Below are 72,089 nucleotides of genomic sequence, written 5' to 3' on the forward strand. Positions count from 1 at the left end.
CAGTTGCTCCTGTTGGATGACAAACATTGGGCTAGGTAGACTGAAAAAGCAGCTGAAACAACATCTTCTACCTTTATAGAGTCTTCCACCTGATATGCTTTAAAAGAATGTCAGATAGCACTCATTTACCGAGTCTCTTCAGAAAACAGCCACTAGGTTAAACAAAAGAATGTTTGGCTTATGGTCTTCAAAGTTCAAGGGAAATAAACCCAACAGAGCCCATGTTGTTCAGTCTTGGCAACATCAAGACATTGCAGGGCTTTCATACAGAAGTAAAGGTTAAATTCCTGAGAAAGTTAATATCAAAACTGAAGTTTCTGTTGACTATAGCTTAGGGATACAGAAACTGTGTTTTTTCTAAGACACTTCATCAAGCCCACAGTCTCCTCTGAAATAGCTTTCAGGTTTTCTTTTTCTAACCTCCACCCTGAAAGGAATAGGCAAACTTATTTTTGTGTTCATAACATATTTGTCTTGCATATTTGCAGTTGGTTCAGTTATGACTCAAGGAATAGCTGTAAGCAGCGGCTATAGTCACGTATCTTCTATTACCAAGATAAGCTTTCTTACGTGTCTCCCAGGATAGGGCATCAATTAAAACTCAGCCTGTGAGATTATGATCTCAGATACAGTTCCCTTCCTAAAATCTCTTCAAGGTTCTAGGGGACAGTTTGTGGTGGTATTTTTCACAGGCTTGGGCACTGTGAGCAGACTTGCTCGGTTTGTTTCTACCACAGTCAGGGAAATAATTCTTTGAAACAAAAGTACAATTGATCCATAGAAATATATGACACATCTTCAACTTCTCCTCATGGAAACTAATGAGCAAACTCTAATTACTGTTTGAAATTGGCTCAGGAAGGCTACAAATTTTAAAAAAATAACAACGGGGGAAAAAACCAACAGTAGAAGGCTTCTTGGCAGGCAGTGAGATTATTTTCAAAGGCAAATAGATTGGCTTCTACTTCACAAGTTAGGAGCTCATGTCAGACTTCACTTAGGGTAGGTTTCCGCTTTTATGCAAGACTTGTTTTCCAACTACCTTACTCTTCTGTATACTTCAGTGGATTAGTGTTGTAACCAAATTATTACATATGAGCAGTCTAGTCACAATCAAAGTTTGACTGCACGTAAGCATACACAATTACTATGATACATCTAAAAGGTTATGCCACACTTGAAGACATAGTACAAAAGGTAAGAAGTATCCACAGATTACTTTTAATATTTATTTTAATATTTCATTATTTGAAAAGTGTACCTTTTTGTATTACTTGTGCTTAAGAATTAGAGATTATTGATATTCAGTCCAAGTATAACCAATGTGTGAAAACAGATCACGGAAACATGTACTGTTCAAAATCACATTGCCTAAGATTTCCAATCTATTAAACCAACAACCTTGTAATGTACACCTTAAAGCTTATTGACTGGTTATGAGGTTAGCAAAGTGAAAATACTGTCAATGTTGCATTAAGGAGAGTCACCATGTTGCTTACTAAACTGTCAGCGATTTGTTGAGATGTCAGCTGTCTTTTCTCCTGCATAGACTACTCTGACATTCAATGAGGTATGAAATGCTGCTCTTTAAATCTGTAATGGATAACATAAAAATCACCACTCTAAGTAAATAACGGGAAGTGGTAATGCTTTAATAGCTCAAAAGTGCTGTCAGAATAAAGTATGTTATATGCACAGTCAATGCGTAGGTATGGTAGATTTCATAATACAAAACAAATGAAATTATTAAAGGCATGTATGCTTCAATATCACTTCAATATTTGAATTCCATTTCCAGAGGAAATGCAAGGCTTCAGATTTTTCTGATAAAATATGTTCTATTGTCAAGCATCCAATTTTGTATGGAAATATCTAGTTAGAGCATACAGGAAAAGACTTAAAAGACTGGGTTGCTTAAAAGAATGGCTCTGCACTATAGAAGTTAATGGAATTTCAACAGGAGTTGATTCAAGCCGTAATGCATCATATGAATGAGAAAATGAAGAATGAGTTTTTACAGTTTTCCAAAACAAATTTAACATATCAAGAACACTGATGTGTACAACAGCAAAAGAAAATCCAGTGTTTCATACTTATTCAAGCATGTACAGCAAATTATTTCCTGAAGCTATATGTGAACAAACGTAGCCTCATTTATACAATAGAGACTCATTTGCAGGGGAAAAAAATGCTGTTGACTAGTTACCAACAATACATTACATACAAACACATTTAGACCTTGAAATGGTGATGCAAACAAATTACAGAAAGTGTACTTTATCACCTGTGTAGATTAAGCAACTCAAGTTTCTTGGGTTTTGGTGGTTTTGGTTTGTTTGAGGTTTTTTTTGTTTGCTTTTTGTTATTTTAAATAACAGACATTTAAAAACCCAATGATTTACAATAATACTGCTAATGACTCACATTTCTACCACCTCAATACTTTCCTCTTCTTTTGACCTTTTCTACCATCTTGACAGTATCTCCAGCAGTTTTTTGAGTAACTACATGCTGCTGCTCAGGTTCCTTGTACATAAGATCCATTGATAATAGGCTCTGACTCAGTTCGCTGATATGTTTCAAACCATTTACATCCGAAAGCTTCTGGTTCTGTGAAATGGTTGAAAAGGCTTTTTTAAGGCCCACATCAGTATTGGTGGTTTCTGTTTATTTTTTTCTGGAAATAGCACCGCTTCAGTTTCAGGGGTAGGAAATCGTACTCTATACACTTCAGGGTAAGATTTCTGAAACTAGAAAAATACATCAATTTAAATGAAGAATTCACTCAAACTTGTAATATAAAAAAACTACAAAAGTGCAACCTCCACCTCTGGAGCAGGAAAATGATTATTTCTCTAATGGACTTTCTAGAACCCTATATAGAAAATTAACTGATATTTTCTAATATAGCTTGATTCATCACAGTACCCCTATTCTAAATGATAAAAGTTAGAAATCCCCAAGAGTACCTACTATTTCATATCTCAATATTTCTCCGTAGGACTACACGTCTAAGGCTTGATAAAGCTTTTTAGGTTAAAATTAAAGACTGTGGAGGAATTTTTATTTACTTGCTTGAGCTGCTTCTTCTTATCTTTCACAGATATTTCTTTATTCATCGCAATTTCTTCCAATAAAGCTGCCAGTGGTTCTTGAGAGCCACTTGCCCTTTGGTATTCAAATTCATCTGTACTGATTTGGTGACAAAATGGTGGAGGAGGAAAAGTTGCATCAGTATCAGCTCCAGCATATTTTATCTGAAGAAAGAGTGAAAAAAAGAGCAGCTATGTTTTCTGCAATAAATTTGCTTAATCAAATTGACCACCTACAATCATTAAGTAGAGAAGAAACAGACTAAAGACACAAAATTCTACCTCCTATCTCCTGCACTAATTGAATGAGTTCTAGTAAGTCAAAAAACATGACACAAAGGAAGTCTGTTTAACTCTTTGAAGAAGTTAAAAGTTGGGTTTTTTTAGTAGGAATTAAAGAAGGAAAAAATAAAAAGCAGCTTTGAACAAAACAAAATATGGTATCAGGCAACAGAGAGTTATGAAAAAGCTGAGCAAGTGAGGATCGCTCTAAAAGAAAATCAGAACATTAATGGAAACACTTTTTAACCATTCAGTTTTTCCTCACTACCATATAGCTTGCCCATTACATGGAGAAAATAGTGCTGGCCAACAGGAAAACATATTTTAGAATTCCTGTCTCTAAACCATTCAAGATCTGTTTAGTTCTATTCAAATACATAGTTATGGTTGAATATCAGCAGTCAAAATTAATTAGTTCTTCATAAGTTAGCAGCGACAGAACAAAGTCTTTAAGAACTGTTGGACTTCAGAGCAGAAAGGATAAAATTGATCTAGAAGCACAGAGACATAGGAGGCTTTTTCACTAGATACCTACCTGAACTCTCTGGAGATGTACAATATGTTCCTCTATACAAGATTTTAAGGCAGATGGAACACTTAAGATCTCTTGATAATTGTCCATGAGAAAAGATACTAGTTTAGCAGCAAGCAGTTCATCCAAGTCCATTTCATCCTTTGAGCAGAGAATACAACGGGAAAATGCCTGAACCATCTGAGGAAAAAAAAAACCCAAAACATCATTATTGTATATTTTCCTATTTGGGGGTGGAGAGTGAAGAATCAGACTGTATTTAAAAAGTGATCTTTTTGGAAAAAGTTTTTATCAGCACAATACTTACTCTATTTCCAACACATCAATATATATTTTAAAAAAAAATTATCGTGTACAACTACATTATCTGAGTGGACCAAAGATGGCTCTTGCCTCATATACATAATCTAACCCTGACTTTAGACTTAGAATGGTTGAGTTCCATTTTATTCTCAAGACTTTGTCAAAGAGCCTGTTCACATGGCTTTTCCAATTAAACAGGGCACAAATATTTCAGAGATTTTAAAAATAACAGAGGAATTTAATAGAAGTTAAGCACCAGAGGGAAAACTTAATACCTTATTTTGAAATCATCAAACCAAATTTCAGGACCAGTTCACATCATGTAGCCTCATGCTCAAGCATTCAGTTACAAGAGTTTTCTGTCTATGCATCAGTCACTCTTAATGTTAAAAATACAGAAGGCAATCGAGGTTCTGTCATGTACCATAGACCACACTGCTAAATTAAAACTTAGTACAAGGATTCACTTCTAAAAATAACATTTAGATTATAACATAATTATTTTAATCAAAGACCCTTTACAGTTAATTAAATTATTACCTTAGCAGTGAAGAATTTAATTATTTTAATCAAATACTATTAATAATTAATTAAAAACTTAATTACTATGGAAAAAAATTAATGAATGCTACTATAGGATTTTTATGGAATGGCTCTATAGATGAGTTTCCTGTTACCCTTGTTGCAAAAGGTTTGAAAATTAACCAAGAAACACATGTTCTTGGCTAGTCAGAATTGCTAATAGCCTAATAACTTTGTAATAACATGCTGTTGCAAACTTCAGTAATAACTCTACAAGTAGCCCTACAGAATGAACATTGGCAAAAAATAGGGCTTTGTCAAAATCTGATTAAAATTACTTTCAGATATTTCTGTAGTTTAGTGATGAAAAAAATAGTACTGAAATAAATTGGTAGGTATTTTTTTAAAGTGGCTGAAAACAGGTAAATCAAAACATTCAGCTACATACGTCTAACTATGACTGAAACACGCAGTCTTTCTCTCACTCTTTTTTTTCTAGTCAATAGCGAAATCAGTGGTGATTTAACTTTGTAAGATAAGGAAACCTCCAAATTCTGAGCACATTCTTCATTTGCTCACAACTTACCAAGAAATCCCAATTTATTCAAATTCAGAGCAGCTTTCCACATAGCTAGAATAGACAAACTGTTCTTCAAACAAGCAAAATGTATTCTGTAAACACTCTCTGTTAAGAATCTTTTATCTGTGCTACTTCAAAAGCCTTGTTAAAAAAACCCACAAACCTAAAAGCTTTTGCCTTACACTATACGTACCAAGGTTCTGGTCCTGACTGATTCAGAAAGAGGTGGCAAATCCTTGTTAAAGCTAATTTTTGCCATCATTCTCACCAACAGCTGTAGTCTTTTCCGATTTTCTGGTGGCAGCAGGAGACAAGATATCTGAAGAGCTTCTACAGCCTTGCCGTGCTTTTGCAGCAGACCTGGTTCATACAAGATCAGGATATTGGGCAACATCTCTCAGTTATATATCTCCATAACATTTAACATAACATTTCTAAATCTGTCTCCCCAAATTCCTTTCCTACTCATTCAAGACTGCCTTAGAACTCCAATCCCCAAAGAGTCTAGGAAGATATCCCTAGAAATGGACTCACTTCCCACTGAGCACCTTGTTTAAGTATTTACAATATTTCCTTCCGATGCATTGGGAGATATTAAGAACCATAACCAACACCTCTAGCTATTAGTAGACATCAAAAACTACAACATTTTTGTTCATGCTTTGCTCTTTTATAACCCTCAGCTCTATGCACAGATGTAGTAACCACATGAAAAATTTAAGCCTGAGGCCACAGAGAATCTAAAAAACCCATGTGCTTAAGCATCAGTTACAAATATGACAATACTGGCATGTTCCTCACACCTATAGAAGTTACATCTATGACTAATACTACTTACAAACTCTTGAGAAAACACAGAATGTGAGCATGGCAGAGAAATTTGAAGAAATTTAAGATGGAGCTTTCAGACATATACAAATCACATCATGGCTGCCTCAAATGACTAAAAATATCATCTGATAACACTTGCTTTGCTATTTCCTGGAGTCTTCCACTAAACAGAAAGCTTATCTACTGAAGGAAGAAAGAAGTCCTATAATCACTGTGGAAAGGTTGTTATTCCCTGAGGGTAGCAATATGAAAAGTCAAAGACTCAAAGACTGAAATCTTGGTTTATAAACTTGGTTTATAAATTTATTATTGCCAATTTAGCAAGCCGTACTCCATTTAAAAAAAAAAAAAACAAAACAACACAGAAATGCAACCGCAGACATGGATATGCTTTTCCATATTTTGTAAATGCACAACTTGCTAATCAATTACTGTTTCATAGGCAGCATTCAGTACTAGCATTGACACTTACTACAAAATAGTATTCTATGGAGTGTGTGTTGCCCTCTACAGTTACCTACAGCTTCATAATGGTCTGTATATCAGCCTCATTGTTAAGACTGAATTACATATTGAGCAGAACCCAAAATTTTTCCTTTCTCAGCTGAACCCCAAAAAAATCCCTTCATCATCCTCCTCCCCCCCCACCCCCAAGACTCACAGATTGAATCTCAGAAGAGAGTCTGAGTGGTTAAAGAAGATCTTGCTACTGAAACTACAAATTGGGCATCTCTGCCTTATATTTACTTGTTTATTTTCTTACTACTGGTTCTAAGTAGTTCTGAGTACAAAAAGAAGAGTTAGGCTCCACCACAGGTATGCTGAATTGTTGTCTTTAACTTCCTCCACTGGCTAGATAGGGAACATAGTTTTGAATTATAAAAAAAATGGAAAAGACACCTGGAGATCATCTGGCCCAACACCATCCCACAGTCAGTGAGGGTGCCTAACTCAGGTATCCCAAATCATCCTACTAAGGCGAATGCAGCTTTTCAGCCGTTCAAATACCTGTGTCAGGTGTCTAGAGGAGGTTATTGAGGCAAGACTTCTAGAGAAGCATGACATTTTCAAACATATATTTCCAGTACTTTGAAGTAAATTGTGTAAGTATGAAGATGGAAAACAAACTAAGTAGTTCTTGAAAGCCTGTGTTCCCATGACTTCTTGTGTAAATCTATTTTTGTTAGTAAGAAAGGATTCCATATTAACAACTCATTTTTTGTGAAAGATCACAAAAGGATTTTTTTTTTTAAACAGTGCACGATTTCATTTCCACATAAACATTGGCACGAAATCTTACTTCTCATTTTTACATCTGTGAAATACTGTATAATAAAACTCTATAAAATTCTCTTAAAACCTGGAAGATACAAAATACAATGGAAAAGCAAAGAGAAAGAGAGTATGAAAGGAAAAAATTTTAAAGATATTATCAAGAATATCTGTTGTCTCAGAAAAGGAAGTCAAAAAAGGAACTGTATTCTGTTGGAAGCAAGATTGACAAATAACAAAGTATAAAAATACTGAATTCTAGAAATAAAAGTTATTCTGAATTTCTTTTTCATCTCAATAGTTTATTAAAAGCAATGTTGTTCCTACTTAAAGAAGCTCAGAAAAAAGTCATATGCTACAAAGGACGTTTTTGAAAAGAACAACTCGGTTGTTCTTTTCTGAAATGTAACCATAAAATGTTATAAAATGTTTTCACATTTACTGTCTTTCAATGGGCCACCTATAGCTAAAGAATAGGTGACTTTGATATAGTGTGAACCCTTAAAAAGTTATAGGTAATAATTAAACTATTGTTTCTTTAAAGCACTTGATTAGTTAATGTCTATTCTAAGTTTAAGCAATGAAGGATTGAAATTTTCTACAGATGTCATATTGCCAGGGTTAAAAACAGTCCTTACAGCCCTAATCCTTTTTAGTCTAGACTTCGGTCAAGCAACTTCTAAAAGCTTATGTGAGTTTAAGACACTTAGGCATTTGTAAAAAAAAAAAAAAAAAAAAAAATCTGTTAAAATCCATCTGTTAGGTGTGGCAGTGCTAAGCAATGAACAGACACCTTTAAAAATTATAAAAACAAGCAATGGAAGACTTTTGGACTAATGTGATCAAAAAGACACAAGGAAAAAACTGCCTTGTGATATGAAATACATTTAAATATTAAACTGTTCTCTGTGTAGAATGGACAGGACAGGACCTAAAGAAATGAGCTGTGATACTATTCAGGTATGGTAAATTAATTCTCAGAAGTTAATTCAAAAGAATAATTGTTTCATTACATCCCAAACTACTTACCTAACACACTAACGAAAACATCAAAAAAATGAAATGTGAGAAGAGGTTCTTTGATCTGGCCAAAGTAGTCCATTATAGTTTTGAAGACATCTCTTTCAAATCCTGAGTATGTAGGCTGCTTCAAATCTGAGCAGCTGGGCCCTAAAAAGTAAAGAAAAAAAAATATTAATTTGCACGCACCACCATTATTTTCTAATCCAGCCAATAAAAATACAACTTCAAGCAGAAAAAAGAACAAAAAAAACCCCCAAAACTTAGACTCATTCTCATTCTTCAAAATATAAGTGAAATTGTATTGATCTATTGAATTGATCTATTTCCAATAGGTCTAGTGAAAACACAGTAGTGTGTTTTTTCTCTAGTAGAAGAAAAATATTAATATTAAACCTTTATATATTCCATTGATATAAGCTGCATGGTCAGGAGAACATATGCTGGCTGATCTTTTCCAACTTTGTTTAAAGCAATGATCAGAAAAAATATTGACTGTGAATATAAATGGGATTTGATGAGATGGTAAAGGCAGTTCAATTGATTTTTATGTGGGTGGGGTTTTTTTTCACCCTCCTGAATTTACTTACAATTTGCTAGACATTTCATTGCTGATAATATCCAGTGAGGTAGTTCCTCTGCATAGGAGAGAAACAGACAGAAATTAGAAGGAGAAAAATGTTAACCTGTAAGATAAAGTGAAGCTGAAAATTCTTTAAGAAGTTCCTCCTGTATAGTAGATCCGTTGATTACAAAGGTAGGCTATACTTTTATGGAGGACCTAGCTTGAATTACATCTATACTTTAGTACTTCCAGTACTCAATATCAACCAGTTACACCTACTGCTCTTACAACTCAGTTAGCAAAACGGATCATATAGCAAATCCTTAACCTGCCCTGCAAAAATCAGCCAAACTAGTTCAAGCTACACTTTCACTAGTGCATTACAATGAAGTGTTTACTTTGCACTGAAGACGATGAAAAGCACTCATACGTTTAATTCTGTCATTTCTACAAGGAGTAAGTTAATATCTTGAGATGCTCCAACTGTCTTTAAAATGAACATGTATATGCTCTAGAGGAGGTTTCATTCACAAACCAAAACCGGTTCCAATCTCATGTTTCACTTATCTACAGATCTTGTAGAAAATATAGTGGCAATAATATTGTGATATATCACAGCAGCAAAGATGCTTTATTTTCTCCCTGATGTGCAAAGCAGTTTTAAACTCAGTACTCGTTTCTAAACACATTGACTGAAAACTGAGAAATTTTAAGCATCTCTCAGTGTACATTTTGATTCTTTCACAATTTTTAGTACATATTTCCCTCATGTAAACACTCCAGTTCGGGCAGTTAAGGGCTGGACTGACAAAGCTAGCTTGAAGTGAATTATATCCCTATCTTTATAAATGAAAAGTTGCCGCTCTTTCACTTTCATCTTTCAACCTTGCTAAAGCAGGAATATGTTTAAGAGAGTAAATATGGAATAAACACCAATTCTTGCTATTGCAATGTCAGAGGACAACAATGGCATACTTTGTAAAAATTCTAGTTAAGATAATATTTTTGTACTAGTAAACTACAATATGAAAATTAAATGAAAACTTCCAAAATACTCACTTGATTTGTCTTCTAAAATGACAATGCCTTGCTTAGTGACATTGTATGCATTTTGGACTATATGCTTTGAATTCACAAGTTTTGTGTCTAACACTTCATCCAAAGAATCCAAACCCAAGACCTTTTGTAATCTGTAAAAATATATAAACATATAGTTCATATACCATCTAATCTGAAAAAGGCAAATATGTAGTATTAGAATAGATATGATTCTGAAAAAGGGGCCTCTCCATTTCATAGAATCTCTCGAGTTGGAAGGAACCCATAAGGATCATCGAGTCCAACTCCCTGCTCCTCGCAGGACTACCTAAAACCAAACCATATGGCTAAGAGGGTTGTCCAGACATTCCTTGAACTCTGACAGGCTTGGTGCCATGACCACTTCCCTGGGAGTCCGTTCCAGTGATTGACCACCCTCTCTGTGAAGAACCTTTTCCTAATGTCCAATCTCAACTTCCCCTAATGCAGCTTCATTCCATCTCCTTGTGTCCTGTTTCTGGTCACCAGAGAGAGGACAACAGCATCTCCCCCTCTGCTGCCCCCCTTGAGGAAGTTATACACTGCGATGAGGTCACCTCTCAGCCTTCTCTTCTCCAAGCTGAGCAAACAAAGTGACCTAAGTTTCTCTTCCTAAGTCTTGCCCTCAAGACCTTTCACCATCTTGGTTGCACTCTTCTGGACACACTCTAACAGCTTGATGTCCTTCTTTATATTGAGGGGCCCAAAACTGCACACAGTACTTGATGTGGGGCCACACCAGTGCAGTGCAGAGTGGGACAATCACCTCCCTCAACCAGCTGGCTATCCTGTGCTTGATGAGCCCAAGGATACAGTTGGCCTTTTGCGGCTGCTAGGGCACACTGTTGACACACATTCAACTTGCCATCAACCCAGACTCCCAGATCTCTTTCTGCAGGGCCAGTCTCCAGCCTCTCATCCCCCAGTTTGTACACATAACCAGGATTACCCTGTCCAAGGCACAGAACTGGTAACACTTGCTCTTGTTAAATTTCATACAGTTGGTGTTTGCCCAGCTCTCTAGTCTATCCAGATCTCTCTTTAAGGCCTTTCTACTTTTGAGGGAGTCCACAGCTCCTCCTAATTTAATATCATCAGCAAACTTAATGTACATTCAATTGCTGTGTACAGATCACTTCTAAAAACATTAAAAAGCACTGGCTCTAAAATCGACCCCTGGGAAACCCTACTGGCGATTGGCCATCAGCCTGATGTAACCCCATTTCCTATAACCCTTTGAGCCTGACTCATCAGCCAATTGCTCACCCAACACATTATGGCCTTGTCTAGCTGTGTGCTGGACATTTTGTCCAGAAGGATACTGTGAAAGATAGTATCAAAAGCTTTGCAAACCCACCACATCTACTGGCTCCCCTTGGTCAACTGGATGGGTGACCTTGTCATAAAAGGAAATTAAGTTAGTTAAGAACTTTCCCCTCGTGAACCTGTGCTGGCTACGACCAATGACTGTGTTGTCTCTCAAGTGTTTTTCAGTAACTCCCAGAAAAACCTTTTCCATAATTTTACCAGGCACTGAAGTGAGACTGACAGGCCTGTAATTACCAGGGTCTTTCTTCTTACCCTTCTTGAAAACTGGGACAACATTTGCCAGCTACTAGTTGACTGGGACCTCTCCAGCCTCCCAAGATCGTTGAAAAACAATAGACAGAAGTCCTGAGATGATATCAGCCAGCTCTTTCAGTACCCTGTGATGAGTCCTATCAGGCCCCATAGATTAATGCGCATCCAGCTGCAGCAAGTCTCAAACAAATCCAGGGTCAGCTGGGAATTTATCATCCCCCCAGTCACAGTCTTCCAACACAAGGCTCTGGGGGTCCCAGGGCCCATCATCGGTGTTGAAGACAGAGGCAAAGAAGGCATTAAATGTCTCTGCTTTGCCTACATCCCTATTTGTGATGTGACCAATTTTGTCAAGCAATGGACCAATGCTATTCCCGATTCTCCTTTTGCCATCAATGTATTTTAAAAAGTCCTTTTTGGTGTCCCTCACAGTGCTGGCCAGCTTGAACTCTATTCAAGCTTTGGCTGCATGAATTTTCTCCCTACAGTGGTGAACAGCATCTCTGTAGTCCTCCCATGTTGCCTGTCCTTGCTTCCAATGTCTGTACACTCCTTTTCTGCCTAAGTTCTAGAAGATCCTTACTTAGCCAAGGTAGCCTTCTGCCCTGCTTGCTTGACTTCCAACACTTTGGAATTGCCTGTTCCTGCATTCTTAAAAGATGGCTCTTAAAAAGTGACCAGCATTCATGGACCCCAATGCCTTCAAAAGCAGATTCCCAGGGGACCTTACTAACTAGCTCCTTCAGCAGCCCAAAGTATGCTCTCCCCATATCCAGAGTCGATGTTTTGCTGGCAGTTTTTCTCCTATCACCAACGATTTGAAACTCAACTACTTTGTGGCCACTGTGACCAAGACAGCCACCAATCACCACTTTGCCCATGAGTCCCTCTCTGTTTACAAACAAAAAATCTAGGAGGGCATCCTTCCTAGTCAATTCCCTTAGTACATGCACCAAAAAATTATCTTCAACATGCTTCAGAAATTTCCTGGACCTGTTTGTGTCCGCTGTATGATTCCTAGTTGATGTGTGGGAATTTAAAATCACCCATAAGGAAAAGGGCAATTGATCTTGAGACATCCCTTAATTCTTTGTAGAATAACTCGTTGGTGTCATTGTCCTGGCTGAGTAGTCGATAGTAGACCCACAACACCTGCTTTATTTGCTTTCCCTGTTATCCTTACCCAGAGGCTCTCAACTGTGTCATCATCGACTGTAAGCACCATAAAATCCAAACCCTCCCTTACATAGTGCCACTCCCACACCACCACCCCCCGACCTTGCCTGCCCTGCCTATCCCTCCTGAAGGCCTATAACCGTCCATCATGGCACCCCAGTCACAGGACTCATCCCACCAGTTTTCGCTTATGCCAGTGATTTCATAGCTCTGGGACTGGACCAAAGCTTCTAGCTCCTCTTGCTTATTCCTTATGCTGCGTACATTAGTATCAAGACATTTCAAGTGTGCTCCAGTGTACTCAACACATTGTGGAGCAGACTGAAGGACCTCAGTAGCATGCCATTCCTCAAACATTGGCATGCTGCCCCCAGGCTTATCTCTAGCAAGCCTGGTTCTATCTCTTTCCCCCTTCAATTCTAGTTTAAATCTCTTTCAATAAGCCCTGCTAACTCCTGTGCAAAGATCCTTTTTCCCCTTTAAGACAGGTGTACTCCATCTGTCACCAGCAGGCCTGGTGTCATTTAGACTGACTCATTATCAAAAACCCCAAAGTTCTGGTGACATCAGTCTTGGAGCCAGGTATTGGTCTGCTAGGTCTTCCTGTTTCTTCCCTCATCATTCCCTGCAACTGGAAGGATAGAAGAGAATACTTCTTGTGCTCCTGATCCCTTAACCAGTCATCCCGAGGCCCTGAAGTTTCTCTTGATTGCCCTTGGACTTCTTATTGAAACTTTATCGCTGCCTACACGAAAAAAAAATCTATAATGTATAATAATCTGAGTGCCATACCAGGGTAGGAAGCTTTCTCTTCACATCTTTAACCTGGGCCCCAGGGATGCAGCAGACTTCCCTAAGAAGTGCGTCTGGTCCGCATATTGGGTCTTCTGTTGCCTTCAGAACAGATTATCTGATGACAATGATTTGCCTTCTTTTCTGTATGGAAGTGGTTTTGACACAGGGTGTGGGCCGATTTAACCTTGGTTTCACTTGCATAGCCTTGTTATGCAAGGGCACCTGGGAAGGTTGGGTAGTCACAGAGATGCTTTTGCTGCGCCAGGCAGGAACTTGTTGCCATTGCCTCCTATCCTTTACATCACTGTATTCTGCCAGGTGGAGAGAGGACAGGGAATCCTCTGTATAATGTGTCCTGTCTGCCTGACAGGCCTTTCCCATGGAAGGTAGGGTGTAGTTCCAGTGACCTACCTCCCTCAGACTCCCGCATACTCCTCAACCTACTCACCTCCTCCCAGAGCTCTGCCACTAAGCAGAGGAAATTCTCTACCTGGGGGCACCTCCCACAGGTATACTCACTACAACCAGCTACTCACTACAACTCACTACAACTGGTGTTAAGAGCAGGGCACATCCTGCAGACTGACACCTGGGTGGCCAGCGTGTTCTCATCAGAGCTCCGTCTACGAAGCTGCGTCAGTCATGGTGGGTGCAGTGTCTACAGAGACCATGGTTTTCTGCTGGATGGATACCATTGCTCCCTGATCGAGCTGGCAGAGCTACAGCACCCTCCCTGTGCGCCTTTCCATGCAAAATGCCATGCCTCAAGCTGTTTGCCTTCCCTGGTCACAGTGCTCCTGGTCACTAGTGCTCCATAGGGGTTTCTTTTATACATGGGGGAGCCTTGGCCACCATTGCTCCTGGCCCTGCCAAGGTCTCCTCAGCTGCTGTCGTGCAAGCTACAGACTGTTGGTGGGTTCCTCCACTCCCTGGAGGTTTTCCGAAACGGGGAACCCTGTGTACACCACTCTAGAGTGTTCCACTGCAGATCATGCCAGCAATGGAGCTGCTCGCCTCGGCATCAAGTTTATTACATGGAGATAATGTGCCAAGTTTAAATAAAAGTAATCATTAGTAAGGCCTCAACCGTGCTGTAAAAACAGCTAATGTATATTATTTTTTTTCCTACATAAACAGACTAAAGGAATGCCTTTAACTTTACATAGGATATTCCTTTTGGAAATAGTCAATATCTGAATGTCAAAGCCTTCTGCACTCAATTAACTCTTTCATTTCTTATCTCATACAAAGTATTGTACTTGACACTGAAAGGTTTCATGGTATTGCATTTCTTCATAAGTGCTTCTATTTCATAGCAACAAGTAAAAAAGAGAAAGACTGAGAAAAAGTGATTAAAGAAGGCAAAGCCCACACAACAAAAGGCCCCGTATAACACAACAGGGAAAAAAAAAGTCAAAAGGTATTAAGCACAATAAAGTTTCTTTGCAAACTTTATTTGGCTAATGAATTTAGCAAATAACAAGTGGTATAGTTAGTCTAGCCACTATGGCTTTGATGGCAGTGATGAAGGGTGAGTGGGTAAAATTACAAGCATTGCCAGAGAAGACTATTACCTACCACACAGTTGCACTCTAACAGCAAGTGACTCAGAAGTATACTCACCGTGACAAAGTCATGGATTTCCATATCTCTTCTGTATTTGTTTGTGTTAGCTCTCTGCGGAACACAAGTTTGCATGCTGGTACTTCCCCTATAGCTATACTGTGTCGCTTGTACCACATCTCAGAGTTCTGAAATAAGAAAAAATACTCATTAACTGGTGACTTTTCAGATATTAAATAGTATAATATATTTATAGTATAGCATGCTCCCTATTGCAAGTACTATAAATATTCCTAAATTCCAGTAAAGTCTCTGGGATAGAAGTGAGTGTTTAGGTTTCACAGATGTGCAGCATATTTTCTCAGTTATGTAACTTGTCCAAAGCTGAAAAAATTATGTGTGTCACAATAGCCATTAAAATTCAGGAGTTAAGGGCCTCTAGTCCTATGTTCAAATCCTTTCCATGATTAAAATAAATTCAACTCACTTGTTTTGAACTACCACTCTAAGATTAAACATCTGCTTATGAAAAAAATATTGGAGAATTATTAGATATCAAAAACTGATATTCATCCTTGTTCAGCATATACTGATCATAACTAAACATTAAGTTCATTAGCAGGTTCTATACATGAAGAAAGCAAAAGCAAAGAGAAACAGCTGAAGACACCCATATATCTAGTCCACCATCATAACAGAATAAGTAAAACAGAGAATGCAAGAGACTACTATCCTTTATGCAACCTTCACATTCAAGCTTGATGCTTGAAGATTGTCATCAATGTGTCAATGGGTCAACATACAATACAGTTTGTGTAAGCAGCATACTTTTCAAGGCAAAATTCTTAATCATTCCCAGTTCTGTGATTGACTTTGCAGAGCAGTCCTAAAGCACATTAAAAGTATTCCTTGTGATCACAACCAAACCACAAAATGCATTCCAGGAATACAATTACTTACTCCAGACATTTGTCATTCCATGACACTAGACTAAGCTAGCTCGAAATAAATAGCACCCTCTGAAATTAGTATCTGGTCTTCCACACCAGTATTTCACTACAGACACCCACGCCCATTGATCCACACACAGCCAATACGTGCTCTCATTGATGCTGGAGCAATTTAAGGTGCTAACACTTCCAGCTACCTGTCTACTTCACCATTCCAGTGGAAGCAACACCCTCCTATAAAAGAGCCAACAGAAAGAAGCTTATTCCTTCGCCTCAGTTGCTTCAACTTATGGTCCATTCTATTAACCAAAACTGCCAATGAAAGAGATTTTGAGTTATGCCAGACTGTATGCTGTTGCATCTAAGTTCGATGTATATAGGCAGTCTTTTGCTAACTCTTATCAAGCCAGGATGCTTGTATGGAAATTTAGACCAGACAGTTGGAGGCTGTAACATCTTAAAACTGCAGCAGATACTTGCTCAGTAACTAAAATACTCAATTCTCTTTACTTATCTTTTCTTTCTTCCCTCTTAATCTTCTACCTACTACTGAAGTTCTAAGGACCACATTTTTTCCTCTTTCAAAGCCTGCTTTACATGAAAGGTGCATTCAATCTGCACATAAGTGGATTACAAACATGGAATAAGCATTCATTCAGGACTTCTAGATGTCCAGCAAAACAGCAGGAGATACTTTTCCAAACAGGCTATCAATCACCAAGAAATCCAGGGCTAGTGTCCTGCACTGACGAGCGTTAATAAGACGACCAAAAATATTGAAGAAGTCCCAAGAGTTCACAAAATACGAGAACACTCACATACGAGATACATTGGAGAAAGAGTTTAGCATATACATAACTCCAGAAGCCTAGGCTTTTAAGACATCCAGGTTTTGGTTTACTAATAAAAGGAACAGGGTTTTTTTCAACAACTTTACAAAGGCTGGATCAATCCAGGTAAGTATGGAGCAGGATGATTCTCCAAGCTCACAAAGGGTAACAATGAAACCAGGACCACTTCTCCTTAGCGACAACATATTCCTTATGAGAAAGGAAATGGAATCACTAACAACCTCATAGCAGCTAGGAAGGGAGTAATACTGTATATATTCTACTACATGAAGTGTCTGGATAAGAGTTACAGTGTAAGTGACAGTAAAGTAACTATTTTGTCTTGTAGTATAATAAATGCCCTACTGAAATTTGAACAAACTGGCATGCAAGCATACTGGCAAAAACAGCCATGATGAACTTAGGGTGCTCAGGACACCATAATCTGTAGCAGAAAGAACACCTAAAGCCAACATCCCCAGCAAATCATTAAGAACAACTTTAGATCACATAAGTTTAAAATAAAGGTATTTAGCATTTAATTTTATAACCAAGTATTTTGTGCCACAACAAAGAGATCATTAGTTCAGTTTTGCTTTCCAAATATGGTTACATCTGGAGAAATGAAAACTGGGTATCTTACCATTGTGACTGATTTCACTGGGATGTGTTCTTGAGAAGTGCCAGCCTTCGGTTCATCCCAGCCTGGAAATTTGATGACTTCCTTTCCACATGAAGGTTTCTTTGGATATGGCTTCAGTGGTGAGGAAGGAGGAAATCTACAATTAGAGAATATTTTTAAAGCCTCTGAACTCCACCCTATTCCATATTTACCAATGCAAAACTGTAGCAGGCCTTCACATGCAAAATACAACAAATGCCTTGGACATTCACAGCACGACTTAGTTGACTGAAGACTGCTGTTGAGTGACATGTAAAACATCCTAAGGTGTCTTGTTTGGCCTCAATCTGCTGTTCCAGAACAGTGCAGGTCCTTTGTACCTCCCATGACATAGCTGAGACTTGGGGGAATGTCTGATATCCCAATGCATCTCAAATAGCACCAGCTGCCTATACATAGGCAACTGACTCAGGTCTTCACTAGAAGACTTTGATTCTGCTGAAAAACTTGTGGTGAGATTTTCTCCATGTCAAGTGCGCTGCTGGCATGCATCTCCTAAAAGCAAAGGCACATACCTAGGTCACATGACTAATGTTTGGATTTAATTAGTGTGTATGCAAGTGTCCACACAATGTTTTACACACATTACCATGTTATTCTGTGTTTATGTGCTTTCTGTGTGAAGATCATATCCTGCAGTTCTTTTCTGGAGTCTTTTTCCAGCTGGTTGTGCAAGAAACTCATTCTCTTTTTAAGGCATTTCAGGAAGTGCCTTGAAGAAATTAGCAGAAATAAACCCTACGCTAGCCCTTGCAGAAGACAAGGAAAACAAACTAGATCACTTTCAGCTCAGTCACATCTCCAGCTTGACCAGAATTAAATTACTGCCAAACCTAGGTTGGAGCATTAACAAAAGAATTAATGGCAGCACATCAGAAAGACAAACCAGTTTGATGGCAACATTCAAACTGCCCCAGATCAGATCTTGTTTACCTGCACTCCTAGGTTTTGGAAGCTGAGATTCCTAATGCTTCAAGAAATTGCTTCAGCCTCACTCACTCTTTTAACCAGAATGTAAAAGACAGTTACATCTGTGACCATGCAACAAGAGCGTGTACACCACTAGATAGCATGCATTTATATCCTACCAGAAAGATTCTCATGCTCAAGAAATCATCAAGTTTTCTCTAAAATGTCACCCCATCCTCTCAAGGTAGTTCCAGCATTTAATTAGTTCTTTAATTAGTTTTGTATTGTAGTTTTGTTAGTCCAGTAGCCTTAAACACGTGCATGGACTAAACACGTTATGGTTTTGACCACACACACACTAAGACCCTTTGGTCCGTTCCACAATGCTCTTCAACAGGTAGATATCACTTCTTTCGAATAAACCCTGAAAAGTAATAAGCACCTTGCACCAATCCTGCAACACTTACCCTGCCTTTTAAAAGTAACCCAGATTACACTGCAGATGTTCAGCTGTTGAGTGTTCTCAAATATTTTTCAGCTACTTGTTATTTCTTAGAGTTTAATGTTATAACATTTGCAGTCTTTTTTGCTTTTGCCTTACAGTATTCTCAACAGTTCCCTTTTCCCCTCCAGTTCTTCACAATTTTAGCTTTATGTCATTTGCTGCCCTGATTCTCAACCAACCAATAAATTAATGAATTCTTAAAAGCAGAAAAAGAAGATGCATTCCCCTTTCTCAGGTAGCATTAGAGCAAGATAGAGTCAAGCTTTTGGATGAAAAATGAAAAGCCTCTGCTTTTATGATGAACAGAATAATGTTACCTAAAGCTAACAACTGAGGAATATTCCAAAGTTGACATGTCAAAATTAGCATGGTTTACAGCCAGTAACACTAGTTTTAGCAGTTTATATAAGGAGGAAATAGAGATACCTGTTTGTGTCCAGGGTAATGGATAGAGAACAGGGTCAACTAACACTGGTGTCAATGGTATGACAAGTACCACAGCTGAATTCCCAGAAGTTTACCAGCAATACAAGAGTACTAACCCTTTTGATTTTAATAAAGTTGCTTAGATTCCAAAAAATGTATAGCCTGACAGTTTCCAAAACTGTAACTTCTTGTGTATTATTGTAGACTAAGCTAAGCCACTAAGTCAGGACACTCTGACAGATGATCCTTGCTATTTCTAGAAACCACACTAGTTCTCACCTTCACCAATACTCTCAGGCAAATCAACATTTGGCAACATCTCTTTTGCATACTCTGTGGAGTGAATAAGAGCAGACAACTATACTGACATGCGAAGTTAATGGATGATACAACTGTCCACCACAATGTACAGTTATAGTAAATAACATAGGAATTTATAGAAAAGGTTTGAAGCATATCCAGGTTTCCAGAGTAAGCACTGTCAGTGGAATCAAAAGCAACTTGTACTGCTACCTGTATCAACACGGTGAGCAAAGTATTTACAAAGCAACATTAGGAAAGTCCACCAGAGGGAGCTGCCAGGACATTAAATACATGAATAAAGGCAGGCTGGAAAACAGATGTTTAACTTGGTGAATAGGAGAAAAGCATGTTTTCATATTTAAAGCCAAACACCAAAACCATAAGTAGCATACATAGCTTATTTATGCGCCAAGCCCAGTGGGGAAAAAGCTGGGTCCAATCCAAGAGGTATGAAAGCTATACAGTTTTAGTAAAATCCTGTTCAATTAGTAACTTAGTTGGGAGGTAGAGAAAGAAGAAGGTCATCAAGACAGCCATAATGAACGAGCTCTCTTGTCCAATAGCAGATCATTAGGCAGAGCACATAGAAAATGAAAAACACAGAAATATTTCACCCAACCAACTTCCACAGCCTGCAGCTTCCCACAGCCTGCAGCTCAGTAATGTCACGGCTGAAAATACAAAGGAGAAAAGAACAAAGTAATTTGAATGTGTCACGTTGGCCAACGCAAGACAAACAACCCCAAATCACAAGCACACAAACATTAACAAACCCAAACCAAATATATATAGCATAATACCAGTGGTTACCAAACCCCATTTTTAATCTTTTGACTAAGAGTCAATGCCTAGAAAGAAAGGAGACAGAGCACTTGACATCTATGGCACCAGTGAAAAAAACTGCGCAGGTAGTGCTGTCCTAAGAAAAACAGAGCAGGACTGGGCTAGGAACACATCAGACCAGTAATACACCCACCACCGTGTGCTGTACCAGCACCTAATTGCTTTTCTAACTGTTAAGTAAAAACCCCACGCCACAACACTCCTTTACATTTACCATTCTCCAGGTCAGCCTGGAGTCAAGATGTAAGATCCTCTGCAGCTCTTCTAGTCTTCCATGCCTGTTTTCCAACCTGAACTAGTCGATGATTAGGTAAACTATCCCAACATCTTGCCCTTCTATAGCAGCCATAAGGAGACAGCCAGAAAAGACTTTAAGAACAGGACAAGCATACAGGATACTTCCTCAGCATTCTTTCCGAGCCTTTGGTCACGCTCAGCTCATGGACTGCAGGGCCATATATTGTTTTGAGATACTTAGCAACAGACTTTCTTGAGTGAGCATCTCAAAACATCTTCAGATACCAGTCCTTTGATATATTGGGTCCTTTGAACTTGAGTCCCAAATTCTAAAATTTACCATTTTCCTTGATTGATTGTTACATGGAATTTCCCTTTATGGATCTAAGTTTGGAGAGAACATTCATCATAAAAGATGCCCCCCAAATTATTTAAAATTTCTTCCATTAAACTTGATCGAAATTGGTTTGAATATTTAACTTATTTGGCAGGGATGCTGTAGCATTCAGTGTCATTTCCTCCAGAAGGCAGGCTAAAAACCAGCTACCACTTTTACTGAAAGATATGCAGTGTCATAAAGAGCAACTTGAATCAGTGCTAATTTGTTACTGGAATTCAATACAAATCTGATCCAAACAGACTGTAAATCAACTGAATTGCAGTGGAACAATGTAACCACAGTTAACATAAACCACAGTTCTTTTATAAGAAATTATCTTGATCCAAGTTTGTTTGTGATCAAGTAAAAGAATTACATCATACTTACCTCTTACCTTTAAAGTATTCCAAGTTAATAAATAAAATTAGGAGAGTAATGAACAGCAGCACTTACAGCATAGGTGTGCAGACTAGACAGCAAAAAAGCTTAGGCACACTCTACAAACAAACTAGTTCGGATCACAGAGCAAAATGAAAAATTGACTTCCTCCATCTCAAGTGGAAATTCAGTATTACATACATTTTCACAAAGACGATATCAAGAAATCCTTACAAAAAATTAATACATACAATTTCTTTAAGTATATAATAACATGTATCGTAAGTAGAAACATAGCGTTATTGTAACATATTTTACCTATTGCTCTGCCTGAAGATCACTCCCATTTCCTCAAAAGAAGACTCACCATGATATAAATTACAAATCCATACTTAAGGTAACAGTCATTATTACACTACTTTTTCACCGAACAGGACACTACAAGATGGTACAAAGTCAGAACCTGCAACTTCTGGACTCCCAAACCTTAACTGAGGTCACAAGAGGTCAAAGAACCCACTCCAGTAATGCTAAGTTTTCATTACAAAGAAAATGTTTTCCTCTGTTAACAAGCCACCAGTTGAGAGGCTAAACAGGGATAAGTAAGCAAACATCCTTGAGGAAGAGCAAATAAAATTTTGTCTCTTTTAGGACAATTTCAATCTACAACCCAAGAAGTATAGAAAAAGGTTGTATCATGAATTACTTCTAAAATTAGGAGTGGAAACAGGATCCAAAATAGTCAGGGAGTTGGGGGAGAGGGAGGACAACTGGAGCTGGATGGTCAATGGCATTTTCGCTTACATCAATGTCTTCTTGATACACACTCTTTCAAAACAGACTAACCTGATGTCTACCAACAGCAAACAGAACTCGCTACCTTGTAAAAGCTGTAAAAGCTTTTCTTAGTATTTATAGAATGTAATCTAGTTAAAGTGCCCTTCAAAAATATTTAAAAATAAACCAGCAAAAAACCCAAGCCAAACATCAAATCATGACTGTTGCCTATCATTAAAGAAAATAAATTCCTTTAAAAGGAAGGGGGGGAGACACATTAACACTTTTTCAAAGGCATTCTACAAAAACATTTGTAAGACCAACGCACAGGAGTTATTACTCCACTTCCCAAAAGCGATTTTTTTCAGTCACCATATAGAGGCTTACCTGTATAAATGGCCATCATCTTGAAAGTCCTCTTTGCCCCATCTTCCTTTAATATCTTCAATAACATGATTTTTCAGGAACTTTTTAAGCAGCTTAACCGTTTGATTACGAGTCACTTCTGGGCCAAAGTTTTGATTAGAGCCGAGCAGTTCATGTAAACAGTCCACTGCCTCCGAGGCTTTGAAGCAACGCTCGTAGCTTTTGAAGCGACACCGATGCTTCCGCAAAGGCATCCCAGCACGAAAAAGTTCTATTATCTCGTTCCACTAGGGAAGAGGAACAAAGCAAACCGTTACGGAAGCTCTTCTAGAAGCATTTTCGTTGTACAAAGCGAGATCTGAACGCAGAACTTTTTGGATCACTTGCATTTACAAGCACGCTGAAACCTAAAACTATGATTTAAACAGTTGAGATCTGAAAACAAACACCAGATTTAGGAAGCTGAAATATCTAGAGTCCCATACTATCTACGGCTCTACGGATATAGCTTTAACCTCCCCTTCCTTGGCTTTCCACTTGACAAAAGGCCGGACTAAAGCTCCACTCTGCCAGGCCCTGCCGCCGCCCAGGTCAGGTGGGGCACACAGGTCCAGCCGCCCCGCACAGACTCAGCGTGGGGAGCACCAACACCCGGACGGCGGATGGGGTCCAGCTCGCCGGGTCCCGACCGGGGACCGGCTGCCTGGGACAGGCCCAGGGCCTGCCCGGCCCTCAGGCCGCAAACAGCCGGCCAGCGCAGCAGGCTCAGGTGGCCAGACTGCCTCGAGGCAGCCGGCCGATACCCAGGAGACTCTAATGAGTCGCTGTCGGGCACAGAGACCCAATCGGACGGGGTAAGGCTACACAAAAGGCAAAGCCGGGGACGGGGCACCCCAGCCCAGGGGGGCACTCACCAGCCGGGTGGCGCGGTAGGGCCCGGGGCCGACGAGTCTCGGCTCCATGGACGCGGCCGGGCCTCACCGTCTCCACGGAAACCGGCAGCCGCACGCGCCGCGCCCGCCGACCGTTTGAATCCGGGCCCCAAAAGGCGTCGCCTTCGCCTATTGGGTGGCGGCGGCGGCACGTGACGGGTCCACCACCGCCCTCGATTGGCGGGAGAACGCGCTGGCCCGCCCCGCGGCAGGCCGTACGGAGGGCAGGGCCCCTCGCGCCGCTGCCCCGGCCCTCCCCCTGCCCGCCGGGGGGGGGGGGGGGGGGGGGGCGCGGAGGCCCTTGTGCCCCCTGCCGCGCCCCGGGCCCTACCCCCTGCCCTGCCACAGGCACCCGTGCCTCGGCCCCACGGGCTTCCCCACGGGAGCGCGCTCCTCGGCCGTGGGACGAAGGGGGGAGGGGGCAGAAAACAACGGCGCTGCGTGGGCCGGGGCGCAGGAGGAGTATCGGAGGAGAAAGGCGACTCCTCCCGCGCAGGCGGAGCGGGAACGGCTCCTCTGGGGCAATCGGATTCCCAGAAGCCGCGTTACTTAATTTTTAAAACGGACACTAACTACGTGTTGTTGCTTGTACTTAGTCAGGAAGTGGTTCAGGACAGGGGCCCGGGCTCGTGTCAGTGAACTACCACCTGGTGATAAAGAGAATACAGCCTTTTCATTAATTTACACAAACAAACAAAACAAAAAAATCCCCCCTTTTCAGGGCTCAGTGTCAGTAGCTAGTAATGCTAGTGTTTCTGCTCCACCAACGTTTACCAAATACAAAGAATACAAAATTTCAACCCCACTCCTGTCATTGCTACACAATCACTAACGATTTTGCTGACTCTTGCACTCTTCTTGCTCGCATCATGCTTAAGGTGTAGTACATTTCTGCATGTAAGATGCACAGTTTTTAGGGAGGAAAAAAATGAAACCGTGCAGATTCAGATCATGAGATGCTCACAGGCTGCAACACTGTGCGCAGGATGGGGTTTAATAACGTTCTGTACTGATGTCATTAGCATAGTTATGCTCTAGGCAACATCTTCGGATACATCCCTACAACTCACTGAAACAATGCATTCTTTTTCTCCAAACACTTCATAACTTAGAGAAAACTAAACCAGTGTGCAAGAAATTATGCAGTAGGAATCCGAAATGGCACTTGCTGACAGCCCACGGAATGATTAGCATCTCTGGTTTCTGCTCCTACTTATTAATTCTGAACCTCAAACAACTGACTCCGGAGGCTGGACTTGGAAGTTTTTCCTGGCTCCTTTCTGTTCAGCACCTGTCCATGTGCAGAGCTACTCAGTTTTGACCGCGTATACTCTCAGCTCCTACTTACGCCCAAGTGAGTTTGAAGAACCACTTGCACACCTCTGTCCCAAACCGACAAACAAGCATCCGGCCCCTCGCACACAGGGCAGGATGCATTCATTCCTCCACGCATATTTATGGGACGGGGGAAGCAGGGGGATAACTGCAAAATTGGAGACCAGAACTAGGACTTCCTCTACCAGCACAGGGGTCATCTGCAAGACTAGAGCAATGCCTGCTTCCCCCCAGAAGCAGCAGAGAGTAGCATCACCCAGCTTACACTACAGAGTAGCTATTACAGCCTTTCCCAGAAAGGCCTGCACTTCCCAAACACATTTGAACCCGCAGGCTCAAGAAGACCTAAATGAACCAAGTTGTACCACTTTCTTCATCAGTACTTAGTTAAGAAATTACTGTATAAAAAAAAATAGGCACCATTCAAACTTTAGAAATAAATCGGAGGCAAATCCTTTCCAGCTCTTTGAAAAAACAGCAATAAGTCTGTCCTTTGGAGGCGACCCCCTACTTTGGAAGCCACACACACACTGGAGGATAGCAGGATTTGAGACCGAGAGTCTGCAATTGCATTTCCCACTGGAAACGTGTGTAGCCCCTGATCAGCACCCCAGCTATCTTGGATTCTTTGCTAAAGCACCTCCCCGCATGCACTGCCAGGGAGCCGAAACTCAGCACTGAGGATTCTAGGATCAAGCATCTAAAATTCAGGGGTCACAATATACATCTCAAGCCATCCAAATCCTTTCTGGGATCTAATTTCAATCTGCCATGACAGCTGACAGCTACCGGGAGTAAATAGTGGAAATATAAATTTATTTGTTTTATAATGACGACTTGTATGTAATCTCATAAGAAATCATTTGCATCATCTGCATGTCCAAGATAAAGTTTAAATCCTTTTAGCATTAACAATGCACCATAAATGTCGTATTCCCATAAAAATATTCATGTAACAAGACTTACTTTCTTGGAATTGTATAACAGGGAGGCAATTAAAACCTGCCTCAAAGTTTTAGGTATTTAAAAATTGTACAGATCAGATCAAGCACAAAGCAAATATCTCAAGCTTCTTTTCTGTTAGTACTGAACATAATGGAAAACAGTACTTTTAACCTTTAACTCTTCATTTACAGGTCTGTTACATGCACCAACTCCTTAAACTCATACAGTACAAATGCATACAAAATTGCATACAAATAGCTAGGTGCTTCGATTGCTATACATGTGTGACCCTAACAGTCTGCCTAACCAGTATGTTGTTTTCCGTGGTTAATTCCACACAGACTGGAGTGATGCCCGGTCACCACTGCCTGCCCCACTCTCAGCAGCTCAGAGAATGGCACATGTCTTTTTGCCCAGTTCCAGACAATGTAACTGGTGCTATTAACGGAGAAACTTTAACCCTGAGTTGTTGAAAACAGACAATAATAATCATGAAAAAAACAATGTAAAATCTTTATAGGCATGTATTTCAATAGATAATGGAGATGGAAGAACATAGAGTACAGTACAATCATGCTAGGTGACATTTTGACTTCAATCAAAAAATATTTTTTTAAAACCTATCCAAGGACTAAGATTTTGGCTATTGAATGACAAGATTTACCCCCCCACCCCCCCCAACAGCCTAGGCTACCAAAATCAAAATATATCCATAGATACATTGGATAATAAGTACATTAGGCTACTTTGGTGAACAAATCAGTAAGATGTTTTGATCATTACGCTACGAGACAGCTTAGATAATCCTCAAATTAGGTTTCCAACATTTAGAATAATGTTCAAGTGAGCAGAACGTGAAATGAATTAAGTTCTTAGTGAAAGACCTTATATCCAAAAATTCATGATCTTAAAATGAAACGCCATACCTTGACAGATTAACATACATTCTTTTCTTTAAAGTAACATAGTTTGTAAACACGTGTAAGAATGTTTATGTATTAACTATATTAATAATAAGCTTTAGATTCTATAAACAGTACTTATTGAAGATTCATTCTTTTAATAAAATGCAGTTGACAGTCTTAGCAACTTGTAACATTTAAGGTGAAGTAATTTTTTCCCCTCAGTGTTCAAAGTACTCAGTACTCGTCATACACATTTCAATTTTCCCTATATCTTCATTTTCATGCATCTTCTAGATAGAGATCATTTATCCATTGATTTCTTATAGAATAGACACGAACAAGTTGTTGAAAAAATGCCTTTTCTTTTTTTTTTTTTAATCAGAGATTCATGGTGCTGCCCCCACCCCCCCACCCCCCCCAAAATTCTGAATCCCAAATAACTTACAGCAAAAATACAAATTCTGTTTTGGAAGAAAACATACAAAATATACACCATGTAGTGTGTCCACCTAAATATCTTGATTGTCAAGTAGTGCAAGTTTCCACTTCGACATATACCCTTCTTTTGTTTTAGAGACAAGAGTTTGTTTCACTGATCTTTGCTGATCCCATTTCTTGCCATCTTTGGTAGTCTTTGTCCCTTCGTGTAAGCATGGTACCAGAAGTGGAGAAACAAGACTAAAAATGTAGAGCCATATAGCCAAATAATAAACATGAAAATTGGATACTGGTATGGACAATCATCCATGATGTAGATTTGTCCTATATGGCCTGTAATCACAATGAACTGGACCTGGAGGAAAAACGTGAAGAAAAGAAATACTTTTTAAATAAATTACAAACTTACTACAGAAGTTCAAAGCGGCATGGGGAGGAGAGCTTTTTAAAACAACAGAGATGCATCTTTAAAGCCGCTCTCCCAAAACATTACTCTGCTGAAAACCACTTTCACATAGTAAAGCAAGAAAAGTCCTGGGACAAACTAAATTACAAGCAGCACTGAGAAACCCATACTAGGAGAGTGGGAGTCTGCCCTAGCCAGTTCAGAGAAGAAAGGTAGAGGCATACAATATTTGACCAGTGACAAATTGGAGGCTCCTTTAGAAAAATAAGCCAGAAAAAAAAAGGGGCAACCATTATAGCATTGGTGAACATTAATTCCCACCTTCCCTGCATACTAGCATGTGCCATGAAGGTCTGCAGGTCCCAAAAAACAATTTAATGGAGGATTTAAAAAACAATTTCCACATGAACTCCAAGTTAATAATCCACTGGTAGTGCCTCTGAGACAAAAAGACTTTACGTTATAAATATTCGAGCTAAATTGTTCAGAATTACACATGAACTATTCTACTAACACCAGACCTGGTGCAAGCAGACAGCCGTGGCTACTTCTCCCTGCTCCTTTCCCTCCTCCATCAGCATCCTTGCTCAGGTCAAACTAGCCAGAAGCTGAATTTTGAAAATTTAGCTATTAAAAAAGCTGGGCCTGAAAAAGCATCCAGAGCAGTAACCTTTTGAAAGTGATCTAAGGCTGATAAAACACTTAATGTAATTACTGCAAGAGTGTTTTTTAATGCTCTGATTTAGAGAGAGGTAAATTCTCTAAACATAACACTTTCTATGAAAGAATGGACATGAAATTCTAAAGAAATTCTAAAGAAAAACTCACTACCTTTCCTCACTACTAGTCCCATTGTGTATTCTGTACATTAATTATGTTTTCTTGTGGTAAACTTACATTTTAATCATTTTTGTGCAAGCTATGAGTTTTGTAAATATATTTACCAAGTACTGTATAACTGAAAGGCTCCTGTGTCTAAATCTGTGATTATAGTGAACACTGAAGTCAGTAGTTTTAAAGTATATAACTGAGGGGAGCTCACAACTTTTGTTTTACTCAATTAAAACATGAGTAAACCTTGTACCAACTGTAAGCTACACACATGAACATAACTAGAAGTACAAATGTATTGCATTAAGTCTGTCAGCCACAGTCAGATTTCTGAGAGGTGTGTATGTCAAACAGAAAATTACTCACAAGTTGTATGGTTGTCATGTATTTTTTCCACCACAAATATTTATGATAGGCTGGTCCCAAAGAACAGATTCCATAATAAGTGTACATGACAACATGGACAATACAGTTCAGCAAAGCATGAAATGTTCCTAAACCACCTGTAGAAAACCAAAACACAGTAGTATTATTGCATCAGGTTATTTAAAAAGCCACCTTGGGTCCTAGTAGTTTGTTTTGAGTCAGGGTAGAAAAAACACATACCACAAAACCTACAGACTCTAATTAACCCTCAACGTATTTAACCTGAATTGGGTTGTCATCAATTCTGAGGGATCATATCAGTTTCCTTTCTCAGAAAGGACTTATCTAAGCATTACCAAAACAGCAATAAAACCTAGCTGATCTAATTATCTGTAAAAGTTTTCCATGGAATTTTTTGTTCTTTGGGGTTTTTTTTGGTTTTGTTTTGTTTTTTCAAATTAAAACACATACATGGTGGAGATGCAGAGAATTTAGTAGAAACCGTGTTCCTCCTGTTTTACACCTCTTTTCTAGACATCATGACGAACTTTGCAAAGCTCTGGAGGATAAGTAATAATTCTCTCCCCAACACAGAATTCCAGATTCCCAGGGAAAGAATCACAGTTTCAGACAGTAAGTTTTTGGAATCAAGACCTAAGTGAGGGTCTCACAAATCCATAGTCCACCTCAAAAGCATGGTTACAGTGACAAGGAAATTTAAGGCCAAGTAGCCCCATTTGGGGCAAACTCATGACTGAAACGCTAAGATACGAATAACTTACAAAGCAAGTAAGGAAATACTTCCTTTTCCATTGGTTCAGCTGTGTAGTTAGATGTTCCTGCTCAAAGTAATTTCATTTTTATGAACACAAGAAATTATAGGTAAAAATGATTCAAGAAGTGGCAGACAGAAAGCATTTTTATAAGAAATATGAACATGAAAAACTAAGCATTGGGAAGAAAACAAGATGACATGAAAGCAGACATTTAGCAAGGGGGAAAAAAAACCCCAATTTTCATTAAGCATCATTCAAGTTAAAAGTAAAACTTATTTTGTGAGTTTAGTAGCTTACACTAATCTTCCAGCTTGATAGATCATAAGTACTTCAGCTGCGATTGCAAACTTACTTTGAAACTTAGATATTTGTATTTTTAAAAATAATTTGAGTGTTCTTACAGTTCAAACATACATACTTTTTTTGGCTTGCACAGTGAATATTCAAAAGAAAAAATAAATAGTTAAAGCAGAGAAAAAGAAAAAACAACCTAGTCAGCAGCACAAAAATATGCTCCAAAAAGCAACACCATACATAAGCACCATTTTACAATTCCCTGTTTATAATCAGCATCTCCATTCAAAGCCGTTGGTTGTTGTTTGGGGTTTTGGTTTTGTTTTTTACAAAACAGGTTGAAAACTTGATCAATGCCGCTATTTAGAAGGACAAACAGTGCTGAAACTGAATACAAGGTAATCAGCAGCAGGACTAAAATTCTTGGAAAAAAAATAAGTTATCAAACAGAACAATATTTGAAAAGATTAGTATAAAGATAAGCAATACAGTTGGAATAAACACAGCTCTCCATGAATATGGGGGACTATTATTAGCAGAGAACAAAATAGTTCTCGCACATTTTGCTGAAAGTATTTGTCAAATTATCACATGGGAAATTTGAATCTGATGCAAACTCAGAAGCTTGTAGCTGGTATACTGATCCGATGTCCAGATAAAAGGCAGAAAGTTAATCACCTATAAATGGAAAAACTTTTCAAGGTTGAAGAGGAGGGACTGTTAGTTGCTGGGGTTTGTTTTTGCAAATCTATAAACACACCAAACTGTATGCTGAGAAAACTATTCACAATTTCATCATTAACTTAAAATGCCAGCAACATTTGAGAGAGACATGATCAAGACACCAGCTTCCTAATAACAGAAACTCAACAAAAACAGCAGAAGTATATCCTTTTATACACTAGGAAAGTCTGCACACTGGACATGTTCAAAAGATGCCATCTACAAATTTTCTGGACTGCTTCCAGGTCTTATTTTTGTATTCATAAACCAGACACTAACAGATTTGATTTAATAAGCAATGGTTCTCATCAATTTGTCACCAATGTTCTGGGAGAAAAAAAACATACTAGGGAACATGAGTGAAGAAACGTACAATACATCCCTATTTCTCAGTAGAAACTCCTGAAAAAACCCCCCACACCCTCCTAGAGATGGACTACTAAATGACTGGGCATTTCTCCACTCTGTGCTTATCAGGCTATTCTCACAGCAAGCTATATTTATTAGTGGTGCACACTAATAACATAGCATACGAAGATGCATGCATAGACACACAAAGCAGGAAAGGAGAAGTGAAGGTAAGCTAGAAATGGACACAGACTTTCAATTAGTACAATTCAGTTTCTATAATAATTAAGGTCCAGAAAATATTTCTGTAGTTTTGTGAAAGCCAAAGTATTAGATGTAAATAAACCCCAATTATGCTACCTAAAGCTAGTAAAAATAACTGTAACGAAGCCTGAATAATTTCTTAAACAGGCAAAAAAGAAAAAGAGAACAGTCCTCGCCTCCAACTCAGTTCCTATATTTCAAGATGACAAGTGGCTTTGAAGTAGTTTCAACAGTCGTCTGCCTCATACATCTCCCCTAGCACTTCCGATTTTTCAGTCACATCTTTTTTTCACGTAACAATGCTCTTTGCTTACATACAGCTCTCTCCTCTGCACCTATCCCCCCTTCATGAGAAACCAACACTGCACAAAATGCTGTCAAATAGGGAAAATGAGTACTTCCCACCCATTATAAATAATTATGGTGATCTCACTTGTTCCATGAAATACTGCAGACATCTAAATTTAAAAGCATTGATGTTTGCAAGATTTTTAATTCTGTTTTTTAAATATTTTTGTCTAGTATAGTTAACTTTTACTACCCGAAGATATGTACAACTTAAACTCTCTCTCCACTACCTGCAGCAAATTTGACTCCAAACCACCAGGTCCATGGCATGATGGAATGATGAAAGACATGCAGGAATGTAACTTGGTTGTTTTTCTTACGCAGCACAAAAAATATCTGAAACAGATTTTTAATGAACAGAATGTTACAGGAGATAATCAAGCCCAACATACTTAGAGAAAACTGTATGCACCACTGCTGGTTGCTTACTACTATACATTTAAGAATTCTTCACAGCTGCAGTCTGGGGAGAAGAAGGGAAACTGAGGCTCTGGAGATGCAGAATATTTTTAAAAACAAAAATTAAACTAGTATGTAAAATCCGCCTGTGGAGTCTTAAAAGTCAGGGCAAGCTTTGAAAGCAAATGTCCATGGTTGAGACGTCATCTATGTGTGCAACTGACAGTGTAAGATGGACTTGCTTGGACTGAAAAGTATCTAGAAGCATCAGATTTTAAGTCCCCTGAACTACTAATGCAAGGCCATTTGAGAAAATTAACCAAAGGACTAGCAACACATAGAAACAGTAGAAAATATTAAGTTAGAGAAATAGCACTTTAGTATGAGCACTGACTTAGCTACCCTTGGAAAAAGGCAAAGTGGACAGAATGTAAGTATTCTTAATCAATATTAATGGGCCTCATTTTAAAAGACAGACATTGAGGGAAGTGTCAAGGGAAAACAGAGCAAGAAAACTGTGTAAGGAGAAGTCAGGTCATGCAAAGGGTAGTATCAGATAGCAAGCAAATGAACACCCTGGTGTGCCAGGGAAAACATTTGGAAACAGCTGACTTTAATACAGCTGAGAAATTACTTTTGCAATAAAACCAAAAAGCTGCTGAGAAACAAGTACCTGATTAGGTGGATTCAAACAAAACACATTTTAAAAAAATTTTTTTCAAGCCCCGGTCTAATTAAAAAGGAGCAGTCTAACCAATGGGTAGTAAAGGTAAACAGAGGGCTAAACTTGTCAGGCTGTTCCTGTTTTAGCATTCCTGGCCCTTCCATTACCGTTCCATTTGGCTCAGTCAGTAAGATCTTCCGGTGCTGAATCATGAGTGTTTGCAGATGAAAGTTAGATGGCTAACTTTGCTCACAGGGTGTAGGACATCCTAACCTCTCCTGAGTTAGCTCCTGAATCACTATTGTGCACCAAACAATAGGACAAATGAAAATTGCAGCTGATTCCAACACTCAGAAGGTGGTTTGAAAACAGCTAAACCAACCCCACCAGGTGTCAGTCTGGGGAAGAGAGGAAGGCAGATGTCTGCCGGTGGTGAGTGAGGTCTGCACGCTGCTTCAATGCATTGCTGCTCAGACTTTCTTTGAAACATGTTGGGAGTGCCAGCCTCGTATCAAACACATCTATTGTCCTGACCCCCAGTGCACACACAGGAATGCAGAGCAGGAAGGTATGGCAATGTATGCTGTATGCAGGGCTGCTGATGCAAATATTCCAAATGTGGAAGATAAATTCTGAAAATGACGTGGGAAAAAAATTCAGCGTGATCAACAATGGGTTTTTATCTGCAGTGTTGAGACAAGCATTGCCAGAGCACAACAGGTTAGTGTTAAACAGACAAGTTATCGGGGCTTCCTAAATTTTCAGAGGTGTGTTCCCTCATTAACATTTTTCCTGATAATCAAGGAATGACAGTGTAATGGGAAAATAAGATGAGAAGAGATAATAAGGGTAAATGTCTTGACAGTATTCCAGTGACTGAAGATTGGAGGGCTAAATAAAAAACAATTTATGTCCCCAGCCCCCAACACCACCAGTTTGTCTACTGTGAAAAGGGAAACATCACTACTTCTTTTATTAGGCTACAAATACTTACAGTGTCTAGTAATTCAATGAACTTGGAAAAGTAGTAAAGCCAACAAGTTCGTACCATCTGCAAGAGTAAAAACCAGAAATTGTCAAATCATAATAGTTGTAAATAAAACTAAGCAGCTGCAGGAAAAAATAAGTAACTATAAAAAGGAAAGTATAGGGATGAGTAAGTGGTGTCATAAGGTTGACAGAAATACTTAAATGTATGCTTTGTTTAGTTTTTCTTTAAGAAACACAAAATATTTTTTTAATCCTGAAGGAATTTTAATACCAAGAAGAACAAGCCAACATATACGTTGCCTCTTTCCTTCTCCCAAACAATCAACCCCTCCAGTTAACTCACATGCTCTACATTATGCAAGAGGGCATTTCCATTTAGTGCATTCCACTCTATAGCAGCTCATTTGGTTGTGCAAAAAGCATGTCTAAAAATAAAGTCAGTGTAGCATAACAATTCGGCTTCGTGTTTGGAAACTTACTCTTAGAGCTGTAGGTGACCTCGAGTAGTCAACGATATCACATCGGAACGAGTACCCTGTGGCCCAGCCTGACATAAGAAACTAGAGCAAAGAAAAGGGAAAAGGCAAAGATTTACTTCATGTCTTTTGAAAAATTCATTAATTTTGGATTACTTTTGCAATCACTAAAGCAGGAGGGGAAAACAATATTAAAAACATGTTGCATCAGCAGCCTTGTCAATCATCTACCTCCATGTAGGCTAGCTACCATAAAATCCTTTGCTGTTGCAGATTAATGAATTTCTAATTCTAGGACCACGCCTATAGACAAGAACTTTCTTCCTACATCCATTATTTCAGCATTAGTAGCCAAAAAGGAGAAACAGATGCATCTCAAAACCAATGTTAAAAAAGCAACTTACTCTGTAAACCAGACCACAAAAGCAAATAAAACATTTTGAAATTTTTTGAAAATTGGTATCACTGCCAACCATCTTAATACTGAAAACAAAACCAGCACAACAGAAAAATACGGCTTAATAGCATTAAAAACAAGGAATCAATATGCGCTATATTTTTAGTATCTTAGTTTCTAAAATTTTGCTTAAACTGCATGATTCAATTAGACTTTCACTGATACGAGCGATGAGAAGATAGAGTTTTACAATTGAGAGCACACAAATGACCAAAGGACTATATGTAGCAAATGTAATTTAATCTTTTCTCTTGGAATATATTAAGGCTCAGACAAGAGCACTTGGGTCACTCCCCTGCCAGCCGCTAGTACTACTGTATCTCGTGTCTGTTTATAGAGTGTTTCTCATCCATCGATCATTATCATCCACTCATGCATGATAGAAGGTTGAGCTCTCTTAACAGATGGAGAGTTTTAGTCTGTTTAACTTCCTAAAAGAATCAGTTGCTTAAATAAAACAAGATTTGAAACACCACCAAGACAGCACAATACTAAAGCACCCACCAAATGGCTCAGTTCCAAAGAGGGAAAGAATCAGCCTTTTGCTGAGCACGAGGCAATAGCAGAAATTCAGTCTGTTACGCTCTGTCCATGTGTTCTTTCATGGAATTGTAACATGGAAGTCTTGACAGCAGATTAACTAAATACCATGCCAGACACTAATAGAAGTTTAATATTTTAATTTTTTTTTTGTTTCCAAGGGTTATAACCAAAAATCAAACTTGGCATCAAACCACAAAAGGGAGTTTGGCAATTTTTCAAAACAAAGTCTAAATAGCAAATGTGTGCATCTTGCCCACCACTTTCCACACACCTGTCATGACACAAAGTCGCTGCTGCTGCACTGCCTTTACAGTGCTGTTAAAAGAAAAGTCAAGCAGCTTACTGTAATTCATGATGAAACTTATGCAAATTGGCTAACAGAAGGGTATCCTGCCAATTTGGCACAATAATCTGACAACTTTTCATTACCAGTTTGCCAAACCTGAAATAGTCAGATTTAACACAAAGAGGGTCAGTACTAGCATAGCGATGCTTCACCAAGCACGTATAAGGCTAGCATTCACACAAAAGTATTGTTAAGTAGCTACAATTTAAAAAACAACCAAGGGAAAGAAAAACACCAAACAACAAACCAAAATCCCCAAACCAAAAAACTAACAACAAAAACACCCAACCAACAAGAAACTCAACAGACTTTAGCTATCTTATGGTTTAAGGTTCTAAATTAAAGCTTCTACATAGTCTATACCATCTATAGTTAAGGATTTTTAGGTCATTCAACCCATAACACTATACAACTCATCAGGCTTTCCAGTCGTTAATGTTTGCTTGAGCTGTGAACTACAGCAAAATCCCAACATACCTTCTGAGAGAAAGAGCATTTGCTATTTTGGGATTAGGGGGGGAAAATCAATGCTAAAGATTTCCGTGGTTTGGGTTTTGGGTGGTTTTGGTTCTTTTTTAAAGGATGAAGATCCTCAAATTAGATTTTATTAACTTCTATCATTTAAGAGGCAGATCTAACTGAAGATTATTCCATAGTAAACATATTCTATACAGTGTTTGAAACATCAGTGTTGACTATCACATAGTAGGACAGAAAATATTACAACAGACTACAAAAAACATGTAGTCTGCTTTACCTGCTACAGCCCAGGGAAATTAAATAAGTTATGAGAATTTTTTATTTTGTAAATTATATATAATGACACGTAAAATATTTTACAATCTTTCTTTCTAGGTATGACTTACTACATTTTCTCAACTATCAGCTCAATTTGTTTAGCATACTGCTTAGAGGAATATAATTGCAATTGTCAAAAAGCTATTATTCTGATTGTTGTAGAGTGGTAATTATATTAATACATTTATTAAAAGTTAGTAGTTAGAGAAAAAAAATATATAAATGCATTACAAATAAAAGTAGTACTTACTTCGTAAGTCATATATAAAGAGAGGGCTACCACACTAAAATTATAAAATGCCATTATCTGCCTTAGTTCGAAAGGTTTTTTATTTTCCATGAGTTTGGGTCCTAAGGAAGTGACAAAATAAATGTAGGTTCCAATGATAAAGGTTGTTGGAAAAGGTGAAGACATGAGTGGCCAGCCTTCCAGTCTCGGATCTAGAGGAGGGAAAGGAAGGAGAAAAAAAAAAAAGAAATCAGATCTTTCCAGTATTTACTAAATCCTAAAACATCTGCAGAAAGGTACTTAATTCTTAATGGTTTAAGTTTTGCTGTCACTGATCATGTTTCAGAGTCCATTTGCCTCAAATGCATACGGACTGGATAACAAGATTTAGTACCTGCTTCTTTCTGCATCAAGTCTTCACGTGTAATGAATATGAGACACAGAACCAGGAGTGATGCGCTTTTCTGTCTAGAGCTCTCCTGCCTGCAAAGTCTGTGTTTTCAGATGTGAACAGGGCTCAGAGGGCAGCGTAGGAACGCAACGCACAAGCAGAGATCACTGAGGCTGCATTTCCCTGTGAGACTTCATTCTTCTGGAAAAGCATGAACCTTATTTCACAGTTCAAGTCACAGACAGGGAGCAACCCCACTTTTCAAGATCCTTGAGCTTTATAAGCAGTACAACGTTACGCATAGTAAGTACAGGGATTTTAAAGTTAGATGGCCTTCTGTCCCATCAGTTGGTATTCACAGCTTAGCACTTGAGGCTTGTGCCTGTTCAGTCCAGGGACATCACTACTTTCACAGCACCATAAAACACGCACTTTCATATTACAAGCCTCCAAACAGCAAAAGCATTGCAAGTTCCTCTCCAGTTACCCCAGGCAGAAGTCTTGCAGAGACCTCCTCCTACCCATGCCCCACTCCCTCTCCCTGCAGCTGCGGCTGGCAGGTGCTCCCTCGGAGCTTCACCATGATTCCACTGCACCCTTCTGTGGCTCATCACCGAGTCCCAGCTCACCAAAGACTTCCGCATTTCTCCATAAGCAGGAGAACTGAGATGAATTCATTTACTTTTTTAATCATTATTTTTATAATCTGACTTTTGGAAGATTTGTTCCTGGATGACCTCAAACTTAGCAATTGTCTCAGAAAACTGCTGCTTTCATGGTTTGCTGCTATATTTTGGGGGTGAAATTATACCACTTCAGTTTTTGTTAAGTGTTTAATTCATGTCCAGAAGTCTTAAGTCAGCGATTTGCAACCCACAGCATTCAAGCAACCTATCACCCATGGGACCCTCTGATGTTATTTACAGTTACTAGAAGTTTTAAAACAGATTGAGGAGGAAAGCGCATCATAATGCTGCTCACAGCCTGTGATGTGCCCAGTGCTGCAGCCCACAGACCAACAAGGATTGTGAACCAGAGCAGCAGGCACCTGTATGTGTTGCACAGCAAGAGGATCACCAGGTCTTCACAACTGACGGCTTTTTCTGCATCCAGCCCTGGCACCGGTACTACCAATACTTTCCCATCTCGCTCCTGAGGAAACCATGTCCCATCACTAACAGTATGCTATGAAATACCAAATACAAGGACTGGTAGGCAGGGAGACGAGGAACTCTAACTCTGAAGTCATGGACGCTGCAGCAGAAACGCTCCACCATCCAGCCCTATCCCAACCCACTTCACCCCACGAGTCATACTGATAAAAATCCCTTCTCACTTGCATGCTGTGGTTCTACAGAACAAGATAAGTGGTTTCTCAGCTATACTGGAAAAAGATAAATTAGTATTTTTATTGATCAAACCTTAACTGCTTCTCAAGTTTTCCCCAGGAGTCAGCCAAGCCCTGTCACCATGCGCCTACCACAGTGAGGAACACTCAGGTGGCACTGCAACAGATGGGTCTTAACCCCACACTTGAAATTTTCTCTGTTATTTTTGGTAAGTATGCAGAACTAGAGAAGAATGACATTAAAGCCAAGTGTGTTTAATATCCTCATACCAGCTGCAACAAGAGACTAACATTCCTTTTCAAAACAGAACCGTGACAGAATTAATTACTCTGAGGATTAATTTTAAGATACTGTAACTTTTCACTTTGCAAAAGCAAAATACAGTAACACCGTGCATCTAGCTCAATTAACTGATAAAACACCATTGTTTGGTAATGAAAAAGAGTTAAAGCTTTACATTCAGCAGGGAAAAACGTAAACTATATATTCAGGCAAGCCAGAAACTCTTACAGAAGAATCACTGCCTGCACTTGATTTAGTCTGAGGTTATAAGCCAGCTGCATTTTCTTTTTTTTCCTTTTTCAAAATGCAGAAAGTAGTCTGTTCATTACAGTTAAAAATGTCAATAAGTAACCTGGCAAGTCTTAGAAACTTTTACAGGAAGACAAAGCTACTTGAAATTGATAAACAGCACCCCTAAAATATCTACACATTGCTATTCAAAATTATTGAAAGTTAGTAAGTTTTAGATTTAAATGACTCACCGGCATCTTTAATCCATTCATCATACAGTAGTACAGCCTTTGATGTCAAATTGCTAAAGGCCATTTTCACTTGATTAAGATTTTATGATGCTGCCTGCAGGAAAACAAACCAAAACAGAAATATAGATTTTTGTAATTAATAAAAGAAAGGTCAGTAAAGTGTTTTGGAAAAGATTTTCAGGAAACAGAATGGAAAAAATATAGAGGGGCTAACAGAGCACCGCATGTGAAACACAGATCAGAGAGCGTTAGCTGACCACATCACATTATGCTTGGGCCTAATTTATAGCTGAGCTGTTATGCACAACAATATGATTTTGTAATCTCTACACACCAAACAAGGTGCTTCCATGCCATAAACCATTATCTCAAGAAACCATGCTGTCGTTAACCGTTACAGTTAAGGGGAAAACACAAATAAGGAGCAGCTGCTTAAAGCCATTTTTATTACCATTTCTACTTAAAGTCTACGTCACTGATATGTGAAGAAGTACAGCTTTGCAACATCTACTGTTGAAAACTAGAAGTATTTCTAAGGTAGGTGGCAAGGAGGAAAGGTGCCAATATGTCTGCATACTTCTTTTAAATACAATAATTAGCTATGTTATAATTAGCATGCAAATCACACTTTGATGAATCAACTGTTTCCACAGTAAGATCATGAAGTGTCGTAGTACCACTGGTAATACCATTAACTCACAAAAATCACCCAGCACATCTAGTTTGCATGCAACACCACCTACGTATGTAAGATTTTTCAAAAAACTATGCTTATGTGAATAGTGATTTTTGCTCCAAAATCAAGTACTCATCAGCCCTTTCCTTGCTTCCTTCCTGCTAGGAAATAGTCTTTTTAAATCCCAACACATTTGAAGGGTATCTCTCCTATTCCCATTCAGCGTCTCGCTTGGCTATATGATTTCTCTCCATACCCCTGTGCAATCTTCACACCGCATTGACCTGTGTTAGTCCAGGCTGCAGCACACCTTGATAACCAGCCCCCTTCCTCTGGCTGCCCTTCTGCATCTGCTCCAGGCTAAGCTAGCTGCAGGTTTGGAGAGACAGTTCTGCCCTCATGATGGTAATGCCTCTACCTTCTCATTTGTCCTTACCTTAACGCTCCTGAAAAACAATTTCACCCTTATCTCCACTTTTACAAGCACCTCCTGTTCACTGCTATTTCACAGGCGTTTTTAGGCACCTCAGAGTACACTACGCCCACCCTTCATCACAAGACGCAACACAGACAAGCCTATTTTCATTAGAGTTCATCTGACCTACCTCTTCCCAAGTCCCATTTTGCTACCTACTTGTTTTCCTGCTTGCACTTCTGTCCTGCGTGTCTGAACATTTGAAACTGCTGATTTCCTGTTCAGAAAATATTCCTTCTGCAAGTCTCTTTTAAAGTTCACATTTTCCAGAAATACCATCATCATTTCCCAATAAAATGTCACTGCCTTTATGCTGACCATTTTCACAGGCCCTATGTTCATATTATAATGTTTGATACAAAGGTCAATATTTATAAAGGTGCTGGCAAAATCAGAAGCAGCTGGGAAACATCATCTTCCTTTTCTAATGGAAACTTAAGTGGCCTTCTTCCTTTTGGCACTAGCAATCACACAAGAGAAAAGATTTTATGGTTAGATACAAATTAGAAATATCCCTGTGATCTTGCCCTATAAGCCAAACTATGGATGACATCAAACATACATAAACCCAACCCTGTCTTGAACAGCAGGTATTTCAAACTGCCTATGACAGCCAAGCAACTCAGCTCTAAGTTACTGGTGCTGGAGGGAAGTGCTAAAAATTTGTATTTTATAAAAAATTATTTTATTAAAATAGTTAGATTGATTACAGTAAGTATTCCTTAAAACTCAGGAATCTTCCCATTCCAATCTCACAAGAACAATCTGTCAAGAGACAAGGCATGGCAAACAGAACATACCTCGTTCAGCAATTATAACGATAATCTACCAAAGCCTACAGACACCTTGTGCACAGTGTGGCTCAATATCTGAATAAATGTATTCCCTGCATACAGATAATTACATTATATTTAATCAGTTCTTCAATGATAAAAATAGTTTACCCATTTCACTGCCCGTCAGTTTTCCTGCTCTCATCCTGATGAAGATGTTGCTGGAACTCAGACTGGTGAGCTCAACATTCTGACCAAAACCTCAGTTAAACAAGCAACCTACTGCTTCAAAACATGCTCTCTCTCAAAAATCCAGAAAATTCTGTGTGGAAGCTGGCTCAAAATGAATTGCCACTTATTATGGCCTTGGGGCTGTTGATTGACTTTTCCTCCCTTTCACAGCGCAAACCTCTTATCTGGACAACTGCAAGCTCACAAATAGACAATTCTTCACTTTTATCCACTTGACTTGTCGACATCATTTTAATTTTGTATTTGGAGTCAGAGAAACGTGCTGTCAGTGTTTACATGGCAACCCTTATGCCTGCTAGGCACTGGGACCAAAAGCAAGCTTTTTATCTGGAACCAGACTGTTTCCAATAGATTATTTCTGCTCATAGTAGAAAGGCAGCAGGTGAAAACAATGAATCCCCACACCTCCCAGCCCCTGCCGTACTGACGGAGAGGCATGTTTTGTCCCACCTCTCCTGACCCCAGGACTCGCAGCTCTTCTGCCTGTAAAACATTTCACAGGAGCTAAGACAGCAGAGGGTCTTTGCCTTCAAGACTGTTTTTTTCTGCTAATAACCAAACAAGCAAGATACGACTCCATAGCGGTTGCTAGACTTATTCTGAAAGTTTTTGCAATTTAGTGACTATCCTCGACAGAAGGATGTACCAGCCAGAGAGCCGCCACAGCCTCACAACACAGACATACTGACTGATCTATTACTGTGAACCTGAAGGTAAGCAAAGTACAATAAGGTAAAACTAATTATTTTATGACTAGGAGTAATGTCTGCAAGAAAGACAATGGTGTTTAGAACTTTTCTACAGTTAAAAGATTTATTTTAAAAAAATAAACTTTCACATATAACACTACTACTTTACTCTCAATGTGCTTTACAATTCTACTTATTTTCTTAACTTCAGGAGCTACCTAGTTTTCCTTTGTAAGTCCATTTCTATAAACAATTTTTTGCATTAATATTACATTTTCAGGATTTTTTGTTTGTTAGCCACCTACAGGTAGGGTCAATGGCAGCATGAAATGTATTTTGTCTTATCCTGTTACACTTATTTCACACACAAATTCATACATAGTGGAAAATAATAAGATCAAGGCTTGCTTTTTTTTATTTTAAAATAGAAGAGCAAAAAACCTCACATATCCTCACACAAGATACACAACTAGCTTGTGCTTCAGAAAAAAACCAAACCATTTTTTAAAGACTGCTTTTTTACAGTACAACCATGTTGTTAAGAAGTAACCTGATAATGCTTTGACCACAATACAGTCTTTCAAACTTCCATAAATCTATAGAACTTATCCTCTAACTGAGAGACTGGAAATATTTGGCCTGAAGGGACAGACTTGGGGAGCAGAGAAGGCCATTTGTTAAATACACAGGTTTAGTTCTTCATGCTGTAAACTCATCTGCACATTAAGTATTTGTATAGCCACAGTTCAGTGCGGAAAATATACAGTACTTACAGAACCAGCACATCAGTATTTTTATTTCGAATGTTGCACTTTCTGCTTGTAACAAAATCAAAAAATGCAACTACAATGCACTAACAGCAGGGAATTTTCTTTTTCGTGTCTAGATTGTAGTAAACTGTCAAAATAAGAGAACTCACATTTGAAGAGTCATTTTCAAAATTAGGTTTTTTTTAAATGACATACTGGAAGCAATTTACATAAACATAAAAAAAAAAAATCAGTCATATAAGTTCAGTTTACCCAGCTTGAAAAGTCCTAAAGAATATAGAGGCAGTCCACTCAAGCACACACATTCAGAGAACAAGCACTGAAATCCCCTCAAAAACATACGCAAGGTACTCAGCTCTTAGAAATAAATAAGCACTATTTTTCTATTTTTTTTCTTTTTTATTTAAAAACATCAGTGGAAGCAATATTGTGCACCTAGGTTCAAGCCAGCTGTATTAATATAATTTGTGAAGACATCTGTAAACAAATGTGTCTTCACCATTATAAAAATGGGGGGGGGGGGGGGGGGGTAGGTGAAGCAAAGGAGGCAAAGGGCTGTGTTAAAAGAGCAGAGTAATTTGCTGGCCTCTGGTCCCCGGCAGCTCAGCAGACAGCTGAAAGAGCCCGCTAACCGCAGGCTGGCACAACCAATCTCACGTTGGACCATTACCTTCACTGGAGAAGAAAGGGTAGATGATAAGATCGTTTACGCCAGCCAAAAATGCCACAAATACCACAGCAAGCCATATGAGAATGAGAAGTCGTAGGTAATAAGTTGTTGGAAATACTCAAGTTTGGTTAGCACATAAAACTATTAGCGATTCTCGTAATGGGAATTACTGGTATGCCTCAAACATTCCTTATTTTTAAATAAGAACAAGAAGTTTCTCACATTCCGTTGCTTAGCCCACATGAAAGATATTTGCCATTCTTGATGCTCATTTATTGCCCCCTACATAGTTTTTAAATATTAAAACAGATATCAAGATTTGCTTTTAAATAGTAATTTTACAAGTGTTTTATGTTGATGGCTACTGAACAAAACAAGCAAACAAAAAAACTTGACAGAAAACAAAGCAAAATAAAACAATCTTATGTAAGCTGTCACTCCAGAACACAAATTCTAAAACTCAGTGGGAACTTAAAACACTTAAAGTTAAGAATTTGCATTAGAGAGCAAAGCTAATTATTAGCAAGGCAGACATGTGACTTTCACAGGGACCTTCCAGCGAAAGACTGGAAAAATATGACAATACAGTACAAACTTCAGTGGGATAATTTCCAGCCAAAAGCAAAGGTTCTGGAGTATCATCCCCTGGCCTGGCAAGCAGGTAACGAGGGAGGACCCTGCACCCCCGCAGAGCCTGCTGGAAGATGGGGAGATCCCGCAGACAGCATTGATCCACGCAGCTCTGATTTCAAAATGATAGCTTAAGAAGTGACAGTAATACTGGCTTACATATTCAGGCACAATTATGAAACTTCCATGTTTCAGAATCACTTGGTATACTGTTGTCAAGTTGCTCTTGAAGTTCAGAAGGCAATTAAATCAAGATGTTTCACAGATGCTATCTTAAGCTTTACCTGGGAAATACCAGCTCTGCCCTTCCTATTTCCCAAGGCCGTGTGCTTACATAATTGCAGTTATTTTAACTACATTACTCCCTTATGCCTCATGGCAAACAAATACAAACTGCCTATTACATTAGATGGATTACTCACCGATGTTCTGCAACAAAGTTTTAAACTTTAGCCAGCCTGTTGTTATGGATTTCCCCGAGAGAAGTTTCCATCACCTTCCCCATCCTTTATGCCTTCTCTCAACCACCCAACCCATTTTTGGGAAAATTCATCTCACAGGCAGGTTGGCTACATCCTGCTTAGCATTAGGTGGCCTTTTCTTTTTTGGTAATACTGCTTGTAAACACTGTTCCTGTTGGATGACAGTTCTGCCCAAGCAAGTGACAGAAGGCAGGCAAGGCAACTCTGTGCAACAGAGCTACTTTGAGAAAATTCCAAGTTTTGAGAGATGTATTAGTTAGTTGTTACCTTGATTAAATTTCAAACTTTGTCTTTGAAACCAGCCCATTTTAAAACACAAATCCTAACTCCTTAGGGTGCATCAACAATCTCTGCACGTACATTTTAGAGTAGGCATTGGGGAGAGAATAGCAAATTTCAAAATAAATACAAATTCCTTTTAAAAAGAGTGGACATGCTAAAAACAGATGAAAGAGGTTTAGAAACTGTATTAGAACGCCTACTTATAAAATTCCCCATTGGCAGTATGCAATAAGAGATCTAATACTTACCCTGTGTAGTCACCCCTACCGAATTATTTACACAGTACCTCTTTATTTAACACTCTGCTTTTTAAACTAGCATCAAATCTGTCATTCACCTACATGAATAAAGTAGTTTGTAAGCAGCAGAACTAGTGAAAATATGCTTTGGTTCCATCACACTTCAGATTGGTTTGCTGCCAGACTAATGGATTTCCCATTCTGATGCTGCGTAAAATAAAGACCAATTTATGTTTCCTTCCACACCTGCCTATAAATTGTTAAAAGACCTGGTACTGCAGCCTTCACAGCAAGGCTGAACACTGGCAACAGGCACAGTAAAGCCCCTTCCTATGGGAACTATTTCAGGGGCATAGCCCCATTTCGTGCCCAGCTCCCAGCCAGAAACATGTGGGCATTCTCCCGGCCCACATACACTGATGGAGTCACCAGTGACAGCTGAATGGGGAGGCCCCAGTGTGCCGTCCCACAGCATCACTGCTGGCGGACAGCAGCTCACTGACCCAACTGAAAGCTTAGTCTTTTGAGAAAAAAGTTATTTTTCAGTCAACTCAGACCTGAAAGGCTGAACGGGCTTGTGCAAAGGAAACATTGAGACACACAAACTGGGATGCCACAGGCAGGGAGAAAGGTGGGAGTATCAGCCCTGTCATAGATCCTTTGAAGCTGATAGTGAAATCATGTAGGGAGGACACAGGATTATCATGTCACGTCCTGCACACTCTTAGGCAATCATGTACTAGATCCACACACTGCGCCTCAGCGAGTCATCACTCTCTCCCTCACAAGCCACAAGGGACACATGACAACACGAGAACCAAAGCCACAAAAAGTACTTTGTGCTACAGTAAGGCAGGAAGAGATCTGGCATTGGCAACATCTTAAATATCTTAAATGCATGACCTGGGGTGGCAGTGATGCACGTGAAAGTGATCCTAGGGACTAATATACCACATCACTTAGAAAGACACATCAAGTCCCAAGAGTCCCTGCAATCACAGCCTGGAAGGAAGTTTCTTTACCAATCTGAACCCAGGTACCAGTTTAATTCAAGTATGAGAAAGAGTCTAGGCAGGCCTCTCAAAAGATTCCCAGTTTTACTTGGGAAGTGAATACCACGGATGTCAGTGTATCTTTTCCAGTTTTCTCTCACCGTATCCCCAATGTTTCAGAGAAAAGCAAAAACACAAGAAGGGGGAAAAGCTCCTAGAATTTTTAGTTGTAATCAGTGCTCCCCTGCCTTCACCGAAAACTCTTTACTTGAATATTTGCTCAGTCAGCCATCCTGCAGCCAGCCAGTCTCACCCACCTGCTCCTCTGCTGCAGTGAGTGGCTCCTGCACCCATCCCGGGACAGAAGCTCTTCTCGCTGGTCCCCCAGTGCATGACTTGCTCTCGGCTCCTTCAAGTTTGATTCCAGCTCAGTCACCCAGCCCTGCCTACCTGGTGAGCCCTGTGGCACATATTTCATGACAACTTTCACCTACAAGTCAAAATAAGATTCACTTATCACATAAGTATAGTTATTAATGCAACCTCACTGCCATTAGATAATGATATATCATTACTTGTATCAAAGGCCTTTGACAAAGTATTGATTTAGTAATTGGGCCACATCTGACTCACGTTAATCTCTTCCTTACCCAAAGGACTTAACAGATTCTCCTTTTTCCTCCTTGCTTACTACGTAACTAGAAAACTTTCTGCTGCATTTCAATTTTTCTTTCAAGACCAGATCAACTAAGCTTTGGGTCACTTTTAACAGGCTTTCACAAAACAAGAACCAGGGGCTGGACAGCAGTAATACAATCGAGTATTTTCAGCCACGCTACACAATCATGCTAACTCATACACCCAGTGCTCCTCACTCATTCCTCTACAAGCCAGCATCTTCTGAGCTTTTACCCATTCTCGGTTTTTTCCTCTACAGTAGCGACACTTCTGATAAATATACGTCAGAATTATTTACAGCAGTGGTGTTTCTAAAGTGCATACCCATCATTAGTAACCAAGCAAACCAGAATATAAAACTCTGTACTGAACTAGAGGGGTAAGGAGTGGTATTTTCCTGCACTGCAAAGACAACACAGTCTGGGTTTTGTAACCTCCATAGGAAATACATTATTTTTAAGACACAATTTATAGATAAGCTCTAAAAAAAGTAAAGGGAGTGCAAGTGCTAACTAAATACTTTGAATGAAAGGGAGCAAAGATGTCTGATGACATCAAAAGTTTGCATTTTATAAGACTAAAAATGAAGGGCCTTTGTGGACACATCCACAAAATAGGACTAACAACATTTAATTTCTTCTCGTTGTGGTGATGAAGACTGCTTGCTGTGAGTACACACTGTAGTCATTTGAATGCTTTGGTAAGACTCTTCAGCTTTCTACCTGACACCTCTTTTAAGGTGAAGCATATGGAACGAGATAAGAACATCCTCACATCAGTTATCAGTACTTTCCCAATATACCCAACATAAGGCAGGCCAAACAGACTCAGCTAATGTTACCAAGATTTGTGATCAGTCTAAAACTCTCCATCCTCCTCTTCTGTGATACCATTACCTGAAGACTGTATCATTCTTGATCTTCCAGGCAGGATGGCTTAGAATTGACTCTGGTTTGAGGACTATTGCTTGTATCTACCTGCCTGATTAAAGTTGCTCATATAAAAATATAAGAAGGAACATGAGTGTGACCATGCCCTCCCTTCAGCGGCAAATTGAGTCACTGAGTTGGCTCCATCGTATAATCTATCCTCATTAACTGCGTATGAGAATCTCATACCTCCAATTAATTACAATAGTAGCAGTTTGCTACCGAAAACCCCAACACTTAACAGAGCAATGACGTAAATAGTCACAGTGGGAGGCACTCCATGGAAGCTAAACAAAAAGAGAAAAGCAGAGCTAGACTTCAGTTTCCAGAGAAGAATCCTTAACACAAATGGGAACAAGACTTGTTACACAAGTAAATCTTGCTAATCTAGCCAATACCAATGGCAAAAAGCAGGCAAGCCTGCTCATTTCCAAAGACTTCTTGTAACAAAGTAGTCAATGGCAATGCACTTGTAGCTATTCAGCACTAGAGAAAAAAAAATACAGAAAAATTAGACCATAAATTTGCACCTGTGGTAGACAAAGACAGAGAGATAGTGCTGTCTTTTGTACCATGAAAATACAGCAGAAAGGAGTTTCATAGGAAAGGGAGATTATAAATATATATTATTACCTTAAGAACACAATATTCACCTTAAGAAAGAAGTAGTGAGCAAGTAAAGGGAAAAATATTCATCCTTACCAAAGGAAGAAGTGTTTTTCTACAGTCATATTTTGTCTATAGCATACACTCAACTCAGCTAGTGTCACTGTAGTTGTTGTGGCAAAATGACATTGCAAAGTCAACGTCATTTTATGGAACTTTTATTGCATCAGCCATAATCTTACTGGGTTCAGAACATTAGTAAGTAGTAACACTGATAACGCTGGCGTGGAGTTGCAACACATTATTTTGTTCACTCTTTAATGCAGCAATTTACAAAAGCTGAACTGCTCCCACACCACTCTCTCATGCTGACATGGGCTAATTTCTTCACCATTGTTTCTCACCGCCTTGCACTTGCTCAACCTACCCACTCCCCGGGTCCTAGGCTGATATCCTAGGCAGCAAAATAATGCATTCTTTCTGCTCTGATTTTGCTTGCGTTGCATTAGGCAGGCATAAATTTTAAAGGCAGCTGACCTAGAACTGACACCATCCCTTCCCTCCCCTCCTTTTTTTAAGCTACCACGCAGCATAGCGGATATGCTGTTGAGCACTGTAAACACCAGCAAACTGCACCCTCCCTAGAAGTCTCTTTCAAAAGAAAGCTGGAGCCAGCCCAGCACCTTCTGCAACAATCCACACAGGGCAACCTGAACTTTGGGGAGGCGATGGCAGAGCTTTACCATTACAAAAGCCATTTTAAAGGAAATCTGTGCTAAGTGTTTTCAAACTAAAGTCTCGGAACACTCCCCCTCCTACCCAAGGAAGCGTGCTGGTCATACCATAAAAAAAGCTGCTGCTCGCAAGTTCAGTGTTGGTACATCAACTACTGTTGTGAATGTGCTTTTTGGAGTGCTCCGGGAAGATACTACACCGCCATATGCCTAACTCTTTCCAGTCTAGAGCTGGTAATTTGTACAGCTGCAGCTGGAGGTTTCAAATCACTGAGGGATATGCAATGAGATATAAAAGCCTTTGGGTTTTGGGGTTTTTTGTTGCTGTTTAAATCAACATTCTTCAGCATCACTACAAAACGTACTCATGAGTACTAGTGTCAGGCAACCCACAAAGGTACACTATACCATTGTTAGAGACTGAGGCCTCTCAGCCAGAACAAGTAAACAGAGCAGCAAGAACATGAATAGACTTCTAATTTCTCCTGACACTCTTGTTTTTTTCTCCTGCATCCCAGAGAAAATGTCCACTTAAAAAAAGAGAAACAATCGGTTTATGCTTGACTAGAGTTACTGCAGAAGTGAAATAGAGTTTGAGAAACGGAGGTGAGGTGGAAAAGCCAGATGTTTGCCAGTAAGTGCCTGTTGTACTCTGTACCCAAATGAAGAATCGGAGGGAGGGAGAACAGAGGGCAAAGAGATGTCTGAACGTTAGGGACAGCTGGAGGAAGTGACTCTGAAGACTCGTCCTGTAGTAGAGGACATTTGTCAAGATTGCATTGCGTTTATACTTTGAGTGCAGACATGAATGCATGGAAATTGATTCAAATACATATGATTCTGTTTGAAATTTGAGTAAGCTTTTGCATACCACTCAAGCCATCTTGAATGCCATTTACACTACTTCATGGTCGATAACTTTCCACAGCACCTTTGCCTTTTGAGGTGACTGCAACCCCTGGAGGGTGATCCAGTCTGACAGAGGTTGGGTCCACAGTGTGAACATAAGAACGGAAGCACCTTTGCTTTGACTCAGTGCTAATGGCAGTTCCAGAAACACTCTGTTCCACTTACTGCGCAGGTACCCTTCTCTAAGGGCTATAGAAGTGTTGGACTTCCAAAGGGTTCCTGTGAAAGCCCTGGGGGTCAGGGCTCAAAACCAGTATGGAACAGGAACATCCATAGCTGCCTACAAGCATTAGAGAGAAGAAACATCCAGTCAAGGTGACTCAGAGCATTTAAAGGCCTATGAAGACAAAAGCAGAAGGTTGCTCCAAGGGCAAAGCAATGCTGCACGGGACAGTATTCACGTGACAACCTAACCTCAAAAGCTTACATGAAAACAAAACTCTCCATCATCTAAAAACATTAACTAGCTTGATGAGAAAAAAAAGCGTCTTACAACATTTTTTTAAACCAGATCTTGTTATAGAAATCCAAATTTAAAAGTATATCAGTTCTTTGTTCAATTTCAAAGCAATCAACATGCAGAAATTTGCATCACACAAAATGCAAAGTGGAGGCTGATACTGTGGACAAAATATATTTAGGACATTACACAGCTGTGAAGGTTTACTTCTGCTCCAGATCTAGTTAGCTAGACCTTAGTTCCTTTGCTAAGAGGAATTTTTAAAAGTCTTCATTATTTTGCACTTTCAGGAAGCTCAAGAACAGTGTATAAAGCAGCATTATGCAGGGTGTGAGTTTGTAACAGTAGAGCTTTTTAAAAATCAGCTTAAAACTCGTAATGATAACTTCACAGAACAGAATGAAACACCACATTAATGCACAGGTTTAATTGTAAGTATGTTATAAGGATTTTCCATCTTCTATCAGTGTTTTCCACTACTGCAGTAGAATATAGTTTTAACCATCTTTCCAAGCATTTAGAGACCACCCAGGACCACAAGACATCTCTGCAGTTTAAAATAGATCAGCTCAGCCAGACAGCATGTAGGGATGAACCAGCTACCTCTGGCCAAGTCAACTCCACTTATTTTTTTTTCCCCCCCTTTCTGATCCTGAAAGGTTGCCAAATACAAATAGCTCAAAAAATGTATCCCATCAACAAAGTGCATTAGGCAATGGATGTGCCACATCAGAATAACACAGGAGACAATAATACTTCCAGCGCAGAAGCTTGGCAAGCAGCAGAGTACTCAGCCTAATACTAATGTTCCTGTAAAACACCAGTATACAAGAAACAGACAAGTGTCTAATAGTCTACTCAGCATGCAATAGCAGTAAAAGAGAAGAAAACTGGACTGTCTCCAGTACAAGGAAAGATTAGGCTTATATATATATAATTATGCATTTAAGTTATCAAAAAAAGTCTTAGCATTTTTCACATACAGGTTTCAGTGCTTTGCAGAAGAGGGCAGTGTGTTTGGTTCACTCTTTGTATGGAGCACTCAGTCACCAGAGAAAAAGGGGAGCCTTTCCCATCAGTTAGCACAGCAGAGTGGTGAACAAAACCAAAGTGTTGGGTATCAGTTCAACATTCCAGTTACTATGCAAAACTACCAGGCCACACACCACTTTCTGAACCTACAGCAATACCACAGCCCTCATCACTCAAGCAGGTTTCTAAGCATACTGGTTTGCCTCCACTCTTTCTCTTCTACCTTGCTTCAGGATGATTTTATTGTTCACACTCAAAGCAAGGAATTCATTTTCACCCACACTCACTGTCTTCCATATACATTATATAGCTGCAGGTTCACCCAGCTGACTATATCCAAAAAGCATGATGCTTTCCCACTGACTGGAACGGAGGTCTGGACCTCTTCCCACTGCTGTTGTCTCAGCAAGTGACCCAGGTCACTTCATATAACTTCACTGTCTGTAAAAGCAGCTCCCTTACGTACCACAAAAGTCGGTCCAGATTCAAGTAAGCTTTGTCTGATGCCCCAGCACCTTGGATGAAAGAACCGATGGCATGCAATCACACCTCACAAGGATACGTGTAAAGTCTCTACACGATAAAAGCAAGAACACCAAATTGCACAATCTCCATAGCTCCAGAGGCAATTTTTTAAGTGTAGCTCAAATGGGGTATCTAAGCTGTTCCATTTGAAAATACAGTAGCAGCCTCATTTCAACAGATTGGGAAAAACTCCAGATCAAACCAGAACTCAGCACAGTCCAGTCCATGTTCAGGAACCTTTTTTTTTCTGCAGCTTTCAGATAAGCTTCCCTAACTGACCAAGTGGATCACCTCAGTTTATGAGAAGCGGTTTCAGGATAATCTGAAATTCAGCTGGGGGATTTTTCCACCCCATAAGATTTCCAACACTTATTAAAGGACTTCCTGAAGGGAGGCAGAGAGCTCTAACAGCTCCTGTTTTTCACTCCCTTCCCCCAGCCCCCTCCCTTCTCCAAAATTTGTCATGTTCATGGTTAGATGTCAAAATGAGTGAAATTCCTGAACACCAGAGCTATGCATAAAGCTACTTGCAGCCTCACTTTACAGTTTTATCACTTCCTCGCGTAAAAACAAACTCAGGCAGACTCCTCTAACAACCTAACTTGGTACAGAACAGAAAAAGTGCTACAGAAACAATGTTGTAACTGTAAACAGTAATAATTCAAGTGACCAAAGGAATTAATATCTGCAACAAAGCTTCTGAGGAATACAGCTCAAGTAGTTTTGTGAAAGGTTTAATTTCAAAGTTGACCGTGAACACTGAGCTTACTCCATCAGCCTCTTTGGCTTTTGTACACAGCATCTTCTACACATCTCAGTCACAAGAAACAAGGGTGGACAGGGCACTTCCAAAGTGCATTACAATAACTTCATCAAGCTTTTTCAGACCCATTTTGTAGGGTTAAAGTTTCAAAAGTGAACCTTTTGTTTCAGTACCGAAAAGACAAGCCACAGAACTCTGACTACAGAAGTAATTAAAAAATGTCTTTAATCCAGACACTTCCAACTGTACATCTACACAAACAAAAAAGGGATTGTAATGGATGTTATAAATGCAAATTCTGTAAAATATACTAAAGTATTCACTTGCAATATACCTGAATCTAAGTAATTTTCACCTGTACAAAAGAAGGCAACATCACCAGCTACTACTCCTCTGAACAGACTATAGACATTTCCATGCTGCCTATCCCCATCTATTCATAATGCCACATGGTAAACAAATACCTCGGTATTTAACTTAACAGAATAAATGAGCACATCTGATCAATAACCCTGATACTCTTGGTGCTTCAGCTAATACCTTTTCATTAAAAACAATACAAAAAACTCTTTCTCAAAAGAAAACAATTGAAAATATTTGCTGTAAAGTCTTTACAAAAAATTGAACACATTTGACAAACACTGTATTTTAAAACTTAACTAAACAGAAACACTCTCCCTCCCCCCTTCCCCCCCCCCCCCAAAAAAAAAAATCTTTTCTCTTCCATCAGCGACAACATTTCTAAACCAAGAAGTTTCTCCTTCCCAGCCACCTTGGACTCTGCTCAGATGCACATCAAAAACCTTCAGCTTCAACTTTTAGTAACAATTTCCAGGCAATTTACTTTTCAATAGATCAGACAAAACCCAATTTAAAAAAAAAAAATAAATCTACTTGTCACTTCAAATAACGTTCCTTACAGAAAGGGCACGGTACCAATGTGAATGAAACCCATACTCTAAAACCATACAGAGAAGCATTGAATTAGGATTTTGTGACTTTGTTTTAAGTAATTTCAGGACTGATGATACAATGCAAATTATTTCCAAATCAACAAACTGATCTTTGTGTTTCAGAGTCCAGCAAGAGTTGTCCCCTTTTGTTAGAAAACAAAGAATAAAAGGAATAGTTATTCTTAGTAAGCTATTTTTTTATTTCAGACATACACATAAGCCCAGAATGCTGTCACTGGGATAGGAGCATTCTCTTGAACTCCAGTCCAGGAGATGCCTGCAGACACTTAACAACTTTTTGCACTGTGCATACTAATCCTTTGTACAGGTTTTTGCAGTGCACCATACAAAGTTACACTCATATACACACACATTTGGCAAGGTACTGCTTAAAAAAAAAACAAAACCAACCAAAAAACCAAACCCACCCCCCACCCCGCTTTGAATAGAGGCTCCAGGCACGGGGCCCAGTGTGCAAGGCACCATATCAATATAAAAGATAATCCAAACTACAAAGAACTCACAATACAATTAAATGCATGCAGGCAGCAGGCAGGAATTCATAAAGCTGCTACAAGCAGCTTCTCATGAGCATAGCCTGCGCAAACAGAGCAAGCCTGACGGTTTACAGGGTAAATTTGCAATTATAAGAGCACTTTTAATGGTAGCAATGTCACTTTAATCAAGCTCTCCCCCCATTAGTCATACCTGCTCCTATGTCACCCTTGACTTGTGCTGGAACAACCATTTTTCTGGCTGCATAATAAAGTAGATTGGGAAACAGATCCAGGGCTGGGGACACAGCCCTGCAGAAAAAGAAAGGGTATTTTTAACCCAGACCAGATCCTAAATGCACCAGCCTTCACAAAGGGTTATGCCAGAACAGAAAGGTGACACAAGGGCAAAAGCACTCGGGATAAAAGAAATGCTGGTGAAACTACATTAGCCTGAGTTGGTATCATGAGCAGAGCAGAGATAAGAGTCAGCATTCACTGCTTTTACCGTGACGAGTAATACAGCCCTGACATAGTTAAGAAGGGCAATCTGAATACCATTGCTCCTGGCAAATAAGATGACTCATAGAGTTTACTGACACCTATATCTATCCTCCTCTTGACATCTGTGCCACTCTGCAGGTGGAACCCAGAGCTTGCTTTGGGCTGGATAGGCTTTACAAGTGGTGTTTAAAAGATTAGTTTTGTGTGCTAGCTCAGGATTTCAAAGTTACAAAAGCTACTGAAATTTAGTTCTTCAGATTCTCATCCAGAACCAAAGATAACAACTCTGATGGGTTTGCGTGGCAAGGTTTTGGTAGTGGGGGGGCTACAGGGGTGGCTTCTGCAAGACGCTGCCAGAAGCTTCCCCCATGTCCAACAGAGCCAATGCCAGTGGCTCCAAGATGGACCTGCCGCTGGCCAAGGTCAAGCTCATCAGCCACGGTGGTAGTGCCTCTGGGGTAACGTAGCTAAGAAGGAAAAAAAACCTAGGAGCAGTGTTTGCAGCCAGAGAGAGGAGTGAGCAGATGTGAGAGGAACAACTCTGCAGACACCAAGGTCAGTGCAGAAGGAGGGGGAGGAGGTGCTCCAGGCACCAGAGCAGAGATCCCCCTGCAGCCCGTGGAGAAGACCATGGTGAGGCAGGCTGTCCCCCTGCAGCCCATGGAGGTCCATGGTGGAGCAGAGATTCCACCTCCAGCTTGTGGGGGACCCCATGTCAGAGCAGGTGGAGGCACCCAAAAAAGGCTGCGACCCTGTGGGAAGCCTGTGCTGGAACAGGCTCCTGGCAGGACCTGTGGCCCCATGGAGAGAGGAGCCCATGCTGGAGCAGGTTTGCTGGCAGGACTGGTGACCTCGTGGGGGACCCACGCTGGAGCAGTCTGCTCCTGAAGGTCTGCACCCCGTGGAAGGGACCCACACTGGAGCAGTTGGTGAAGGACTGCAGCCCGTGGGAAGGACTCACGCTGGAGAAGTTGGTGGAGGACTGTCTCCCGTGGGAGGGACCCCAGGCTGGAGCAGGGGCAGAGTGTGAGGAGTCCTCCCCCTGAGGAGGAAGGAGCGGCAGAGACACCGTGTGATGAACTGACCACAACCCCCATTCCCTGTCCCCCTGTGCCACTGGCGGGGAGGAGGGAGAGAAAAGTGGGAATAAAGCTGAGCCTGGGAAGAAGGGAGGGGTAGGGGGAGGTGTTTTAAGATTTGGTTTTATTTCTCATTACTCTGATTTGATAGGTAATAAATTAAATTATTTTTCCCGAGTTGAGCCTGTTTTGCCCCTGACAGTAACTGGTGAGTGATCTCTTCCTGCCCTTATCTCGACCCAGGAGCCTTTCGTTCTGTTTTCTCTCCCCTGCGCAGCTGAGGAGGAGAGTGACAGAGCAGCTTTGGGGGGCACCTGGCCTCCAGCCAGGGTCAACCCACCATAACCACCAAGACACTTTTAAACCTGTACTGCTCTAAACTGCATATTCTTCTCACATTACTTAGTTCATGAAATACTTGTAGGGCTTTTCTAGTCAACATCTTCAGTGATACAGTGTTTTGTGTGACCATCATAAGCAGACAGAACACAAATAGCAAAATACATGCAGAAAAAAATTAAAAAGACATACATTAACAGACACATCAAAAGCATTTTACTACATGAATTTGGTAAAGAGACAAAAAAAACCCCAAACTATGCAACATTTCCAGTTCAATGGAACATAGAAACCGAAGACCGGTTTAAAAAAAAAGACACATCTGAGTTGCTCTGGTATCTGCCATCAGCATAAACTTACATATTTAATTTCAGCTGAAATAATTTTTTCTTCTTTGGATTTCAACTAAGTATCAGAAGGATAGAAAAAAACTCATTTGCAACCTTGCAAAACTTCTTGTAAATTGAACATGTGACAACAGGCTACAGAAAATAAAACTATTGCATGATCCTCTGGCTTTCATTTTCTTGCCTTTAAAAGGAACTACATTTAATAATTAGCATCAAGCTTACAAAAGGAATTATTTTGTTAGCGCTATGGTTTTATTCTGATAATCTGATATTTTCAAAGAGTAGAAAGATTACTTTTCACCATTTAAGCTGCATTTGCTCTCTAGAAGCAGCACTGAGCCTGAGTACTGGAGGGAGGTCCCTGGGCAAGCACATGGGACCTGCTCCCTAGCACTGTTCAACAACGCAGACTAATTACCCAACTTTTAAATAACATGTAAAGCAATTTTAAGTGAGCAGAAAGATCCTAAAATTAAACCTAAAACAACCATGAAGCTTTTGTGACATGCTTTAAACCTATTTTATGGCAACAATTATTCTTCATGTTGGAATAGCCTCTGGTCAAGTCCCCCCCTGCCACCCCCTTTCTGCTTTGGGGCCGGATTCCAAGCACAGACCAGCTTCCTCCTTAAACTCTCGGAAAGGCCTACCAGAACTGCTGTTTGAAACATCCATAAATTGCAATAGAGAAAACATAATAAAATCTGACAGTTCTCAAGCTTAATATGTACTTGGGCCACGGGGAAGCTGATAAAAACACTGCACCTGTGTGTCACTTGCTGTGACTTCAGGAAAGAAAACCAGAACAGTGAAGAGCTGCAGTGAGGGACAGAGTAGAGAGAGAAACGGAGTGTTTCTTCCTTTTCAGCTCCCCAGGCTTTGGGAAGTAGCTTAAAGCTTCAGACATCCGCTAGCCTGAAGTCATTAAGAGTGCTGAGCTATAAAATTATTTTTATAAAGTCATTCTGTGTGACTGAAGAATGACACCACCCCATCTATTCATCCTTGCTCACGTGCCATTGCTTTACTACTGTTAAAGTAGTAGTACTATGATCCTTAATCCACTGCAGACAAAGTGAGTCAGATCAGTTTAACCCACAGTTGGGAGCTACGCTGTCTCATTTCGGCTGGGGCAGACCAGGGAGCTCACACCAGCCTTCACCAGGAGAACGAGTGGGTGGCAGCCTCTGACAGCCATGCCAAGGCAGACAGGCATCAGGGAGGGACAGAAGCACCTGAAGCCCGCCAAGTTAGATCCAGAACATGACAAACACGATTTCACAAGCAGCTAACAAAGATCCAGGAAGGGATCCTGGCTCCCTTCCACCTCCTGCACCTGAACACGGCGCAGAGGCGACGTCCTCCCACTTCCCCCACCGCACATGCGCCTCCCGTGCCCACCCCACGCACTGCTCACCCCTCTGCCTCGCTCCGCAGCTGCCCACACCTCCAGAAATCTGCGTGTTAAGCAACCGGATAGGGGCAGGCCAGAGGAAGAGATAAGATAAGCATTAAACCAGAAGCACTGGGCAGAAGTAGATTTGAGAGGAAGAGCAGGAGTCCAAGGTAGGGAGGAAATAAAAAAGTTTCCCATTTATTGCAGCAGAGCGAAACAAAGCCAGGAAGAACACAGCACGGCAAGGGGAGTACACTCAGCAAAGGTCATCAAGTCACGTCAGGATACAGAAACGTACCTGATTAGTTCTTTTACTGGTATGCAATTAGTTGATAGGTGTTTCATGGTATTCGGTGAGCTTCATAACTAGTTAAATCCTATTTGGCATGTACTACTTAACTAATGCTGTGGCGTCTTTCCCAACACATTCCATGAATATTGCTTCCTGCACCATAACCTGCCTCACTCTACTTGTAAATAAATACTATTTAATAGAAAGTTGATTGACACATAATGAAATACCGTAAAGTTGCGTTATTCCCCACACTTGCAACAGACATGCTGCCTAGGAAGACTTTAAGCTTATGTTTGGCTAGGTTTTCATACGCTTGGTCTTTGTACTTTTTCTTCAAACAAATGTACAAGTGCTCCCATTCCTCACTGAAGCATTTTCAGGGTACGTCCACACTGCCTAACGCGAGGTCGATAAACAACGATGCTACCTTTACCCCAGGCAGCTCCGAGGCAACCTGAGTGCTTCCCGGGCAGCACCCCAGACGCCGAGCAGCAGAATAAGTTAGGCAGCACGCTGTTCCCAGGCTGCTCCCAACAACCAGAAAAACTTGTTCAAACTTCTCCCACATGGCACTGCTCAGTACAGACCTACATATGGGTCTGAGAAGGACCGAGTTACAATGGAGTGAGGGAGAGGGTATCCATACATAGCAGTAAGGTTTCTGATTTGTCCAAACAGCTTTAGTTAACTTATCTTGATTTCCTACACAAGCAAGCAAAGAGATCAATAAGAGTTGGTCTGCAGCCTCACTATGCCTTTTCAAACATCTCCCAATTCTATCCCAGTGGCAGCAACGCCCAAAACCCACCCAAGTACCAACAAACTTAAAGCGCATTTACGAATTAAGTATAAACATACTTATAATGCTCGAACAACATACACAACATCTATGGTTGCAAACGGCAAGTCCAAGAGACTGGCCCAACATAGCCACGTCAGTCACACGTGCCGGCACCCACCTGCTTCCTCAGCTCATGGCCTTGCTGCTGCTGCCAGTCCTTAGGGATGGACCCACCTCACACAGCAGCAGGGGAGACCTGTCCCCGAGGAGGAGGAAGACAGCAAGCCAGACAGCCACCCCGCTTTCAACTTGCTAGACAACCCCTGACTAGACATCATCCCTCCAGCCCTACATTTTAATATCATCATCTTAAGCACATGGGCCACACCTCTCCCCTGGCTGCCTCCAACCTTTGCCCCTGCAGAAAAAGAAGCCTCCATTTCTTGACGCCTGAGACCACTCTTCTCTCTGGGGAGTGTGTGGGGGAAAAGGTGTTTTTCAATAATGAAATTCCTGATGCAGTCTTCTGTGCAAGGTGGAGGCCATCCCCATGCCTCATCCTTGGTGCGACTTGTTCTTCAAGACAGGAAGATGAGGTCAGTGTGTGTGGGGCACAGCCAGAGGGCTTGGAGGGACAGGCACCGCAGCGTGTGGGGCACAGCCAGAGGGTTTAGGGCAACAGGTACAGTGGGGTGTGCGGCACAGCCAGAAAGCTTGGGGGCCAGGCAGTGCAGGGTGCCAGGTACAGTCAGGGCACTTGGGGGAATAGGTACCACAGAAAACAGCTTGAGGGTTTGGGGGTAAGGTACAGTGGGGTGCAGGTAGGGACAAGGACTGGGGATGTGGGTGCTGCCTGCAGTTTTGGGGTGCAGCCAGAGAACAGAGTGGGGAGGGAACAGGCACAGCAGGGCACAGCCGGGGTTTGGGAGAGAGGCACTGGGGGTGCGAGTGCAACCAAGAAGCTTTGGGGGAGAGCTGCAGGAAGCGCCCCGGGGCCCATCCCGCCCAGCCCTGCGTGCACAAGCGCGGGAGGGACCCCGCGAAAGGACGCTGGAGGTGCCCATTCCCAGCACCACCCCGGACCCCGCGCTCGCCACACCACACCACACCAATCCACGCCACGCCACGCCAAACCACGCCACACCACACCAAACCACACCAAACCACGCCACACCACACCACACCACGCGGCCGCGGAGGCCGGCAGGCCGGGAAGCGTCGAGCCCCCGGCACCTCCCCCGCTCCGCGCCCCGCGGTTTCCCGCTCCCGCCGGGACCACTCACGCGACAGCGGCGCGGCACCACCTCTCCCCGCAGCCGCCGGGCACCAACTGCACGGCGGGGTGGCGCGGCGCCGCGCGGCAGGCGGGAAGGAGGGCACGCGGGCGGGGGCGGCCGGCCCCGCTCCGCCCCGCCCGGCCCCCGCCGCCGCGGCACCGCCCCCCCGCCGCGCTCACACCCGCGCTCACACCCGCGCCCGCGGCCGATCCGATCCGATCCGGGGGCCCTGAGTCACCGGCCCCGGCGCTGCCTCTCCCGCCCCATCCCGAGAGGCGGGGCGGAGGGGGGGGGGGAGTCGGGCTCCCTTTGGCATCGCCGCCGAGGGGTGGGCGAGCATCCCGCGGCGGGAGGCCGTGCCTTCCCCCGCGGCCGGGCTCCCCGGGGTGCCGGGGCGACGAATGAGGAAAAGACAACTGGTTTTCTACCTGTTGCGATATGCGCTGCTGTCGCGTTCAGGGGCTTCTCCAGACGCCCCTAGATCCCTCTCGCTGGCGCTTGCTGCCCGCGCGGAGGAGTGCGAATTGCAGCGCGGCTTCTCGACGCTGCTCCGGGAGTCACCCAAGGCACCACTAGGAAGACGTAATAATTCCTTGTTTTAAAAAAACAAAGCGCAAGTGGTCAGCTGTAGCTCAATGCTCTAGGGCACGCTCTCGCCCTGCAGAAGACTGAGGTACTCCTCTCTTAGAAGCTGTTTAGGATGAAGATAGCATTCCCCAATGGCTCCCCTCCAGTGAAATATGGGGCACAAAGAAAAGTGATGGTGAACTCCTGGTGTGTAAATAGGTGATCCTTTTTACCCTGTCTGACACTTTTGTCCACAGGAAGCTACAAATTACACCCTTTTGAGATGGCTGGCATGGAAATGACAGCTTGAGTCAAAAGAAGAGGCAAAACGAGCGGGGAGAGGGTATGAAGGCAAATTGAAGAAAAGAGGGAAGCTCCTTTTATGATGTGCAGAAAAACACAAGATGAAGGGACTGTGAGCTGATGCTGTGAAACGATAACATAGTCAATGTGTAAATGCAGAAGGGGCCTTGGAGCTGGAGAGCAGTGAGAAGCTCAAATCAGAAGTTTGAGTCCACAAGAGGCAGAACCAGCATGGAAAGCTTGTTATGAGTGTTGAAACATAACGAGAGGCTGAAAAACAGGTGTTGGGATGGGGATGGAGAAACATAGCACGTAACAAATCCTGCAGAAACTCCGCATCACTGAGCAATTGATTAGACTCGAGATTAGGAGAAAGACCTTGAGTTTTTGGATTTGCTTCACACTCTGGTTAGAATTATTAGGATTATGACAGATGAAGAAATCCTGGGGCTTTTGAAAGGACATCTTAATAAGATCACTGGGTTTGGCCAAAAGGGATATGTAGAAATATGATAATCCATTGAGCAATACTGTACATCTCACCTAGGAGGGGAAAATGACAAAACAAAACTAAAACACCTGATTCCCCCACCCCCTTAATTTTCAGAAGCTGGAGCCTTTTCTTTTATTTCTTGGTCTAAAACGATTTTTTCTAAGACATCAGCCAAGAAAAACTACAAACAGACCTTAGGAATGAGCACATCCCTGCTCAGATAGAGACTTTGGGAACCTCAAGACTAATAAGTCTTGACTTGTCCAGAGGGATGTGGCTATGTGGCTCAGCAAGCAACTAGTATTCCTCATGTGTCGTAATACCTATTTTGCCATGCCTGATAGGACTGCCTTGGCTGAGACAAAATGGGACACTGCACTGCATAACAATAAAAAGTAAGTAGGTCACCTGGAGACTTCAAAATGCAAGGCTGTTGTCATTAATGGAAAAAAAATAACAACAATTACCACGTACAAGCTAACACATTTGATGCCAACAGTGTTAGCAACAACAGCTGCCACTTCTCTCTTTGGAGCCCCATAAGGAGAGTAAGTGGCCTCGCCTTCCATGCACTTCAGGAGCAAAGGTAATTCGAATCATCAAGCAACTCTGTGAGGGCTGGGAGACAACAGAAATAATGGTTGACCCACTCATGGCAGGTAAATGATTAACATGCAGCAGGGGAAAGGCAGCATGAAGGAGACAGCTGTGACCTGCACACACAGAGAAAGCAGAGACATGCAGGGAGTAAGAGGTATTTAAATTGTAAAAGAGGTAGCTAGCAGCAATCAGGTTTCCTCGGTGCTTTGCACATGAAAGCTGCACATGAGATTCACTGTAAATTTAAGTAATCCTTTCAGTTCCCCACATTCACCATCCAACGATAGGGCAAGGGCGAAATGAATGTAGAGACTGGAGACAGCTCTCCGGATTTTACAAGATGCTGAAGACTTAACTCCTGTTCTAAGCTGAATGAAGAACTGTGTTCGCCATGAAAACTGCTAATCAATGCTTTTCCTTACTTTGTTGCCTTACTAGAATCCAAATAGCTCTGATGCTACTTTTCTACTGACTAAAAGATGTTTAGACTGTCATTCTGTCGATGAGATTGTGTTTTAAGAGTCTTTTAGAGATGACTACTCTTTAGAACTTAATTTGAAGCCTAAAGGGCTGATCAGCAGAGGAATCCCAGGAGCAGCTGCCTAGCACACAGCGTTGGGAGCTTTTGCTGAAATAGTAACAGTTGTAACCAAGCAAAGCAATCACCCGTAGATATTTGCATACCAATCTTGAAGAGATGCAACAGTTACCCAAATCTTGTTTGCAAGCTTTGCTTTCCTAGAGAACATCCGGTTTGCCCGTGCAGCTATACTGGTGTTCTTGAGTCACAGCTGCCAAACCTGTCTGCTGTAAGTGGCCTGTATCCCACAGCTGTGACAGCACACTGTGTTGCTGTGTTTGGCAGCTGGACTGGAGACAAAAGGGCCCCCCCGTGGCCCTTCTCATTTTCCAGTTGGGAGTTACTTTCAGACTTTGCTTACTGCTTATTGAAGAAAATACTGCTTTTTCTACCTAATCCTCTGAGCCAGAATAGTGTCCTTTGCACAGCTCAGGCATTTCTGGACATTTCTCTGCCTGGGTCTGTTCCAGGGAGCCACGCATGGGTCTTTGTGTAATGCTGGTGGTGACCTTCCAGGAGCAGTTTCCTCCTCAGATATGTATCATCACTTTTGCTGTGGCACCAGGTGAGAAGATGACACAGACCTGCTCATCTGTCTGCGGATGAGCTGAGCTGTGCGGGGAGGTTCCCCCCCCGCCCCGTGGACATACACTGTAGGTGACTGTACAGCAGTGAGTAGCTGTTGCTGGTTTTGCACGGTTTCGTGACACCACGAACCCGCTGCAAGCTACTGCAGTATTGTCAAGTCAGCTCTGGTTCAACAGTTAGATGTTTGCCTACATGTTGATCTCCAGTTTTGCCATTTGAACAATAGCAAATTTGATAAATCCTTGGAAATGTGACAAAGCTATTCACATAGGGAACTTTCCATATAAAGCCACCTATCTCCCATAACAGCATGAAAATCATTAGGTCATGACCATGAAAAATTACAGTTATGTAGCTGAGACTGGCACTAGGCTGGAGTGAAGTAAGGTGCTCCATAAGTAGGGTGAAAAATGGCCAGTGCAAAAGTAGAAGCAATAATCTTAAGTGTATGAAAAATGTGTTTATAGGAGATGTTTAACAGAGGTAGTGTCATGGTGTCATATATACATGATATGCATATGTCATATATGTATTTTATGAAATATCTATAAATTGTAAAGTTTATATATAATGTGTATATAGTACATATACATTATAGACACATACACACACATATATAGTATACTGTATATATAAATGCACATATAATGCATATACAGTCACACATTATATAATACAGTTTATTAGATACACACTGTACTTCTCAAATGAAAACTGGTAGTGACACACCTCTTCAGAGTGTATTGCCTAAATGCAGGCTGATTTCCACTCAATCTATACCGGGAAGAAGTAAACCACCTGCAAAAAGTGCACTGCAGTCAGCCAAAGAAGCCTTACTGAACGTAGCAAGAAAACCAAAGCCAACACACTTGGCCAGCCTAGTCCCCAAAATCATAACCTTGTATCACCAGATTTTTCATTTTAATCTGTCCCACGTCTGAAAACAATATGTGAAAAAAAGAGCCAACCTCATTAACATTGTGAATATAATCTCCAATTTAAAAATGTATACATGTAAAGACTTAAATGCTTAACCATTGAATGAGCACTCCAAGCACATTCCATGATGCTGCAGACAGTGGCTGTTCTGGACCCCACAACATTTTACAGCTTTTCACAGGAACTCTAATTCAGAGGCTACCTACCAACTGTTTTGCTATACAAAATTTATAGGTAAATCTTTCATAAGTCAAATTGTAGCTGTATGCGTTACTGACAGTGATGGTAGCAAATGTTTTATTCTGTAGTAGCTCACATAGATGAAGCTCAAGGAAGCAGCAATCTTTTCAGGATGCTGGAGGGTGATGGGGCCTGTTTGTTGTACCTGGGCCACAACATTATGCCATAATCACAGTCTTATCCATGAGCCGGGTTCAAAAACATGTCTGGAAAAATAAGTTCCTTCTAGAGAGCAGTGCTCCATGACTGCAAAAGAATTCTAACACATCAAAAAAACCCAAACCAACCAACCAACCAAAAAAAAGTCAACAAAGAAGTGAACGCTCACTGCAGAATAGCTGTGCTGTGCTCAGTAGGCTTCAGCTGGCCCAACTGGCAGGCGCAGGAATGTCATGGCTTGTGTGCAATACGCCAGAAGGGTGCAGAGCTCTAGGAAGATCAATAACAATAAGCTGTCAGTACAAGCTATGTCACCTGTAAATCAGAGTAATTAACAAGGACTTTTACCCGATTTAAAGTTTGTTTTATGCTGTTAGGAGCGAGTGAGTTCATTAGGCAAGCTGAAGATAAACCAGTACAGCCTAGGGAAACTCTTTGGTGCTACTGAAGACTTAGCTGTGCATGTCACCGTGGCATGCCGTATCCGGTGCAAGATCTGCAAGGATAAGATCTTTCTCAGGTGTGGGCTGGAGTAGCTGCTGATTTGCATCTTGTCTGAACACAGCTTCTTTATCCAAGCAGCATGAGATGACAGAGACGTGTGTAAACAGCTGTATCTCTCACATCATTTTCCTATTCCCTTGCTAGTGAAAAGACCATGTTCTGGGATTTTGTGAGCTGCCATGTTCCCTGAACAGGAGAGATAGGCATGCCCATCAAAGAGTGCTCTCTTTGCTATGTTCAGTGTTGATGCAAAAGCTCCAACTAATTTTGCCAGTTTTAAGACATTTTGCTGTGAGAATGCATTACAAAGATGGTACACCTGGAGTAAGGAGTGAGAAGAGGCCTTCAAACCAGAGGCCTCAAGTTCTTTCATACTCAGACAGCCAAGGCTCAGGAGATAGCTTATCAGGTAACTGAGTATCGCTGTGAGAAATGGACATCTACATAACTTTCGAGGAAGCCATTGCAAGCCCACCTCCCCCTCTTCAAAAAACAACCACCTGTTTTTTCTCCCATCTCTTCTGATATTTCTCATGCCAACGTCCACAAGAGTTCCCATGTATGCTACTACATTGCAGAGCTTTGCTAACAGCAAAGCAGCTTCTCTTTCCTTTCTCTGCCAATCTATGACATATGAACAGAAACAAAGGACCAGAAAAGGGAGCTTTACCATTAATTACAACAAATCCACAGTCCATTCTGCATTGACAGACATGGCAGTACTCACAGGATGCAAAACTACAGTAAAATCATACCAATAAACTACTTTCCAAAACTGATTCTTGGTCACACTACATGTACTTAACAATGCATTGTGGAAACCTAAATCTTTTATGGATTTTTTTTTTTTTTAACTTTTATAAAACTTTCTGCAGATTTGATTGGGAAGAAGAGCAGGAAAACAAAAGGAAAGAAATGAATAAGCAAAAGGGAAAGAGGTATTTAACAACATTTCTGCAGATACATTGCAACTTTCCCTGGTAGGGATTTCCATCTGATTTCAGACAAATCAGGCTATCTTCATCCTTGATTTCCCCACGACAGCAATGTCACCTGTGCTTGGTACACAGACCACAGATTAATAAACTACTTTCAAACTGAAGATACCCACTCATGCTTAAGGAAAAGTAAACCATGGAAAAAGACCCTTGTGGCAGACATGCTTTTCAGAAAAGGAGTCATAGGGAAGATATGTTTCAAATGGGTTAAAACAAATACTGCCACTTTCCTAACAAAGGCTCCAATCAGTTCAGAAGAAACCGGCTGATTAAGTGTAAGAACTTGCTAATTTAGATTAATGTTTGGATAAGATGCTAAGAAAAATAGGCTGGGAATTTCAACAAATTTCAAATCTTTGTAGTTTGTACTGTGTTGTCATAGCTAGATCACACACATAAGCAGGTTGGTTTTGAAACTGATCCTTTTCACTGGTAATATAAGACCTGTGACATAATGATTCCTGAAAAAGAAATCCCATAAGCTAGTTACCGATCAAACAGAAATCTCTATTACATTTCATAGCTAATTACGCTTTTTCTGTTGTCTCTCATACCTATCGTACTACCACAGATCAGGTATTTTAAATTAGGCTTTTGAAATTAAGAAAAAAGAAAAAATGACAAAACTCTAAAAAATAAACCAAAACCCCCACCCAAGCAAACAACAAAAAAATTCTTCACTTATGTATTTGTTTTTCTAGAAATATTTGCAAAAGGCGTTGAGGACATCTTCCATTATCATGCTTCTATATACAGAAATGTGGACACCCAATGACTTTCCTTTATGAACGGATGCACTGCGCAGCTCTGCAGTTACATCCATAACCCATCAGAGTCACAAAAGCCCACCTCGCTCACAGTCTCACGGTGCATGTTCAGGTGGTGCAGGTGTGCTGCAAAGTAGCGGCAGCACTCATGAAGAAATCTGTGGAGAGTCACAGACCTGTTTTAATCTGAAGAGTGAGAGAGCACCGGCTGCCACTGTCAGTAGAAAGGCCATTTCTGCTTCTCTTTGGAGTGAAGTAGACACCAACCAAAGCAGTTAAATCAACTAGTTGCATGGTGAGATTTTACAGGGACTAACCTGCAGCATCTTAAAGATATTTTTTCGTAGGATGGGCTACAATCTTCCAGTTCCTACAAATAATGAGCTGAAACTGTGCAAGAGGGAGAGAGAGCAAATAAGGGAAATGTGTACAAACCAAACTTTTATAATAAGCTAAGAAATAATTTCTCATAGAGACACTATCCTTACGGAAATCACACTTGGATTTCTGAAGAAGAAAGCTGTCAGCTTGATATTTTCCCCCTATTATTTTGTGGAAACACTGCTTTTAAGGAAACAACGTCTACCAGAGAATATACCCCGTTGTCTCAGGAGTTTCTTTCTAAAGAAAACCAAAACCATCAAGACCCTAAATACTGGCTATAAGTTGCACTCTGAAGAAGAATAATGCTCAGGGAGTAAAGCAGCTGAAAAGCCCTAGTTTTCTGCTTATTGACAGTATTCCCTGCATTGTGGATCACTGTCTTAGTTATGTCAGTAAGAATTTTGAACTAGTTCATTCATTCAGACAATTTTCATAAACTGTGTAATAATTATTTGAAAAAATTTGCCAACAGTTGGAGTTATTGTATATTTTGATCCAGAAGAATGGCTAAAAATAATATTAAGTGATACACCTTCACCCTGCATAAGCATAAGAAAGAGCAGTAAGAGTTGAATGAGTAACTAGTTCTGGTATTTCTTAATTTAGACACCCAACCCTGAAGCTGCAGGAAATCACACTTTTGCAATAGGAAGTGCAGCAGTCAATGCACTGAGCCTCTCTGTTCAGTTATCCATCTGTCTAGCGCAAAAGCCCGGGAAGATCACAGCTCTGTTACACGAGGCTGGTCCTTTCAGCACCCTGTCTGGAGGGGGTGATGCAGATTCCACCTCACAATGTTGTTACCCAAACAACTTTACCTCCAAACCCTTTTTTCCTGCTCAGTCCTGCCCATGGTCTTCCCCTTCCTCTCAGCCAACAAGTTCATGCCATGGAAATGGGCATCAAGAATATAGTCCTTCCTTGCATCTTCTCTCTTTGGTACTTTTTACACTCTCTCGGGGGGGGGCGGGGGGCGGCGGGGGGGCGGGTAGCAGAGAGCCCACGATCTGAGCCTTAAGATTTCAACAAAACAGAGTGAAAATTAAATCACATGTGCAAATAACTAAGCTGTGCTCAACAGTTCACAGTCGCTTACATGAGTCTATCACTAGCCCTCTCCAAACAAAAAATTCCGACCCTTTCCACGCACTCCGGACCAGCTAGCACAGACATGCATACACCTTGCTATCTGTTCCTCCATGAGGAATAAGGCAGACAGTGTTAGGGTGTAACAGAAACTTTTATTCAAAGCATTACTTGTTCTATCCCTCTTTTCTTTAACCTTTACAAACAAATCTGACATTTTCACAGGAAGCACCTGAGCCAACATCGTGCACCAGCAAGACAACAGATGCTTTCCCATTGTGATTAAAGTTCTCCTTCTAAAGAAGGACACACACTTACATTACATTCACAACAGTTCACATAAACATACCTGAACTCCTTCAGTTCTTCCCAGCTCAAGTGTCTGTAGTAGCACAACCACAGCAACAGCAAACTCAGAGCAAGTAGCTAAAGCTTCCTTTAGGGCTGAGGAAACACTCTTTACTGCCGAGCCTGACAAAGCTGAGCTGTACTTCCCTGGCACCACGGCAGGAGTGGAGGAGAGAGGAGAGGACCTGACCCCATGAGGTTATCGAACAATTGCTTGGGCTGTTATTGGGCTGGGCACAGCCTCCTTTGGGGGGTTTTACAGGCCTGGCTTTATAAGTGCCTCATGGAAAAAACCCTGCCCACCCCTTTGCAGGACAACATAGACGCATTTTTATTGCCATACTAGCCTTGATCTTCCAGGCGACCACGACAGTGCCTTTTAAGCAGACACTACTAACAAGCAGCACTACTGCTGATGCAGAATGTGACATGCTTACAGAGATGGGCTAAGTAGTCTGATGTTTTTACAAAGTGGGTGAAATTCCTTTATTACTACTTACCATAAATTTTACTTGAAACGGGTCAGAACAATGAGTTCTTGCAGGTAAAGATGTCCTCTTTTTGTGTTCAAAGGAGGGCAGCAGAGCTATCAAACAGTGAGATTCAGGGAAAGGCTTAAAGACATGAATAATAATGTGACTGGAAAAACACATTCTAGTCTTGGGGAACCTACTGTGAAACCTAAAATGTTCTGTGAAGGACTCTAAGGCCAGTATGGAAGGAAGGTGGGGAAAACCCCATCAAACTAGTGAAACTTTTAGTCTGAATTCAGTGAACCAAATAGTTTCCTTAAAGAAAGATGACTATCTTCCTATTCTGGCTGAGGAATTAGCCTCGTCAGTGAGATACTTTAAATGCATCAGGGTATGTTGTTGCTACAGGGTATATCCTGGGCCCATATTCCCACTAAGGACACTCTCCCCCGCAGAGTCCTGTCATCTTCAACAGCTGCTTCTGGGGACATGTTAGGGAACTGCATGAAACAGCATTATGTCTTAGAGTGCGCTTCACAGTGGGTGCTGTCTTTCTTTTTTCTCCTCCTGCTGTTTCTTTACTGTTGGGGCTGAGAATTTAAATAGGTCAAGAGTAAAAGGTGGAAGTGGGAATGTGGCTTCCTGTCAGATGGGCAGAACATTATTTGACTCTTAGGTGTAGGTTGAAGCTGAGAAAAAAAATCCTTTTGAGTGTACTTGTTTTCGTATCTCCACCCATTTTGACATGCCTTTACACTCACCCTAGGGCAGCCACAGGCAAAGTACTGAGTTATAAGAACAGCCCAGAGATTGGCTGAGATTAATGCAACTCTGCACTGTGTGTTGAATCTTATTTAAAAATCCCAGTGTTTCAAGAAAAAGCTTACACTTCCTTGGTTGTTACTGTTCAATAAATTGTTACTTTATTACTCTACAGCATGTTACTGTGGAATAATACATAGTCTGACGTTCTTCAGCTGGTGAAATGTTTTGGGCTAAATCTTTGGTAAAGTTTGCAAGACCTACATTCATGACCAGTTTTGCACCAGAGGTACTGTTTTCTCTGTGCATGTGACACCCACGAACACATAAACCAATGATTTTTAGACAGAGCATAGGAAGAATTCTGTATTCTCAGAAGCCAATAGTTTCTCTTCAAAACTTAACCACTGCAGCGCAGAACACTATTAACTGAGGCTACTGGTCTTTTTCTAACATGGCTTGTCAAGTATTTCTAAAGAATATTCTGAAGCTTTCTCCCCACTCTTTTTCCTTCCTGACTATTGTCTTATCCAGAGATTTACCATGGTTGAGGTAAACCATTACTATATTTATTGTGCTCACCTTTGCTACAGAGAGAGGCAGTAAGAGGACAGAATGGAAATTTTAAACATGTTAAGGTTCTCAGAGACATTTCAGGGTCTTGTCATCTAGGCTGTTCTTGGTTTGATCTTGATCTTAATTGTTTATAATGAGTTCTACCTACATAAAAACTCTCAAAGGTTACACAAGCTCATACATACAAATGCAGCTGAAACCTCTCTCAGCAGATGTAACGTCATTGTGACACAAAGGACTAGGTTACTTACTATTGCTTACTATTCTCTCCTACCATTTTTAAGGCCACTTGTCTCTGTCATGTACTGAAGATGAAAAAGAAGTTACCCCCCAAACATCTTTGTTTCTTCTGGTGGCAATATTTTCATATACAAACCCATACAGGAATTTGTGCTCTTTGTCAGGACATGCTCCCTAATTGTTCTGGTCTAAGATTCTGCAAATCACAGAGAACACTGAAGTAAATCACCCTACATACTACCAGTTAATGTCATAAAAACAACAAAAACCCAACTGAAAATAAATAATTGAGAAAAGCCAGCACCATTGCCTTTCTCCCACTCTCTTTTTGGTTGTCGGTTGGGTCAGTTCTTGTCCTACAATGTTTGATCTTTGATTCTGCAAGAAGATCTAGATGCTTCCAAATCAGAAATGTATTTATAATAAAACTAATTACTTCTAATTTTAAGGCAGAAATTGAAAGGCCATTTGAAATGTCACTGAAATTCCTAAAACCAAAGAAACTTCACAGCCTAGTCTGCCTTACACTCTTTCTTTAAAAAGTGATGAATGGTGAAATGGCTTCTGCCTTGATTTTATGGTGAGGTAGAAACAAATGTTTCAATATTACTAAAAAAGAACTAAGCAAAATCCTGTGTAGGAAACTGACATTTGAAATGTTTTTGATCGCCTTGTATAAAGGAAAGGTCCAAATATGTTAATCTTATAAGGAAATACAGGTAAAGTTGTAAAGTTTTGAGCATTTAGACCATGTTTGACCCCCAAATTCAACATCGGTGTAGATATCTTTTGGAAAAATACCAGTGCCATAGAATTGAGTGTTCTTATCTGAAGCATATTGTGTGCTCTGAAATAGTAATTTCAGAGCTTCAGAGCTTTGCTTTTCCAGCTGCACGTGCACATCATCCTCTGTAAAAAGCCCTTTTTTTGTTTGATGTCCCCCACCTGGGCCTAATTTGCTGCATTCATCCTTTTTCCTCTGTGCACAAGCACATGAGCAACCCTCCTCTCTTCCACTCTGAGAGTGCCCAAGCCACTCTCAGAAAACTCACTAGAAAGCTTTATCAAAATAAAAATCTCCAACAAACTGTGTCACTGAAACACAGGTTCTTACACTTGCTTGCTGGCTGCTAGGGGCGCTTGTGGCTCCCCACCCAGCCATACCACATTAGCCTGCATTTGTGTATTTTCCACATAGGATCTCAGCTTGTCTTCCTACCAGCTGGTTAAGCATAAACAAGCTATGGAAGCATTACTAATAGCTGAGTTTCAGAACGTGGCAGGCTGGAGTCAAGTGTCAGGGAAATGTGTGCTATTCCACAGATGCTTTAATGGTTAATCTTTAACAGTTAAAA

General features: G+C 40.7%; 2 protein-coding genes across 7 annotated transcripts; both read right to left on the reverse strand.

Moving 5' to 3' along the window:
- Positions 1–1,268: 1,268 nt before the first annotated feature.
- On the reverse strand, positions 1,269–23,812 carry DEPDC1B (DEP domain containing 1B). Its single transcript, XM_054810121.1, has 11 exons — positions 23,691–23,812; positions 22,798–23,063; positions 17,615–17,750; positions 15,252–15,379; positions 10,059–10,189; positions 9,025–9,072; positions 8,444–8,584; positions 5,505–5,671; positions 3,910–4,086; positions 3,072–3,257; positions 1,269–2,750 (listed from the first exon to the last, which is right to left on the reverse strand). Exons 1-11 carry the CDS (start codon positions 23,736–23,738, stop codon positions 2,589–2,591), a joined length of 1,590 nt encoding a protein of 529 aa, XP_054666096.1. The 5' UTR covers positions 23,739–23,812; the 3' UTR covers positions 1,269–2,588.
- A 3,505-nt stretch (positions 23,813–27,317) lies between these two features.
- Positions 27,318–60,575, reverse strand: ELOVL7 (ELOVL fatty acid elongase 7). 6 transcript variants are annotated; one of them, XM_054810129.1, is made up of 8 exons: positions 60,556–60,575; positions 39,094–39,187; positions 36,611–36,801; positions 34,220–34,300; positions 33,745–33,801; positions 31,918–32,023; positions 28,935–29,071; positions 27,318–27,686 (listed from the first exon to the last, which is right to left on the reverse strand). In XM_054810129.1, exons 2-8 carry the CDS (start codon positions 39,155–39,157, stop codon positions 27,483–27,485), a joined length of 840 nt encoding a protein of 279 aa, XP_054666104.1. In that variant the 5' UTR covers positions 39,158–39,187; positions 60,556–60,575; the 3' UTR covers positions 27,318–27,482. The 6 variants fall into 6 exon arrangements, with proteins under 6 accessions (XP_054666104.1, XP_054666098.1, XP_054666101.1 ...); XM_054810123.1 differs by lacking the exon at positions 60,556–60,575 and adding an exon at positions 60,134–60,298; XM_054810126.1 differs by lacking the exon at positions 60,556–60,575 and adding an exon at positions 59,029–60,115.
- Positions 60,576–72,089: the final 11,514 nt, after the last annotated feature.

Source organism: Grus americana, chromosome Z, assembly GCF_028858705.1.
Source record: "Grus americana isolate bGruAme1 chromosome Z, bGruAme1.mat, whole genome shotgun sequence".
NCBI classification, from domain to species: Eukaryota; Metazoa; Chordata; class Aves; order Gruiformes; family Gruidae; genus Grus; species Grus americana.

Bases quoted from the DNA above. Each gene is read 5' to 3' on its own strand.
- DEPDC1B (XM_054810121.1), bottom strand. From the start codon at position 23,738: ATGGAGCCGAGACTCGTCGGCCCCGGGCCCTACCGCGCCACCCGGCTG. The intron at 4,087-5,504 runs GTACGTATAGTG...TTTTTTCCTCAG, and splicing joins CAGTCAGGACCAGAACCTTG to ATGGTTCAGGCATTTTCCCG. The intron at 3,258-3,909 runs GTAGGTATCTAG...CTCTTTCTTCAG, and splicing joins TACATCTCCAGAGAGTTCAG to ATAAAATATGCTGGAGCTGA.
- ELOVL7 (XM_054810129.1), bottom strand. From the start codon at position 39,157: ATGGCCTTTAGCAATTTGACATCAAAGGCTGTACTACTGTATGATGAA. The intron at 32,024-33,744 runs GTAAGTATTTGT...AATCTGTTTCAG, and splicing joins TCATTGAATTACTAGACACT to ATATTTTTTGTGCTGCGTAA. The intron at 29,072-31,917 runs GTAGTGGAGAGA...GGTTTTCTACAG, and splicing joins TGGAGTCAAATTTGCTGCAG to GTGGTTTAGGAACATTTCAT.